Raw genomic sequence first — 72,089 nt, 5'->3', positions numbered from 1 at the left:
GCGTGCCCCCTTTCAATGCAGGCTGATCACAGCGTGCCCCCTTTCAATGCAGACTGACCACAGCGTGCCCCCTTACAATGCAGACTGATCACAGCGTGCCCCCTTTCAATGCAGACTGACCACAGCGTGCCCCCTTTCAATGCAGACTGACCACAGTGTGCCCCCTTACAATGCAGACTGACCACAGCGTGCCCCCTTACAAAGCAGACTGACCACAGCGTGCCCCCTTTCAATGCAGACTGACCACAGCGTGCCCCCTTTCAATGCAGACTGACCACAGCGTGCCCCCTTTCAATGCAGACTGACCACAGCGTGCCCCCTTACAATGCAGACTGACAACAGTGTGCCCCCTTACAATGCAGACTGATCACAGCGTGCCCCCTTTCAATGCAGACTGACCACAGCGTGCCCCCTTTCAATGCAGACTGACCACAGTGTGCCCCCTTACAATGCAGACTGACCACAGCGTGCCCCCTTACAAAGCAGACTGACCACAGCGTGCCCCCTTTCAATGCAGACTGACCACAGCGTGCCCCCTTTCAATGCAGACTGACCACAGCGTGCCCCCTTTCAATGCAGACTGACCACAGCGTGCCCCCTTACAATGCAGACTGACAACAGTGTGCCCCCTTACAATGCAGACTGACCACAGAGTGCCACCTTACAATGCAGACTGACCACAGCGTGCCCCCTTACAACGCAGACTGACCAAAGCGTGCCCCCTTCAATGCAGACTGACCAGAATGCAGAGATCATTGTGCCCCCTTACAATGCAGAGTGAACAGCGTGCCAAGCCCCCCAGACCAGTGAACTTTTCTTACCTGTTGTAGCGGCGGCTTCCTCTTTTCAGTCCCTGCGTCTCTTTGAGTCCTCCCGCGTCCCGCCTCCTCCTCGGCCAATGGCATTGGCCAAGGAGGAGGAGGATCCGTAAGACAATAGCGAGACTCACAGTGTCAGGACGGAGCCATCGGCTCCTTCTGACACAGCGGCACGGGGAGGGGGGCCAGACGTAACGATCGTGCGGGCCGGACGTAACGATCGTGCGGGCCGGACGTAACGATTGTGCAGGCCGCAGGTTCCCCACCCCTGCTTTAAAATGAGGACTTTTGATTTTTCATATTCGTGTCCCGTAGATTTTAATAGAGTTTGCATGTTTGCTAGAACTTCTTCCCTGTTTGAGATGTTCTTGAGCGAACTGAACAGTGGGGTGCTTGGCCCATCCCTATTTAAAGGGTAACCCCTTTTGATGACAGACCACACACAGGTAACTTCCAGGTCACTACTTTGAAGTCCAAACATGATGTGTAGACTCCATGCCCCAGATTGCTCAAAAGCAATTCATGTAATGGGAGACCCATACGCTCCACTTAATGACAGTACTTACATAGTTAGTTTAAAAAAGGTGTCTGAAGAAGAACTGCATACACCCGCCCGGCGCTCTTGTATATAAATATATATAAATATATAAATAAATAAATAAATAAATGGTCAAAATACTGTATAATATAATTATGATGTGCAAACTTGCATTAGCAGCTACTGTAAACAGATCACTTTGTGAAAAAAATGTGTCCAAATCAGATCACCATACTGGTAACAGTCTAATGTGTAACACATTCAGCAGCGCTTAATCCTCCTAATGCAAATACAATGAAGGTTCATAATCCAAAATGTCTCTTTCACATCAAGAGGTAGAATGATGGTGTCCAATCTTTAAGCAGGGAAAAACTTAAGGTTGAAATGCTCCTGGCTAAAACAACACCCGTGTTCCTTAGCCTGAAATCAGCAGCCTTCACCTCACCTTTTCGTGCTCCCCTTAGTAGTGGACACTCACCACATCTCACACTGATAACAGCCTGTATGCATCAGCTGCATGAGCCCTTGCCCCCGGATAACGGTCGTCTGCAAACTTCCAAACCTCCTTTATCCTCCTGCTTCTACTCAGGGTCAGGTTCCAAGGCTCAGCTCACCAATATATTCCTTTAACAGTCACTTTTCAGTTCAGCCAGTGCCTAAAATCTGATGAGTTGTAATATGCCAACTGCAAATGAAAATCAGGCTTGCAGTGAGTGTTGTCAATCTCCTTCTGCTATGCAGCCATGTAGCAAACCAAGGTTTGGGTGGGTCAAAGTTTTAAAAGGATTTGGACACATTTTTTTCACTTACATAGTCACTTACATAGTTAGGATGAAAAAAGTCCATCCAGTTAAACTAAGAGGAAAAAAAAAAAGAAATAGAAACCTCCATGTACACAATCCTATACCCACAGTTTATCCTGAGGAAGGCAAAAAAAAAACCCTAATAAAGTATCATGAAATTTGTTTCAGCTGGGAAAAAAAAATTCTTCCTGATCCCCAGGAGGCATTCAGATATTGCCTGGATCAACTACCCCTGGCGTTTTTACCCATAAATGTCGGCATCTAGTTATGTTTTGTACATTTAGGAATGCAGCTCTTTTTAAAACAATCTACTAAACTGGCCAGAACCAGGGCCGTCTTTCCGAATGGGCACGCCCGGCAGTTGCCCGGGGGCCCCACTTGCCAAGGGGCCCCGCACACAGGGTGGCAATGATCTGTCCCCCCCCCCCCCAGGCCAGATTAGTTTACCTGGTGGTCTAGCCCCCCCCCAGACCAGTTTGTCCGCCGGGAGCTGGAGCCGGTGCCAGCTGCTTTGGTCTGGCTCTGAGTCTGCGCTGTACTGGTTGCTAGGAAAGCCAGCCGACAGGCATCTAGCAACCAGTGACGTCCTGAGGAGAGGGGACCCAGCATGCACAGCAGAGGAGGATCCTCCTCGGCTCGTCCTCCTCCGCCCTTAGAATGGCTCCACCCACCTCCTCCCTTCATGTGCTGTTGCGCTGTGGAAGGTAATCAGACTGCTGCAGGCTGCTTGATTTTTCTCTCTCTCTCCATCCTCTGTCTGTGCCATCCTTTCCCTGCCATGTACATCCTCTGTGTGCCATCCTCTGTGTGCCATGTACATCCTCTGTGTGCCATCCTCTGTGTGCAATCCTCTGTGTGCCATGTACATCCTCTGTGTGCCATCCTCTGTGTGCCATGTACATCCTCTGTGTGCCATCCTCTGTGTGTCATGTACATCCTCTGTGTGCCATCCTTTGTGTGTCATGTACATCCTCTGTGTGCCATGCACATCCTCTGTGTGCCATCCTCTGTGTGCCACCCCCTGTGTGCGATCCTCTGTGTGCCATGTATATCCTCTGTGTGCCATTCTCTGTGTGCCACCCTATGTTTGCCATGTACATCCTCTGTGTGCCATCCTCTGTGTGCCATGTACATCCCCTGTGTGCCATGTACATCCTCTGTGTGCCACCCTCTGTATGCCATGTACATCCTCTGCGTGCCATCCTCTGTGTGCCATGTACATCCTCTGTGTGCCATCCTCTGTGTGCCATCCTCTGTGTGCCATGTACATCCTCTGTGTGCCATCTTCTGTATGCCATTTACATCCTCTGTGTGCCATCCTCTGTGTGCCACGTACATCCTCTGTGTGCCATCCTCTGTGTACCATGTACATCTTATGTGTGCCATCCTCTGTGTGCCATGTACATCCTCTGTGTGCCATACTCTGTATGCCAGCCTATACCTGCCATGTACATCCTCTGTCTGTGCCATCCTTTACCTTCCATGTACATCCTCTGTGTGCCATCCTATACTTGCCATGTACATCCTCTGTGTGCCATCCTATACTTGCCATGTACATCCTCTGTGTGCCAGCCTATAACTGCCATGTACATCCTCTGTCTGTGCCATCCTTTACCTGCCATGTATAGCCTCTGTATGCCATCATCTATGTGCCATCCTATATATTTCCTGTACATCCTCTGTGTGCCTTCCTCTGTATGCCATCATATATCTGTCCTGTACATCCTCTGTGCCATCCCATACCTGCCAGGCACATCCTCTGTCTGTGCCATCCTATACCTGCCATGTACATCCTCTGTGTGCCACCCTATACCTGCCATGTACATCCTCTGTGTACTATCCTATATCAGTCCTGTACATCCTCTATGTGCCATCCTCTGTGTGCCACCCTATACCTGTCATGTACATCCTCTTGTGTGCCATCCTATACCTCCCATGTACATTCTGTGTCCATGTGCCCTCCTGTACCTGCCCTGTAAGTCATCTCACTGTGCCATCCTATATCTGTTATGTACAGTACATCATCTGTATGCAATCCTATACATGTCATGTACATCCGCTGTCTCTGTGCCATCCTATACCTGCCATGTTCTCTCTGTTATTCAATAATCCATAGTGTTTTCGTACTGTTTTCTTGTTTTGCAATTCCTTGTGTTTCAAACTCATGTTATATTGTCCAAACGTTGTGTTAATGTTTAAATACTGATTTTGTTGGAGGTACCAATAAATATCACCTTATCTATAATTTGCATTTTTATTCTTGTGGGTGATTGTGTAGGCAGGGTCCCAGTGCACTGCATTGCTCGGGGGGCTATAAGGCTCTCAAGATGGCACTGGCCAGAACTAGTTCTTGAGGGAATCTATTTCACATTTTCACAGCTCCTATTGTAAAGAAACCTTTCCGTACGTGGAGTTTAAATCTCTTTTCCTCCAGATGTAAAGAATGTGAGGACCACTTACTGTATATATTTTTACATGGAGATCATGTCTTCTTTTAAACACCAAATCTCAAGATAAATCAGTTCAGCTAATCTTTCCTCATAGCGGAGCTCCTCTATGTATTTCATCAGTAGTGATGTTTCATTAGTTAAATAAACCATTTCATCATAAGCGTTATGTTAGAGTGATTCAATTTCGCAACAATTTGTTATTTTGGGAGAGTGTATATTTGTTGTTCCGAATCGATTCGTATTTTCGGACCTTCTGTTATTCTTGTTATTTTGAAGGATTGGCTATATTCGTTTTAACGTGTTAATTCATTATTTCAGGTGATTACTTATGCAGCCATCCGTGCTAGCCCAACCCACAAAGAGAAATGCAATGAACTGTTCGGATGCTATTGGCTGGAGTCTTGCATCCAAAAGAAAGGAATTAAACTAAATTAATTTCAGATTCATTTTTTATGTTATAATTCAGAGATTATATAGATCCACCTCCATCTAACCCAAACACAATAAGTAGGAATCTTCTTATTTCACATTTATACCTTACTGTATTTATTGAAATATGTTTCCATTTCATATGTAGTACATTTTTTATAATAATGAAAAATGTTAAAGCAGAAAGAATCAGCTGATTATCCAAGAGTCCAAGACTACCGTGCCGCTCTCATCCAAATAAAACAAATGAATCCAAATTAATACATTTTTATTTGTTATTTTATTGGGCTGAATTCATTTCCCCATGCCTAATTTATTTTGTTGGGCCACGCACATGCAAATTAAACAAATGGTGTCATAAATTCAACCCCAATACAAAAAGAATCTTATTAACGCTGTGCTCATTAGAATAAAAATAAATGGATCCAAATCAGTTTAGATCATTTGTTATGTTTGGTACGTTATTCCAGATATTTCAAACATAAGACCCAAACTATTGCATCATGTCATCCGAATGAAATGAATGAATACGAATCCATTCATCCGAATCTCCTAATTAGGGATGATCGAACGGTTCGGGTCGACCATCGGTTCGACCCGAACATTGGCTGTTTGAGGTTCGGCCGAATTTAGAACTTTTTGCCCAAAAAGTTTGGAATTCGGCAACCAGAGCCGACCAAAATGCAATGGGACAGGAAATGGGCTTTAAAAGCCCATTATTGGACCAGAACCATTAGCAAAAGCCAATTGAGGGGGCAGGAGAATGCTAGGAATGTGATTGGAGTGAATAGGGGGTCCATAGGCCAATCATTAGTGAATATGCCCCCCAGTATATAAGCTAGCCCCCGCCAAATTCCTAGCATTGTTATACAGGGACATGGAAGAGAGTGGAAGCAGTTCTGTGACTTCTGCTACAAAGTGTCATTTAGCATTTATTAGTGTGAGGAAAGGGATATCTAGTGTAGTTAGGGTGCTCTTTTACACTTTAGTTAGCTTTAATAATTTAGTTTCTGTAGGGAAAGTGTTAAGTGCCAGGGTGACCGTAGTGTAGTGTAGGGTGAACTGACAGTGACTGCTATGGCAGGGTGACCAAACCCTTCAATATCAGGGTGACCACTATAGAGAATAGCTAGTTTCTCTGAAGTCACTTTCGCTGCAGTAATATGGCTTCGTCCCTGTCAGCTTGCTTTTTGGCTGCAGGTGTCTATAGGGATTTTTTGAGCACATGTTTGGAGTCAGGCATGACATCTGAACATGTGTATAGGGGGTATATATATACACACCCATGTATGTATATATACACCTGCACATATATAGGTGTGAAAGGAGCAGAAAACACTACTTGCACTAATGAAATAATTAACACCAATATAGTTACGCTCCTATCACACCTATATATGTCTAAGTGTAAAATACATATAAGTATGTGTGTATATATACCACTATACACAAGTTCAGATGTTTTGCCTGCCTCCAAAGAACCCAAAAAATGCCCAAAAAAATGCTAGCACCAAAAAAAAAAAGCCCAGGTGTGTTGTTGCAGGCATTTTTTGGGGGTTTTTGAAGGCAGGCAAAACATCTGAACTTGTGTATACAAGTATATATACACACATACTTATATGTATATATACACCTAGACATATATAGGTGTGATAGTAGCAGAAATATATGCTTGCGCTAATGAAATCATTTACACTAATATGGCTCCGCTCCTATAACACCTATATATGTCTAAGTGTAAAATACATATAAGTATGTGTGTATATATACCACTATACACAAGTTCAGATGTTTTGCCTGCCTCCAAAAACCCCAAAAAAATGCCTGCAACAACACACCTGGGCGTTTTTTTTTTTTTTTGGCACTAGCGTTTTTTTTTTGGGCAGGCAAAACATCTGAACTTATGTATAGTGGTATATATACACACATACTTATATGTATTTTACACTTAGACATATATAGGTGTTATAGGAGCTGAGCCATATTAGTGTAAATGATTTCATTAGCACAAGCATATATTTCTGCTACTATCACACCTATATATGTCTAGGTGTATATATACATATAAGTATGTGTGTATATATACCCATATACACAAGTTCAGATGTTTTGCCTGGCTCCAAAGAACCCAAAAAAATGCCCAAAAAAGCGCTTGCTACTAAACCGGCAAGGTGTGAAAAGAGAGAAGCCACTAACCTGTTCTATAAGTGACAAAATACAGACAATCTTTTTTTTTATGGTTCTGGACATGCTACAGAGCTGAAACTTCACAGGTACACTTTTTAGATACTAAATCCAAAGAAATTTTTTTTTTTTTTTTAATTTTTTTTTTTTCAATAATTGGCTCTCTATCAAAAATGACAATTTTTAAGAACTTTTTTTGTGCGATTAATAGTCCCTGGGGTATGACCCAGAACCCTAGACACTTTTTATGGGCATTTAATGGGTTTTAGGGCTTCAAAATGGTGTTTTTTGATTACCGAAGTTCGGGTCCCATTGATTTCAATGGGGTTCTGAAATCCAGGCTGAACTTTTGGGAGGTTCGGGTGTTCTGGTCGAACCGAACTTTTCAAAAGTTCGATCATCCCTACTCCTAATCACATAAATTTTGTCCGAATTTTGTTTTGTAATGAAGTAAATCGCAGATGTCTACTTATCAGTTTGGTTGCCCTTCTCTTCTCTTTCTCCAGTTCTGTGATATCCCTTTTGAGAACTGGTGCCCAAAAATAAACTGCATATTCCAGATGAAGTCTTACTAATAATTTGTACAGGGGCAAGATTTTGTCTTTCTCTCTCTGCAGTGTACAGTATATTTATTTTAATCCAAGAAAGTATTATTCTAGCTTCCGAAACTGCAGCTTGACACTGCATGCTATTATTAAGTCTATTATCTACCAGAACGCCCAGATCCTTCTCAACCATTGACTCTACCAGCTGCTCTCCTCCTAGAATGTATGATGCTTATTTTAGCCCCCAAATGCATAACTTTTCATTTATCAACATAAAACCTCATTTGCCACAAAGTTATCCAATGAAATACTGCTTCGAGGTTAGCTTGTAAGTTGGAGACTTCCTGTAAGGGCGTTATTTCACTGCATAGTTTGGTGTCATCTGCAAAGACTGAAATAGTACTTTTATTTCCAAATTCTATATCATTATAAATAGGTTAAATAGTAAAGTTTCCAACAATGAACCTTAGAGTACACCACTAATTATCTTAGGCCATCCAGAGTATAAATCATTATTTACTACTCTCTGAATTCAATCTTTTAGACAGTTTTCTTCCCATTTACAAACTGAGTTTTCTAAAGGCTGTAGATTTTAACTTTTTTTAACATTATACATGCATGGGGAAATGTGTCAAACCTTTTTTTCAAAATCGAAATATACTATATCTACAGTCAGGGCTTAAAATTTCAAGTCCCGAGCTACTAGCCAACTCGCCACAAGTTGCCCCACCCAACCCCTACTCTGTCCCGCCAATAAACACGCCCTCATAAATTATCTTATGAAATTACACTGTTAAATGTTTTATGCAGAATTAAGTTACAAAAATAAATATTAATAACATTAACAATATTAAAATAAAGCAATGTAAACATAAAAGGAAAATAAGTGCTTTATATCAATGGGGAAACAAAATATTAGGTGTAACTGCTCAAATATTTTATAATTTTAGAGCATTTTTTTCATCTTCACAGTCACATGTAAGAGACTTTCTCTAAGTGAAAGTGTGGCATCAAGGGACAACAAAGTAGGGCTTCCTTTCATGCCACACATATTGCATAAAAATAGGAAGCCAATTTCAGACAGAGATTTGCTATGGTGTGTGTTGTGCAGAAGGAGCAAGCCCTGTGTAATGTCCCCTTTCTGATGAAAAATACCACTTTTCAATATAAAATATGATAAAAAAATGCATAAAATATGATTGGCTACAATAGGCACTGTGTACATCATTATCACCTTGTTAAGTAAATATTTTAATGCTATAATAAATATAATATTACAAAAATTAAAACCAATGAATGACACTTTCTCTGATTTAGGATGCAGAGAGACTTAGGCTTCTTTCACACGGCCGCTCAATTTATTTCATTCGCTACTGCACTTTTTTTTTTTTTTACGGACACGGATGACACTTGTGTCATCCGGTCCGTATGTCCGCATATCATCCCATCCATTTGCGGATGATATACGGACATAATGCATATCTATGGGATTGCGGATGACACGGCTGACATCCGATTTTGCTTCCTTTCCGTTTTTTAAACGGAAGAAAAATAGGGTTCTGTTCCGTTCCAAAAAACGGAAGAGAACTGAAAGGATGCAAATCTGATGTCAGCGGATGGTCATCCGCTGATATCCGCAATCCCATTGACATGCATTATGTCCGTATATCACCCGCAAACGGATGGGGTGATATACGAACATACGGAACGCCTGTGTGAAAGAGGCCTTACAGCGGAGCACAGCACTGGACAGGGGAGTGGGAGCTGCCAAAGTTAACTTTTCCTATTAACAAGCTGGTGATTGGCTGCTAGGCAGTCTGAGCAAGCAATCGCCAGCTTGTTTATAGGAAAATGAAACTCTGGCAGCTCTCGCGCAACCCCCCTCCCTGCCCAGCTCCAACTTATCTAGTTCTTTGCCGACTCCTGCTATATGCCTGGCCCTGCTAAGAGAATGACAGTGGTGCCCACCCCCCCCCCCCTTCTGATGCGGCTCCACACTTGCTCCCAGCTTATTTCCACTCGCCTAATGCAAGCAAGCAATTTGAAATTTTTTATTGGCTGTCTACAGTCACTCCATGCTGACTATTGCTTAAAATATTATTTTCCAGCATAAACTCTTCTATGTGTTATTTTATCAAACTCTAAATTATCTTTCCGACTGTAGAAAATAAATTAACTAGACTGTAGTTACTAGGTAAAAACTTTGACCCCCTTTTAAATATAGGCACCACATTGGCCTTACATTAATCCAACTAACAGAGTACACAGAGATTTAGAAAATGCCACAAAGAAAAGCACATTAGGTGAAGGTGAAGGCTAATCTGAAATCTAACAGTGCAGCTGATTCAGGTAGGGTTTCCAAATACCTTCTAATAGACTAAACGAAAGCCTTCAGGTTAAAGGCTTTCTTTAGCCTGAATGCTAAAAAAAAAAAAAAAAAAAAAAACACACAAGAGCATTCTGTGGGTAATGAATGCAATACACAGAGGTTTGGAACGTGCTAACATTAGGCCCTGTAAATAAAGGTTAAATTCAAACCAATGTTCTATTTAGCAGTTCAGTAGGGTGCAGGTAGGGCTTTCAAAGTACCAATTTGCTTCAGAAAGCAACACAGAACACAAAGGTCTGGAAACCGCCAGAAGCAGAGTTAAGTGCCTAAAGGTCATATCCCAAGCAAGCTCCACAATCTGTGGCTAGTGGCAGCTAAGGATACACTGATCTGGATAGGTGCTGTGAAAAGACTAACTCAACTAGCATATGGAAAGTATTGATTGAGGTTAAAAAAGAGAGAAGTATCTATAGTTTAGCAAGTAACTGACTCATTTTTTTCTTCAGTCAAGATATCGCTCACTGGAGTGCCGGGCTGTAAAGGAGGCGGGAGTGGCTGGCTCAGGCTCTCAGCAGTGCACTGAGAGGCTGAGCCAGTTGCCCTTCAGGCATCTGGGTGTAACCAATTTGTAAATTTAGGAACCCTGCAGAGTCTGAAGTGCAGAATGGAGTGCAGTCCTGGGCCCTACAGGAAAAGCAGGGTCCAAAGAGCTTTGGCCCTGCTTCTCCTTTAATTCTATCTGTCATTGACTGATAAAGAAATATAGATTTTTCCATGAGACTTTACTAGGCTCTTGGGCTTAAATATAAAGGAGTATGGTTCCTCCCAGTAAAATATAAGCTATTTAAACATAAATCAGTAGCATCTTATCGATGATCAAGCTGGGGGCAGAATGTAATATTTTATTTTTTAACACTTTTTTTTTTTTTACAGTAGTGTTGGTTAATAGTGGTTACTAGATACATGGATCTCAACTGCTTCACCTGACATCCCCAGGGATCCAAAAATAATGTTCAGTTTATGTAGTGCTAAAGACAATTGTCAGAGACTGAAAATATGCTGCTAGAGAGGATCAAGGCCTGGGGACTAGCAAAAGGTGTTGTTGAAGGGTGGAGAAATGCTGCAGTAGACACTAAAGGCCCGTACACACCATACGAAAATTGGAAGTAAAATTTCGTCCGACGAACGATCTGCCGGTTTTTGGATTGTTAGTATAGTGCTTTCGACAGCCGATTACGAATTTTCGGATGACAAAAACTGGATGTGCATTGTATAAAATTTTTATCCTATGTCAATACAACGTCCGATTTTTGTTTAATTAGTACGGTTTTCTTCCAAAAAAAATCGTAAGAGCAAGACTAGGCATGCTCAGAAGTGAAAGAACACATACAAAACAATTCAACACATGACATCACTTCTGAAGTAGAATTCTGTGGTACGGGAATTTTAGTATGAAAGTAACCTCTTCATTTTCGACATGAGACTAGCATGCAACAAAAAACTGACGAAAGATCATCCGATAATCTTATCATGTGTACGAGGCTTTAGAGATATTTAGGAAATATCTTACATGAGACTGCAAGAGATCACTGCTATTACAGCACCTTTACAAAACAATGCTTTCCCTACTGGCTGCTGGGTTTCCCAAAGTCACAGAATAATTCCCAAAGGGCTGCATGTTGGACACCAGAGATTTACACTATTCTGCCCTGTAACTTTTTCTACTTCTCACGAAACAAAAATATTATACTGTGATTCATAAAAAGGGATGTCTAATTTTGATTATCAAGTAAACTAAAAGCATATAGAATGGTTCCTTTTCCAAATTAAAAGCAAACATGTATTACACTTCATGAAAAAACAAAGAAAGGAAATTGGGACTTTGAATGAGGTCAACTAGACAAATGTATTAAAAAAGTCACATATACATACAGAGAAATGACATACGATAGATTATAAAATTCATATTAAATAAGAATAAATACAATTATACAAAGATCAAACATAGATCTCTAGAGGGTATAACAAATTCAATATGGCATCATGCTCTCTGTAGGCTCACAGTCTCTAATTGTTTCAAACTTGGAAAAACATCTGAGTTATTGTAGGCTCGACGCGTTTCGTGGACCTCCGTCCATTCGTGAGGAGCTTAAATATAGGTTGTATATCTGAAATTGATAATCTAGGTTATAACGAAGTATAATTTTGGAATGATTTAATTGTAGTATAATAGAAAAAGAAAAAATAGGTAGAGAAGACACTACCTTAAGTAATACCATATGTTTAAAAACACAATCCAATCCTGGAAAGGGAGGATGGGGCCGATCCGGAGAACGCCTGGCCCAGGGCTGAGGCATGAACAACACCCAGCATGAGAGGGGGGAGGCAGCAGGAAGAAGGAAACTACATGTGAATTGAGAAACAAGAGTTCAAAAGCAGTACTCCAAAGAATAGTATTGGAGGCACGCTGGGACCAAAAAGATCTAAAAGTATAAATATATGTATATGTATTAGGTCATTAAAAAAGGGGAAAATCAATCTCAAAATTCATATAGGTAGACAAGTAAGATGATACAGACAAGTTAGCCCAGGAGAAGTGCCGGGAATACAGCCAACAAGATACCATCCCAATAAAAGGTGCGAAGAAATAGTACATAGAGCTGATGCATCCATATGAGACTGAAAGAGGAAGGGTGGGTATTACACTTTACACTTCATCTTACCAATTCTTAGATGTGATGGCTGCATTCATTTTTTCTGCTTTTTCTTTATTTCCATCTGGAGATCCAGCCAGTAACTCTGTTGTCTGCTAGTCGGCAGAGAAAAGCATGAAATGCTCTAGAATTTCCTGGTAAAGGGCTGTTCTTACTTTGGACTGGATAAAACACAGTGTACCAACACCAGCAGATGACATGACTTCCCAATTTCCTCACTGACTGTAGACACTACACAGTGGACCTCATGCAACTTGCATTCTGTGCCTCTCCACTCTTCCTCCAGACTCTGGGACCTTGCTTTTCCAAATGAAATGCAAAAACAGTCCGTGATGATTTGTGGAGCCATGTCATCTGCTGGTGTTGGTCCACTGTGTTTTTACATAGTTACATAGTTAGTGAGGTTGAAAAAAGACATCAGTCCATCCAGTTCAACCTATGATGTGTGTGTGTGTGTTTTCTTTTAACAGTACATTGTATACCCCTGTATGTTGTGGTCTTTAAGGTGTCCATCTAATAGTTTTTTGAAACTATCAATGCTCCCTGCTGATACGACTGCTTGTGGAAGAGAATTCCACATCCTTACCGCTCTTACAGTGAAGAACCCCTTACGCACTTTAAGGTTAAACCGCCTTTCCTCAAGTTTTAGTGAGTGGCCACGTGTCTTATTGTATCTCCTTTCTCTGAATAGTTTGTTCCTTATGCTCGAGTCGCCAGTACAGTATTTGTACATTGATATCATATCCCCCCCTCAATCGTCTCTTCTCCAGAGAGAATAGGTTCAGTGCTTGTAGTCTTTCCTCATAGCTGATGTCCTCCATTCCCCTAATTATTTTTGTTGCCCTTCTCTGGACTTTCTCCAGTTCCAGCACATCCTTCCTGAGGACCAGTGCCCAGAACTGGACAGCATACTCCAGATGTGGCCGGACCAGAGTCTTGTAGAGCGGGAGAATAATCTCTTTATTTCTGGAGTGAATCCCCTTTTTTATACATCCCAGTATTCTGTTGGCTTTGCTTGCGGCGGCTTGGCATTGCATGCCACTGCCAAGCCCGTTGTCTACCAGTACCCCCAAGTCCTTTTCCATCCTAGACTCACCCAGAGGTTCCCCCCCTAGTGAGTAGCTTGCTTTCTGGTTTCTGGCCCCCACTTTTATCAAGTCCAAAGTCAGCGCAACCCTTTACCAGGAAATTCTAGAGCACTTCATACTTCCCTCTTCTGACCAGCTTTATGGAGATGCTGATTTTGTTTTCCAGCAGGACTTGGCACTAGGGATGATCGAACGGTTCGGGTCGACCATCGGTTCGACCCGAACATTGGCTGTTCGAGGTTCAGCCGAATTTAGAACTTTTTGCTGAAAAAGTTCGGAATTCGGCAACCAGAACCGACCAAAATGCAATGGTTCAGGAAATGGGCTTTAAAAGCCCGTGATTGGACCAGAACCATCAGTAAAAGCCAATTGAGGCAGGAGAATGCTAGGAATGTGATTGGAGTGACTAGGGGGTCCATAGTCCAATCATTAGTGAATACGCCCCCCAGTATATAAGATGGCCCCCCCCCACCAATTTCCTAGCATTGTTATACAGGGACATGGAAGAGAGTGGAAGCAGTTCTGTTACTTCTGCTACAAAGTGTCATTTAGCAATTTTTAGTGTGAGGAAAGGGGTATCTAGTGTAGTTAGGGTGCTATTTTCCACTATAGTTAGCTTTAATTATTCAGTTTCTGTAGGGAAAGTGTTAAGTGTAAGGGGACCGTAGTGTAGTGTAGGGTTAACTGACTGTGACTGCTATGGCAGGGTGACAAAACCCTTCCATATCAGGGTGACCACTATAGAGAAAAGATTGTTTCTTTTATGTCACTTTCAGAGCACTGACATGGCTTCTCACCGGTCAGCCTGCTTTTTGGCTGCAGGCGTTTATAGGGATTTTTTGAGGACATGTTTGGAGTCAGGCATGACATCTGAACATGTGTATAGGGGTATATATACACACACACTTATATGTATATACACCCATACACATATATAGGTGTGAAAGTAACAGAACACTATACTTGCGCTAATTAAATATTTAACACCAATATGGCTCCGCTCCTATCACACCTATATGTGTGTAAGTGTAAAATACATATAAGTGTGTGTGTGTATATATACCCCTATACAGAAGTTCAGATGTTTTGCATGCCTCCAAAGACCCCAAAAAAATGCCCAAAAAAACGCCCGCGCCAAAAAAAACGCCCAGGTGTGTTATTGCAGGGTTTTTTTTGGGCATTTTTTTGGGGGTCTTTTGAGGCATGCAAAACATCTGAACTTCTGTATAGGGGTATATATACACACACACTTATATGTATTTTACACTTACACATATATAGGTGTGATAGGAGCGGAGCCATATTGGTGTTAATTATTTCATTAGCGCAAGTATAGTGTTCTGCTACTTTCACACCTATATATGTGTAGGTGTGTATATATACCCCTATACAGAAGTTCAGATGTCATGCCTGCCTCCAAAGAACCCAAAAAAATGCCCAAAAAAACCCCCTGCAATAACACACCTGGGCGTTTTTTTTTTTTGGCGCAGGCGTTTTTGGGGCATTTTTTTGGAGGCAGGCAAAACTTCTGTATAGGGGTATATATACACACACACTTATATGTATATATACCCATACACATATATAGGTGTGAAAGTAGCAGAACACTATACTTGCGCTAATGAAATAATTAACACCAATAGGTCTCCGCTCCTATCACACCTATATATGTGTAAGTGTAAAATACCTATAAGTGTGTGTGTATATATATATACCCCTATACAGAAGTTCAGATGTTTTGCCAGCCTCCAAAGACCCCCAAAAAATGCCCAAAAAAACGCCTGCTGCAAAAACACACCTGGGCGTTTTTTTTGGCGCAGGCATTTTTTTGGGCATTTTTTGGGTTCTTTGGAGGCAGGCAAAACATCTGAACTTCTGTATAGGGGTATATATATATATACACACACACTTATATGTATTTTACAATTACACATATATAGGTGTGATAGGAGCGGAGCCATATTGGTGTTAATTATTTCATTAGCGCAAGTATAGTGTTCTGCTAATTTCACACCTATATATGTGTATGGGTATATATACATATAAGTATGTGTGTATATATACCCCTACACAGAAGTTCTGATGTTATGCCTGCCTCCAATAACCCCCACAAAATGCCCAAAAAAACGCTTGATACTAAACCGGCAAGGTGTAAAAATAGCGGAGCCATATCCCTGTTCTATAAGTGACATAATACAAACAATCTTTTTTTTTATGGTTCTGGAAATGCTACAGAGCTGAAACTTCACAGGTACACTTTTAGACCCCCCAGACACTAAATCCAAAGTCAAAATCCAAAAATCTCTCTCTTTTTTTTTTTTTTTTAATTTTTTCAATAATTGGCTCTCTATCAAAAATGACAATTTTTAAGAACTTTTTTTTGTGTGATTAATAGTCCCTGGGGCATGACCCTAGGCAGTTTTTAGGGGCATTTATTGGGTTTTAGTTATTCAAATAGTGTTTTTTGATTACCGAAGTTCGGGTCCCATTGATTTCAATGGGGTTCTGAAATCCGGGCCGAACTTTCGGGAAGTTCGGATGTTCTGGCCGAACCGAACTTTTGAAAAGTTCAATCATCCCTACTTGGCACTTGCCCACACTGCCAAAAATACCAAAACCTGGTTTAATGTTTATGGTATCACTGTGCTTGATTTGCCAGCAAACTCGCCTGACCTAAACCCCATAGAGAATCTGTAGGGTATTGTCAAGAGGAAGATGAGAGACACCAAAACCCAACATTGCAGATGAGCTTAAAGCCACTATCAAAGCACCCTGGGCTTCCATAACACCTCAGCAGTGCACACAGACTGATTTCCTCCATGTCACACCACATTGATGCAGTAATTCATGTAAAAGGAGCCCGAACCAAGTATTGAGTGCATACTATACTGTACATGGACATACTTTTCAGTAAGCCAACATTTCTATATTAAAAATCCTTTTTTTATTGGTATTATGTAATCAAATTTTCTGAGATACTGAATTTTCACTAGCTGTAAGCCATAATCATCAAAATTAAATGAAAGAAATGTTTGAAATATATTACTCTGTGTGTAATGCATCTATATAAAATATGAGTTTTACTTTTTGAATTTAATTACTGATATAAATTAACTTTTTGATAATATTGTAACTTTATGAGATGCTCCTGTATTGTAAAATTAATTTTAGTGTCTGGATTGAGACTCTGTAATTAGTTTGAATAGTCCTCCATGAAAATCAATGTATTGCAATTTTAATAGCTGCCAACATTTTGAAATAATTTGGGTGGATACTTGTCTGTGGCAGCATATATATGAAATGTTCACTGCTACAGTTTGTAGACATGGTCAAATGCGGACGAGTCTTGAAACCGTGAATTATGGTGAAATACCTTTCCACCTATCCAACACACACAAAAAAAGATTAATGTTTCTACTGCATTCTCTAATGGTGCTTTAAAGGCATGAAATATCTGCATCATTTATAATCAAAGATAATGTCTCTCTCTTCGTCTTTCACAACTGCCCTCTGGACAACATATGTCTCTAGACATGCTGTATATTCACATTGTATTTGGAACTTGAAGTCAATCTAAAGACCAGTCAAGCCAAGTTCCACAGGCAATCAGTCAGTACTTCTGATTTACACAGCTTTGGCCTTTAAAAAAAAAATTGTGGGGAGGAAGTTGCCCATCGGTCACTTGATTGACAAAATACTAGTTGTCAGCAAAAAAGATCCAATATTAAATGGTATTTTCTCACAGTGCAATTGTAGGTATTTCAGCCAGAAAATTAAATAGTATAAATGTGAGATGATAGTACAATACTGTTGGTAATAGCAAGATAAAAGTTTGACAACCTTTCGGAATAGACTTTATGTGATTTGGGTTATGGTGCTCTTTTGAATTTTTTCATTTTTTTAATAACATAATAAATGTGTACATTTTAAAAACAATACTGATACAGTAAGGGTAGAAAAAAATAAAAAAGGAGAAGTAGTTACTATTGCACGTTGTCAACATAATAAATACGAGGAACACAGCAGAGCCAACATGTGAAGTAAGAGCTCCTTAGAAAAAAAGAACAGAAGTACCCTAACCACTTCAACTCTCATACTTCACACCCCTTATGGACCAGAGCACTTTTTACATTTGTACTACGAGACTGTTTATTCAATTTTGGCATTATTTAAGATAAAAAAAATGAATACATACATTTTTGGGGGATGACTTAACCTTTTTGCTGCCAGGCCCTGCCCTCCCCTTTTAAACTCAGATGGCCAGGCCATTTTTGCAATTTTTACATAGCTTTTTTTTTCCCTTACAGCTTTTAGAGTTTGTGAAAGACCCCCAAACCATACATTTTCTCAAAGCATAGAACCTGTAAAATAAAAGGAAGGTGTTATTGATTTTTTTTTGCACCGTAATATTTGCAAAAATTTTTATCAAACCAATATTTTTGCTAAATATACATTAACATTATTAGTGGATACATATATGGCAACATTTACAAAATACCTGCCAAATTCCTACTAAATATCAAAGTTAAAACTGTAGAGTTAAAAAATATTTGTAAATTTTAAATTGTGCCTTTTTGTGACACAGTGAAAACTGAAGGTGTGCAAAACTGTAAATAAAAACAGTTTACTCTAAAATCTGGAGGTTAACATTTTTCACTTACAGCTTTCAAAATTTTTAAAAAACCACCCAAACCATACATTTTTTGAAAGCAAAAGACCTGTAGAATAAAAAAAAGTGCTACTGATTTTTTTTTTGGCCGCACGATAGTTGTGCAAATTTTTCATCAAATAGCTGTTTTCACTAAAAATACACTAAAATCATTATTAGTGAACACAAACACAACATAACTTACAAAATACCTGCTCAATTGCTACTAAGGCCTCATTCACATGGGGCATAGTAAAGTTTATGCCTGTGGAGGGTTGTGTCTACCTACACTCTACCCACACGGTGATGAACAGGTGTTCAATGCATCCCTGTGCAAACAGTCTTCAGCCACTGCTCCCAATCCGTGTGGGTGTGGGTGCATGACCCTGAACACAGATAGTATGAGCTTAGGGGCATGCACCCAGACCCATATGGATGTCAAATTTGTGCCAACGGCTGTGTTGTTTTATCCCAAATGTCATCGATGAGACTGCCTACACAGAGATGCATGGAACACCTGTGCATCCCTATGCAGGTAAACACAGCCTGTAGTATGTTTATATATAATTTTTTTATTATTTATTTTTACAATTTTATTTTTACTACTTTGTAACTTTTTTTTTATTTCTTTTTTTTTTGGGGGGGACTGAAGACAGTCTTTTTCTCATTCTTCTTGCACTGTACATGAATGAATAGTAGCCTGATTCCTATTCATTCACAAACTGAAGCATGCTTTAATGATGAATGGACACAGGAGCGATCAGTACTGATTGCTCTCTATGTTCCCACTGATCTCCATCCTGACCGTTTCTCTGTGTGCCCCAGCAGGAGGTTGAGGAAAGAAAGGTACCCACCAGCACATCGGAGCCCTCAAGATCACCATAACCGCATTGGAAGATTTCCCCTCTATTACTATTCTGGGGGCAATCCAAAATGTGGGATTTCCTTTATATTTCATTTTCAATGATAATGGTAAATAGGACAAATAGTGAGGGTTAATCTACCTAATGGGGGCGCAAACAGTAATAAAAACACAGGTGCATAGCTCCCAACTGTCCCTGATATGGAGGGACTGTCCCTGATTTAGAACAAAGTTCCTTTGTTCCTCTTTCCTCCTCATTTGTCCCTCATTTTGGTCTGGTTTATATAGTTGCAGATAAAATGCACCATTTATCTCTCAAATAGTGTTTCACAATGCTGAACCTTTTATCCAAATTCTAAATTGCTGCATTTGTAAATTTCAAAAGTATAAAGTAATAGTAGTGGTAAAAAAAATGCACTTAAGGGTTTAACTAAAAGATGTTTTTTTGTATAATTCTCCTTTAAGGGGTGTGGCTGGGGGTGTGTCCTATGCCTACATTGTTAGTAGGTGTCCCTAATTCCCATCTTCCCATCTCAAAAAGTTGGGAGGTATGCAGGTGTTCTAATCCCTCTCCACTCCATGCAAAACTAAAAAAAAAAAAGTTTTTCCTTTGGGTATACTTTAACAAGTACTTTTACTTTAATAACCCGGTGCAGGATCTGCTGCGGTCTACTGTCTGTTTTTGTAAATAGCTTTTTTAAAGTGGTACTAAACCTAAGCAGACATTTATTTTATATAGCAGTTTAGCAGTTCTTAGACGTGATGGCTTCATTAGTTTTCTTTTTTAGGAGCTATTTCCTTTTTTTCCCCTTGTGATCTAGCTAGTAAGTCTGTTATTTTTCAAAAGAACAAGCTGTCCTGCAGCCATAGCAGTAAGAGGGATGAGATAAACCATTTACCACTGATATGGGTGTTTACAAGGATCAACTTTTAATTATTTATGTAAAACCTTTCTCCCAAACGGAAAAATACTGTTTTCTGTAACTGCTTATAAAGTGTAAGCTGAAGTTTGGCTTCAAATTGTTATGTACAGTAAACCCCCCTCCATTGCGGGGGTTACGTTCCGGACCCAGCCGCGAAAAGTGAAATTCCGCAAAATAGAAAAACCCTATTAAAATGCATTGTAGGCATGATTTTTTTACTGTCACTGTACGTGTAAAAGCATTTTAAGGTCTTTAAACACACTTTTAAAACAATAGAAACTCATTTAAACACATAAAAGATACTTAGAGACAGAGCAAGAGCTATGAAAAACACAAAAATCTTTAATTTTTAATGATTTATATAGTAAAATAACATTACAAAAAAAAAACGCGAATTACCGGGACCGCAAAAACTGAACCGCGATGTAGCGGGGGATTACTGTATATAAATCTTCTAGTACCTCTAACATCCCCCCAGGGGGGGCATTCTATTACAGGAGATGTGTTACAGGCCAGATCACCAGGTGAAAACTGAAGGAAAAAGACTAAAAAAAGAAAATGAATGCAGCCATCACATCTAAAAAGCTGCAACATATGACATTTTTGGTTTTGGGCTTAAAAGTGCTTTAGTTACCACAGAGTTAGTCGGTTACAGACAGGTGCTTCCTGCTCCTGATAACTGAGTCGGAAACCCTGACTGAAGGACTGTGATATTAAATAAAGGGGAGTTTCCAGGAAGTAGTCATAGAGAACTGAGCCATATGACCAATATAATATAGCTGTATTTTCACCCAGACCAGAAGCAGAGACTGTTAGGAAAGTATTCCTATGTTCCAATAGTTTAAATGTGGCTGCTGATAGTTTCTTAAATGGCAACTAAACTCTTGTGACAGATGTACCTTTGTTATTTTCTTACATCCACAATGCCAGATAGCTAGATCTGTGCCATAGTATGTGTGCAGTGATTAACTTCCAGTATATTAGTAGGTGAACCTGTTCATAAGCAGCTCCTGTTATTTTAGTTAACCCTGCTCCCTCTGGTCTGGGATTCCATAGCTAGTATTAGCTTAGGGCTCAATAACCAACATAGGCATGAGCCAAGTTAGGCATCTGATGGACACATCTGATAGTTAGAGGTCTGGTTATATGTCAAATTAGAAACTACTAGGGACTAAAACACAGAGCAGATAGACTGACCTCCGAGTTCCAGTGCCACACTATGGTTTCTGTTGGTGAAAAGCTGAATTTCCAGACTAGTTGGATAAAGGTTGGAGGATCTCCTCATTACCACTGATCTTGTCTTACGGTCTCTGACACAAAAACGGATGTCGCATTGCAATTATCCTCAGGGGCTCATGCAACTGATTTTTGCTGCAAATATTATTGGGATGTAAATTTATCAATAACTACTGTATGTAGACCTTGATATAGTTACACAATTCCACCAGGACTCTTGTTGGACCCTTTGCTGATAATACTATTGTACATTGAATGTATGTACTATTATTAATCTTTTCTTATATAAAGCTTGTATCATTTCCCTACTGGTGAGCATATATGGTTAAAGTGTTTGTAAAGGCTAAAGGTATTTTTACTTTAATGCATTCTCTGCATTAAGGTAAAACGCCTTTTATGTGCAATTCCACACTACCACCCCTCCCTAAATACTTACCTGAGCCCAATCTCGGTCCAGTACAGTGCCTGAGAGCAGGGACACTGCTCTCTCTCCCTCTCCATACTGGACTGCTGTCAATAAAATCCAGTGTGGCTCAGGATCAAGCCCACACAATTCTTCCCCCAGTAAGTAGCTTGCTATGGGGGGGGGGGGGGTTACTCGAAGGCAGGAGGAGCCACAGTCACTTTAATCCAATATGCCGGTTGCAGTAGTTCCACTGCTCCCAATTAGTTTAATTGGATTACTGCTTCATTTTCCATAAAAGAGAATCCCCTCTGTTCACGGAGACCCTGTCCTGGGTTTATTGTCAACCTTATTATCAAACCCACTCTCCCGCTTAGCGAAGGTTCAGGTTCTCTTATTTACCTACAGGTTTAGTGTGCAATCCTGTTTGCAGAGGGTCATTTCTCATAACCCCGAAAAAAGAGGGCTAAACTGGACTAAATGCTCATAAATAAATCCAACCCTAGTCTCCTTACCACATGTATTTGGGCTCATACTGTATATCCTCATAAACAAATCAGGCAAAGAGAAAGCAGATCATAGTGCAACAATGTTTATTAGGGAAGACTAAAAACTAATTAAAACATTTTAATTAGTCAGTCTAGTCACAAGAACAGGGCTGCTAAAAGTGTGTGTCCCGCTCCCACCATATGTGATGACTTCACTGTGTACTGACTATGTACTGAACTCCTACACATTTTATTACAATATGACTGTCAGAAGAAGTCAAAGGACAGTGATCTCTTCTCCCTAAAAAATTATGATTAACCCTTACATTGCCAAAAACAGAAACATTCTTTTATTTTCGTACATCACGGGACACAGAGCCATAAATCATAACATATGGGTTATATAGCCACCTATAGGTGAAGAACACTCGCAACCAATCAGACTTTATGACCCCCTATAGAACCCCTCCCACACAGGAATTACCTCCGTTTTTTCGCCAGTGTCTAAAAGGTGAAGGTTGCTGTGGAGAGATGCTCCACATGTTTGTTATATTTCAAAAAAGAAGAAAGGAAGATTATGCTAACATACCCCAAACAAAGATCACTGGATCTAAGGGGTTAGCTATTGGATCCATCTAAAACAGTCAATGAACTAAAAAGATGGCACCCGAGCCTCGGGAAGCAGATACAAGGTTTTGCCTGTAACGCTGTCCTTTTAGGTGCTGGACCCTAGGATCCGGACCCTTGGAATACCAAACCCCAAAGGCGCTGGGTGCTCTACAGGTCCAAGGCCGTGGCCCCTCTTATATAGAGGACTCAGTCCTTGAAGGTTTCCAAGACAATGCTCGCCGTGATGGGTGAATATTGGATTCTTGCTTACAGCAGTTTCCTGCGGCAAGACTGATGAGTCAATTTTAAATATTTACACAGCAAACAAACCTTGAAAGGTTAAAATTGTAAATATTTTATGCACTGTTCCCTTTAATAAGAGTACAGAGACTTGTGCCAAGTGTATTTCTGCTTGTAATTAAATTTATTGTAGCAGGTTTTATGCAAAGTAAAGAGCCATTCTTAATATTTTATCAAGATAGGGTGATTTTACGTCCTCAGATTTTTTTGCCCAAGGTAGTGTCCGCCTTTCATTTGAATCAGGACATTATACTGCCTTCTTTTTTTCCAGAACCTCACTCAGAGGAGGAAAGGTTATTGCATTCTCTTGATGTAATGTGTGCACTTAAAGTGGAGTTCCACCCTGTTTTACAACTTACTAGTTTTAGTTCGGGCAGTCAATTCTAAACAACAATTGGGCATTTTTTTTTTGGGTGTTCCTTACCTTCTTTTTAGGGCATTTTAATGTGCACTTCCTCCTTCCTCCCCCCTCCTCGGCCGTGGCCGCCGTCGTCACTTCCTGTTCTGCATTGCTTCATGGGAGCTGTTTGTAATCACTCCCAGGAGGCAATGGGCAGTGACGTGGGCAGCCGGCCTCTCCTCACATCGCGCTATTTCCAAACCGGAAATGACGCATGAGAGGCGGAGTCAAGTGCATCCGGCGCCATCTTTAAGAAGGGTAACACTGCTATTTTTGCCAATAGTGACGAAATCTCGTGTGATCTCCAGTTCTCAGGTATGTATTGCATTCAGTCCGTGCTCTTCCCCACCTCTGCCCCGCCTCCTCTAAGTGACTGAAAGCATTACATCCCGTAGAGCTCACTGAGAGGAGGCAGGGCGGGGCAGTTTGTCAAATGCATTATCCGACGATAGACAGAGAGCAGAGGGGAAAGAATCTAATGCCAGATTCTGCCTCGCTCTGTACTATCTGCACTATCCCTGTACGGCTGATTCTTATGTGAGATTCATAGTGACAAATGGCGGGAATATTATCTGATTACAGAACAGTCACACAACTCGGGGCACATTAAAGGGGAACTCTCCCCGCACTGGGACACTGATGTAAAAGAGAACTCTCATGGGGACACGGATGTAATATATGAATATTAAAGGGGAACTCTGACCGGGACATTAAAGGGGAACTCTGACTGGGACATTAAAGGGGAACTCTGACTGGGACATTAAAGGGGAACTCTGACTGCAACATTAAAGGGGAACTCTGATGGAAAAAATAAAGGGGAACTCTGACTGGAATAATAAGGGGAACTCTGAGCGGGACACTAATGTAAAGGGGTACTCTGACGGGGATACTGATGTAAAGGGGTACTCTGACGGGGACACAGAGTGCTCCTTTATATCTAGTGTGTCCCCGTCAGAGTCCTCCTTTACATCCATGTCCCCATCAGAGTGCCCCTTTACATCTAGTGTGTCCCTATCAGAGTCCTCCTTTACATCTGTGTCCCCGCCAGAGTCCTCCTCTACATTCAGTGTCCCAGTCAGAGTACCCCTTTATGTGTCCCGGTCAGAGTTCCCCTTTATTATTCCAGCCAGAGTCCCCCTTTATTTTTTCCGGTCAGAGTTCCCCTTTAATATTCCGGTCAGAGTTCCCCTTTATTATTCCGGTCAGAGTTCCCCTTTATTATTCCGGTCAGAGCTCCCCTTTATTATTCCGGTCAGAGCACCCCTTTATTATTCCGGTCAGAGCTCCCCTTTAATATTCCAGTCAGAGTTCCCCTTTATTATACTGGTCAGAGTTCCCCTTTAATGTTCCAATCAGAGTTCCCCTTTAATATCCCCGTCAGAGTTCCCCTTTATTATTCCGGTCAGAGTTCCCCTTTATTATTCATATATTACATCCGTGTCTCCATGAGAGTTCTCCTTTACATCAGTGTCCCCGTGCGATGAGAGTTCCCCTTTAATATGCCCCGATAAGAGCTGTGTGACTGTTCTGTAATCAGATAATATTCCGCGATGTCTCAGTATGAATCTCACATAAGAATCAGCCGTTCTGTCCCGTGCATGCAATATTCCACAAGACACCGTCTGGAAATAACGCAAAATTTTGTCATTAGGCGATTCGCAAGGGCTGCTGGGATACAGGACGCCGCTATCCCAGGAGCCCTTGCAAATTGCCGAGTGACGTAAGCGCCTATAGGCAACCGGACCGGGTAGTGCGGATGAATAAAGAAGAAAACGGTATTTCCATACAAAAAAAAATAGTTTGCATTGTGTGTGTCTCTGTGTCTGACTCTTTCTCTCTCTCTGTGTCTCCTGCACTTGTGTCTTCCGGGAGGCGGGGAAGGGATATAGAGGGCGGCAACTTCCTCCTCAGCCGACGTCTCTATAGCAACCTGTACTATGCCTAAAGCATAGTACTGCCCATGTGCGGGATTGCCTGCTGCATTCTGGGTAGCCAGAATGAACAGCGAGCAGGAAGAAGGTCACTAAGTCTTACACTGCGGCTTCAGATGCCCTTAGTAAAAATGACAACGCACAGGCAGCAATTTTAAAAGTAAGATTTTCACTAAACAAATACACTGTTCAACTCATAAATATGCAAATAGCGGTTTTGTCAAGCGAGATGTATTAATATTAATGGGCTATTTTGGTTTAAAAAATGATTCTGAGGGTGGAACTCCGCTTTAAGTTTTATTTACAGGAAACAGCTCAGATTCATAAGACCAAGAGCTTGTTTGTGCTGCCAAATGGCCCCAGAAAGGGGTTGGCAGCACCTAAATCTACGATTACTTGTTGGATTCGCCAGGTTATTACCCAGGCGTACGGTTTAGTAGGAAAGGTTCCACCTTTTCCTGTAAAGGCACATTCTACCAGAGGAGTAGTTGCCTCTTGGGCACATCGCCATCAAGCCTCTATGGCTCAGATTTGCAAGGCTGCGACCTGGTCGTCGGTGCATACGTTCACTCGTTTCTAAAGCGTGGATGTTGGGACCAAGCAGGAGTCTGCTCTTGGCCACAGTGTGCTGCAGGTGGCAGTGTAATCCTTCTTTTAGGGTCAGAGACGGTATTTTTTGGTGTCCCCCCCTCCCCTCAGATGCATTGCTGTGGGATGTCCCATATGATATGATTTATGGCTCTGTGTCCTGTGATTTCCAAAAAGATAAATGGATTTTTAATGCATACTTACCTTAAAATCCATTTCTTGAAGTACATCACGGGACACAGAGGTCCCTCCCCTCTTCTATGGGGTATTTTATTGCTTGCTACAAAACTGAGGTACTTCATGTGAGGGAGGGGTTATATAGGGGGTCATCAATTCTGATTGGTTGCCAGTATCCTTCACCTATAGGTGGCTATATAACACATATGTTATGATTTATGTCTCTGTGTCCCGGGATGTACATCAAGAAATGGATTTTACAGGTAAGTATGAATAAAAAATAAATTTTTTCACAAATATCATACAAAATAGGGTATTTTGGTTAACCGCCCTGGTGGTATTCCCGAGTGTGGCTCGGGGTTAATCTTCAGTACCAAAAGTGGTAACGACGAGCCACACTCAGGATTACCCCAGAACGTTACTCACCTTCCCTGCGCTCCCCCGCCGTCCTCCCCATCCTCCTCACAGTCTCTCCCCACTCTGTGCACACCTGATTGCCAGGACTTGCCTTCCGGTTCCCTCCCTGCGAGCATTGCGACGCAGGGGGGTGGAACCGGCGGCAAATTCAAAAGTGAAAAATACTAAAATTACATGATACAAAGCTGTGATCCTAACGGATTACACTGTATCATCTGTATCATGCCATTTCAGCACAGGATTCAGAATTGCACCTGGTAACTTTTCCAGTGCCCTGCCTGTGCTTTTCCAGTGCTTAGGATTACTGACTTTGTTATCAACTAGATTGCTGAAAAACCCTACACTATCTTTGACATTCTTACCAACAAATAAATCCTAAAAAGATTGTGCAAAATTATTAATAAAAATGAAACCATTTAAATAGAATACATACATTTAAATCTACATTTAAGCATATTGAGATGTAAGACATCAATCTGGTCAATCCTAAAACCTCTACCCTGCAGGATCTTTACCATGAGATTTCTTGTAATGTTTAGAAACATTATTTTTCTTAAACCCATTACATAGTGCGTAGTATGTTTATTAAAAATTACAGACAATATGACACAATACATCTATATAAATGTAAATCCTTCGATCATATACATTTCATAATGTATGTCTAAAATGCATCACATATTCTGCTTGTGGATCTACGCGTTTCGTTGAAACAGCTTCCTCAGGATCCAATTAATGTATACATGTCAGACAGATATGTAAGGTGTCATATACTCTAAAACAGACAATAATTCATATCAATACATATTATATATAATCCTTCATCCTTTATATACAGACAATAAATGCACCAATCATAACAAAATCTGAAGACAAAAAAGAATTGAATAGGCATTAAAAAAAAAAAAAAAAACGGGGGGGTGGGTGAAGGGATAAAGAATGTGAGGGATCCAAGCTGCAGCAGATCAAAGGGGGGTGGGAAGAATATGACAAATACCAAAGAGAACCACGTAAATTCAATCCTTACCCATCAATAAAGATCAGATGATATACTGCAAAATATGACAGCAGAAGACATCACCTAAAGATCTGTATACAGAATGAATAAAGAATTATACATATGAGAGAACACATTGTATATGTGCCTCTCCCTGTCCAAGTACTGGTGCAAAAAAGATATGGGATAAATAGTGACGGAGCCAAAAGGTTTTATATCTCCAGATAGGAGAAACCTGAGTGAGTATGTAAGAGAAGAGGGTGCCAAACATATATCAAAATCAAGCCTGTATATTGGTGCAGAGGTTAAAAAAATTAAATAAAATAGAGTGAAAATGACAAAACCGCAAAGTATCCTAAGAAAAAACACCAATGGGTGATGATGGTAACAGAGATATACAGAATATATCGGATAGTGCCTAAAATGTAGGTGCACACAATTGTGCAAAAGTGCAGATGAGGTGATCAGACAAGAAATACTAGAGAGCCCAAAAGTGAAAAGTAAAACATGATAAAGGTCCATGCATCAAAGATAAGCCACTGAAAAACCAAGAAACCACCTACAAAGTAAACCTACCCACTGTTTAAAAAAAAAAAAAAAGGGAGGAATCCTCCCCATATACACAGATCAGTCCCCAAAATGATCAACGGGCTCATAGGAGGGAGGGAATACACCCCGCCCAAAGTCCGGAACTGAGGAGCAGGAACAGAATGGAAGTTCTCCAGCCAGCCTCCAGGCTCAGGGAATGACCACAGTATTAGCCAACAACTCAGTGTAGCCTTGCCAGACAACTATCAAGATAAAATAATATACAAAAAAACCTGTGAGCTAAGCGAGTACTCCTCACATACAATGCTTGGGAAAAAAAATCCTATAAAACAAACAAATAATGAAGCTTACCACAGCTGGGAGTATAATGGTGTCTATTTTTCACTTATGTGGGGCACAAGCCATCTGGGAACCGATTAGATCTAACCCAAGAGAAATCCAGGGTTTAAATAGAAAAGAGAGGCAACCCTCCTCCCCCTCCACTCGCCTCCCGCTCCCCCACATCCGCCCGCCAAACGCTGCACGTACCGTGCATGCGGGAGGATGTTCCTGTACACTCCAATATCACTTCCAGTTAGTAAAAGTATTCGGTTCCCAGATGGCTTGTGAGCTTGTCTCTTTAACTTACATCTGACAGTTTTACATGGTTTCGGCAGTGCAGCTATCATTTAACTCTTGTGGCTCTGACAGGAGAGCCATTTTATTCCCACACATAGCATCTCTGCCCACCCCTTTGCTTTGCTGTTCACTAATAAAAGCCTGTGTATTCTATAATGAGTTCACCTAATACAAAGCACTCTGTATTTGAGCAGGAAGAGGTAGGGGCACTGTGGCTGCATGCATCTCTGCACCCTTAGGAGCTGAGACCAGGGGATCCAGTGTTAGAGGTCCAGAAGAAAAGCAATAGTTATGCTTCCAGCAGTCAGAAAAAATATAATCTGTAAATTAGAGATAAGTCTACAAGGTGGCATGCACCTCATTGGACTTAACCCCCACCAATTCAGCACAATTTCCATAGCAGCTGAATTTCTGAAGTTCAGCTTTAAACGTATAGGCCAATGTTTAATACTGACTTTTTCTATTTTCTTATAATGCATAAAAAAAATAAATCCATAATAAAGGCATAATCAATTTGTTCATTGCTTTAATTTTTATATTCAAATGTATCCCTGATGATATTCATTTGTTCTCTAACATCCTCCACTCTGTTGCAATTTCTAGTTAACTGTGCTGGAAAAATTGTAATCTATTTTGTATGGTGACAGTTATGGGTAACTATATATATAACTATTGTGAACAATACTTTTAAAATGATTTTGTATCAAACTCGTTTCTATACTTAAAATTCACTTTATTCAGAAAATATATACTTTTAATTATCTAAATCTCCAGCAAATTGAATATCATATATATTATCAAGGCCCTTAATAAAATCTTTTGCAGTATCCAGTTGCCCAAATGATTTTTACAATCATCAGTTAAACACCTCCAAAATTTTAGGACTAGCCATTACCCATCAAACATTTACTCTTTGAATATTTGGCTATAAAACTTTTTTGCTAAATCTGGGTGCACATTTAGCCCCTGTTGCGACTTTTTTTTTTTTTTTACAAATATTATTTATTTCCATACCAAAAGTAGTTTTTACTCAATTTCTGACATTCTGACAATATTTAGTTTATCAGCCTTTATTATAACGCAGATTTGTTTTCATATTTCTAGGTAAAGCGGTAGTAAACCGAAAAAAAACCCCCAAAATCTTCACCCTGCAAGTTAAAGCGGAGCTCGACCCAAAAAGGGAAGTTCTGTTTAAGGCCTCCTCTTCCCCAAATGGCACTTTTTTATGGAGTTAGGATTGGGTACCTGGTTTTGACAGGTACCCACTTCCACCGTCTCCCGGATCGCCAAGGTGATCCGAGCAGAAGTTCTGCTCTCCCCCTTTCTCTCCGCAGTCATCTGGGACATGTCACAGATCCCAGAAGACTGTGGGACCATGCACAATGCGCAGCATGGCTCATGCATGCGCAGTGGCACCCAGCTGTCACAGCTGGGTGCCCTCAGTTGAGATGCTGGCACTGGGTACAGAAGATGGAAAGAAGAGACGGTTCACATAGCTTGATCCTTGGACAGGTGAGTGTCTGTTTATTAAAAGTCAGCAGCTACAGTTTTTTTTAGCTGCTTACTTTCAATAAACACAAAAATAACCAAAGCTCCTCTTTAAGAACATAATGTGCTAGTATGCATCACATACTTGCACATTATGAATGACTTACCTAAAAAAGAAACCCTCCAGCAGCGCACTGTCAGAGCTGACAGTGCCTCCATCTTCACATGGTTTTCCTTCCAGGTTTGCAGGCTCCAGATGATTAAATTGCTGAGCTGTGATGACATCATGCGAGCCGGAGTCACGGCTGCAGCACAGCTCTCTCAATAGATGGAATGACGTTCATTAAGAGTGCAGTGCGCATGTGTCGGTGATGTCACCGGCTGCTACTAAGGTAAATATAACCAGTGTAGTTGCTACCACTTGATTTTTCTTTAATAGTCCACATCTGATTAGCTTAAGTGCCGGTTCACACTTGTGCGATGCGGGAACGCTGCAAATATGCAGTGTGATCCCGCATCGCATCCGCACATCTGGCAGTTCACACTGCCATATGCGATACGCAGGGGGTGTCAATTAAATGTTAACGACACCCCCAGTTTGATCGCATATTGCAGTGCGATCTGACAGTTCGCACAGGATCGGATCGCACAAGTGTGAACCACTGTGCGATCCGATCCTGATGCGGCTGAAAAAAGGGTCCTGTGCATGTTTGGTGTGGATACAGTGCGAATTCAGCCATACAAAGTGTATGGCTGAATTCGCATCCGCACATGAGATCACATGTAATGAAGGAGCAGTGCGCTCCGAATTACATGCGATCTCGCAGGCCGCAATAATGTGAACCGGCACTAAGTAAAGGAAGTTCCACACATTGAACATTATTATATTTTCTGGAACTTTTTGTTTACAAGTTTAAACTAGTATTGTTTGCTAGAAAATTACTTAGAACCCCCAAACATTATGCATTTTTTTAAGCAGAGACCCTAGAGAATAAAATGGCAATTGGTGCAATATTTTATGTCACACATTTGTGCAGCTGTCTTTCAAAGGCAATTTTGTTTAAAAAAAATACATTATTTTGAATAAAAAAAAAAAAAACCAAAACAGTAAAGTTAGCCCAATTGTTTTGTATAATGTGAAAGATGATGTTATGGTGAGTAAATATATTTCTAACATGTCGTGCTTTAAAATTGTGCATTGGAATGGCGACAAACTATGGTACTTAAAAATCTCCATAGCCGACGTTTTAAAAAAATGTACAGGCTACCTGTTTAGAGTTACAGAAAAGTTGTAGTGCTAGTTTTATTGCTCTCGCTTCAACGATCTTGGCAATACCTCACATGTGTGGTTTGAACACCGTTTACATATGTGGACGTGACTCTCAGTTGTGTTCGCTTCTGCACGCGAGCACAGAGGAACAGGGCGCTTTACTTTTTTAAATCATATTTATTTTACTTTTTATTTTTTATTTTTACACTGTCCCTATAATTTTTTCATTTTGATCACTTTTATTCCTATTACAAGGAATGTAAATATCCCTTGTAATAGAAATAAGCATAACAGGTCCTCTTTTTTGAGAGATCTGGGGGTCAAAAGGACCTCAGATCTCTCATTTACCTTTAAAAGCAAAAAAAAAAAAAAAAGAGAAAAAAAGTAATTATGCCTTAAAGAGAAGAAAAAAATCATCCCTTTAAGGCTGAAAGGCGGAAGTGACGTCGGACATCGCTCCGATCCACCAAGGGCATAGAGCCAAGTGGGGGCTATCTTGCCCTCACTTGGCTTCCTGCCCAGCCATGGATTAGATCGGCTCTGGGCTAACCGATAGGTCCGGTAAGCCTGGAGATGATCAGGAAGCAGAAGGAGGGGGGCGAATCTGCCGCTGGGACCACTTTTAGAAGACGCAGAAATGCCCACAGTTCAAAAAAATACTGGGGTTATGTCAGCTAGGTGCTGCCGGAAAAAGTGCTTCAGAAAAGACCATCCTTGGCTGCAAATTTTGATACTTGGATATCAGTATAACCTATTCAAATGTAGGCAGGTGCGGTTTATCCTCCTTGCTGTAGGTGGTGCTCTTCAGCTAACCACTGTGTAGAGAAACTGGCCAGATGTCCAATCGGACTCTACTGCACTGGCTAAACTCCATGGTCATCTTTAGTAAAGGGAATGCTAATAAATAGCACTGTCCCACTGTGGTTGGTGCACAAATGGCTAGAGTAGGGAAAGGAACTCTGCTGGTTAGCGATAGTGTAATTAGTGTTAGGGAGAGCTTCCTGTTGAGGAGGGACAGAGCAGGGATTCCAATTTTGGTTCTGCTATCTGGGGACTCTAGAGAGTTGGGACAAGGACCTTTTCACCAGTCTGCCAAGTGTGCCTACATCGCTGCTCTGCCTATTAGCCACCCCCTTCCCTCACATGCTGTTACAGTAATGTAAGTCCTATCTAAGTTTCGCCAGAGTTAACTCTGTTGAAGTATCGCCATTATTAATATACCCGTTATACCTGAGTTCCGGTGGTATCCATGCTCTGTGCTATGTTGTTTGGGACTGTTGAGTAAATACCTTGCCACTATATACTGCAAATTATTTGTTACCACCAAAAAAACAAAGTGCCACCCTCTTAGGTCTCTGTGTGCCTTTACTCCATCTTGGGCACCAAACAGTTGGCCCCACCCACACAGGTGAAGTGGCTTCATGTTTTAGTCCTATACAAAGCAGATCAACAATATGAAAATACAGTAATGTGTCCTTTGAAGGGAAACAGTCCCTATAGGTAATTTTGACAATGTGAAATCACTTTTAAATTGTATAAGGCTCCATGTACACGGGACGTTGTTAAAAGTCCCTTTGAATGCTGGAATTTTTAGGACGTTTGAAACGTCCGTTCGGTCGCGTTTGTACCCGCGTTTAGCGGGCGTTTAGGGGGCGTTTGCGTTTAGAACCGTTCCTAGAGGTCAAAAAAATGATTCCCCTTTAAAATGGAAAAACGCGAACGCTAAACGCGGGTCATCGCGTTCGGACGCGTTCGGACGCGTTCAGACGCGTTCAGACGCGTTCGGACACGTTTGTGCATTTGAAACGCCGGGAAACACGCGTTCGAACGCAAATAATTGCGTTCTAAAAACAGTCCCTGAACGCAACTGCTTGCAAATGACTGTAAACGACCTGGTGTACATGGACAGATAAGATAAAATGTAGATGGGTTCAGGGGCTTCTGAGAAAAACGCCCAACTGCTCCTAAACGGCCATTTCCAGCGTCCCGTGTACATGGAGCCTAACAGTGCAGACTTGTTTAGCAAAAAGTTGTATTTATCTAATTTTTGTATCTGTGTTCTCTCTGAGAGTGACACTTCCATACACGCCTAGATTTCTAAAAGATTCCTCCATCTATGCTAAACAGTGCAGGTGGGTGAATCTCACCTGGTGGTTATTGAGTTTTGACAGCCAGCAGTCCAGTGTTCACTAGAATGGTGAAAAACTGTTAACCGGAAAAGAAAATAGCGTAACCGCATTTGATTTTGCTGTCTTCTTACAACAGCTTGTTGGTTTACACACAATGAATGTACACGCAATTTGGTGGATGAAAAGCTATGTGATACTTTTTGTGTCAGTATTGACTAGCACTGCAGCAGTCTATAACTCTTTGCTCTGTGTTGAACTAACTTCCAGTGCCAATAAATAATGATTCTTTGCATTTACAAAAAGACCCACTGTCTCTCTAGAGAAGGAATTCACAAACAGGAGTTTATTTACTAACGCATATGGGAACGTTCACACAATAAAATGAGTGAGGATCCACCTGAGTTATCCAATCACGTGCAGATGAAATAAGCAAGCAGGGATTTTATTTTTCACATGATTGGATAATTGAGATGAATCTTAAAACATTTTATTGTGAGACATGCTCAAATCCTTTAGCATTTCAGCCTCTTAGTGTCTGCAAATGCTAAATGCAGAACTGATTGCCATAGTAAAGGTACAAAAAGTGTGGAAAATATTTTTGAAAAAATATATATGCCGTATACATACATAGCAAAAAATGTCAATCCTATTGATAAACACAGGAAACGGGAATAATGGTTAGCATTTGCCCATGATATTTAATAAAAGCTTAGAAGAAAAAATGTTTACTTCTAAGTAAAACTTTTTTACTTCTGTAAGCTGTTTAACACATCACTGAACTGTGCAAATGCTGGTATCCTGGTAGACCTCCCTGCTGTTTGTGCAATTGGGAGTTAATTTTCTTTATCATCTAATAGCAGGACCTGTTGCAATAGCTCTACAACGTAAACCATAGATAGACTTTAATGAATACACCTTTTTACAACGTGTTTTTTCGCATAGGATAAATGAATCCTAACTATATAGCATCTCACAAAAGTGAGTACACCCCTCACATTTTTGTAAATATTTTATTATATCTTTTCATGTGACAACACTGAAGAAATGACGCTTTGCTACAATGTAAAGTAGTGAGTGTACATCCTTTTTAACAGTGTAAATTTGCTGTCCCCCCAAAATAACTCAACACATAGCCAATAATGTCTAAACCGCTGGCAACAAAAGTGATTACACCCCTAAGTGAAAATGTCCAAATAGCTATTCTTTCCCTGGTGTCATATGACTCGTTAGTGTTACAAGGTCTCAGGTGTGAATAGGGAGCAGGTGTGTTAAATTTGATGTTATCGCTCTCACTCTCTCATACTGGTCACTGGAAGTTCAACATGGCACCTCATGGCAAAGAACTCTCTGAGGATCTGAAAATAAGAATTGTTGCTCTAAATAAAGATGGCCTAAGTTATAAGAAGATTGCCAAGATCCTGAAACTGAGCTGCAGCATGGTGGCCAAGACCATACAGCAGTTTAACAGGACAGGTTCCACTCAGAACAGGCGTCACCATGGTCCACCAAAGAAGTTGAGTGCACATGCTCAGCGTCATATCCAGAGATTGTCATTGGGAAACAGACATATGAGTGCTGCCAGCACTGCTGCAAAGGAAGCCTCTTCTAAAGATGACAAGACCCGCAAACAGTTTGCTGAAGACAAGCAGGCTAAGGACATGGATTACTGGAAGCATGTCCTGTGGTCTGATGAGACCAAGATAAACGTATTTAGTTTAGATGGTGTCAATAATGAGTGGCGGCAACCAGGTCAGGAGTACAAAGACAAGTGTGTCTTGCCTACAGTCAAGCATGGTGGTGGGAGTGTCATGGTCTGGGGCTGCATGAGTGCTGCCGGCACTGGGGAGCTACAGTTCATTGGGGGAACCATAAATGCCAACATGTACTGTGACATACTTAAGCAGAGCATGATCCCCTTCCCTCGGAGACTGGGCTGTAGGGCAATATTCCAACATGATAACATGACGACCCCAAACACAACTCCAAGACGACCACTGCCTTGCTAAAGAAGCTGAGGGTAAAGGTGATGGACTGGCCAAGCATGTCTTCAGACCTAAACCCTATTGAGCATCTGTGGGGCATTCTCAAATGGAAGGTGGAGGAGCGCAAAGTCTCTAACATCCACCAGCTCCGTGATGTCGTCCTGGAGGAGTGGAAGAAGACTCCAGTGGCAACCTGTGAAGCTCTGGTGAACTCCATGCTCAAGAGGGTTAAGGCTGTACCATGTGGTAACAGCACTTACCCTTCATTCACACCTATGCGTTTATTAGTGAGGTTTGCAGAAATTCGCTACAGTCGATTTAACATGGTTAACACACTGCATCCTTTACAACTAATACGTCTTTGGCTGTCAGCAAGGAATTGAATGTACAAAAAAGAATTGCCAGCAAAGAAAAAAAAAATTAGGAAAAAAAATGGCGGGGGTACCCCCCCCCCCCAATCCATGCCAGACCTGAAGGAATCCCTTGCCAAAATTTTAAAAAATGGCGTTGGGTGCCCCCCAAAATGCATACTAGACCCTTATCCGAGCATGCAGCCTGGCAGGTTAGAAAAGGGATGTTGATGGGTACAAGGGCCTCATTCCCACAACCCCGGGCTGTGGTTGTGGGGGTCTGCAGGCGAGAGGCTTATCGGAATCTGGAAGTCCCCATTAACAGATCCCGACTCCCCATGTGAATGAGTATGGCAGGTTAGGAAAGGGATGTTGATGGGTACAAGTACTGTGACATACTTAAGCAGAGCATGATCCCTTTCCTTCGGAGACTGGGCTGTAGGGCAATATTCCAACATGATAACATGACGACCCCAAACACAACTCCAAGGCAACCACTGCCTTGCTAAAGAAGCTGGGGGTAAAGGTGATTGACTGGCCAAGCATGTCTCCAGACCTAAACCCTATTGAGCATCTGTGGGGCATTCTCAAATGGAAGGTGGAGGAGCGCAAGGTCTCTAACACCCACCAGCTCCGTGATGTCATCATGGAGGAGTGGAAGAAGACTCCAGTGGCAACCTGTGAAGCTCTGGTGAACTCCATGCTCAAGAGGGTTAAGGCTGTACCATGTGGTAACAGCACTTACCCTTCATTCACACCTATGCGTTTATTAGTGAGGTTTGCAGAAATTCGCTACAGTCGATTTAACATGGTTAACACACTGCATCCTTTACAACTAATACGTCTTTGGCTGTCAGCAAGGAATTGAATGTACAAAAAAGAATTGCCAGCAAAGAAAAAAAAAATTAGGAAAAAAAATGGCGGGGGTACCCCCCCCCCCCAATCCATGCCAGACCTGAAGGAATCCCTTGCCAAAATTTTAAAAAATGGCGTTGGGTGCCCCCCAAAATGCATACTAGACCCTTATCCGAGCATGCAGCCTGGCAGGTTAGAAAAGGGATGTTGATGGGTACAAGGGCCTCATTCCCACAACCCCGGGCTGTGGTTGTGGGGGTCTGCAGGCGAGAGGCTTATCGGAATCTGGAAGTCCCCATTAACAGATCCCGACTCCCCATGTGAATGAGTATGGCAGGTTAGGAAAGGGATGTTGATGGGTACAAGTACTGTGACATACTTAAGCAGAGCATGATCCCTTTCCTTCGGAGACTGGGCTGTAGGGCAATATTCCAACATGATAACATGACGACCCCAAACACAACTCCAAGGCAACCACTGCCTTGCTAAAGAAGCTGGGGGTAAAGGTGATTGACTGGCCAAGCATGTCTCCAGACCTAAACCCTATTGAGCATCTGTGGGGCATTCTCAAATGGAAGGTGGAGGAGCGCAAGGTCTCTAACACCCACCAGCTCCGTGATGTCATCATGGAGGAGTGGAAGAAGACTCCAGTGGCAACCTGTGAAGCTCTGGTGAACTCCATGCTCAAGAGGGTTAAGGCTGTACCATGTGGTAACAGCACTTACCCTTCATTCACACCTATGCGTTTATTAGTGAGGTTTGCAGAAATTCGCTACAGTCGATTTAACATGGTTAACACACTGCATCCTTTACAACTAATACGTCTTTGGCTGTCAGCAAGGAATTGAATGTACAAAAAAGAATTGCCAGCAAAGAAAAAAAAAATTAGGAAAAAAAATGGCGGGGGTACCCCCCCCCCCAATCCATGCCAGACCTGAAGGAATCCCTTGCCAAAATTTTAAAAAATGGCGTTGGGTGCCCCCCAAAATGCATACTAGACCCTTATCCGAGCATGCAGCCTGGCAGGTTAGAAAAGGGATGTTGATGGGTACAAGGGCCTCATTCCCACAACCCCGGGCTGTGGTTGTGGGGGTCTGCAGGCGAGAGGCTTATCGGAATCTGGAAGTCCCCATTAACAGATCCCGACTCCCCATGTGAATGAGTATGGCAGGTTAGGAAAGGGATGTTGATGGGTACAAGTACTGTGACATACTTAAGCAGAGCATGATCCCTTTCCTTCGGAGACTGGGCTGTAGGGCAATATTCCAACATGATAACATGACGACCCCAAACACAACTCCAAGGCAACCACTGCCTTGCTAAAGAAGCTGAGGGTAAAGGTGATTGACTGGCCAAGCATGTCTCCAGACCTAAACCCTATTGAGCATCTGTGGGGCATTCTCAAATGGAAGGTGGAGGAGCGCAAGGTCTCTAACACCCACCAGCTCCGTGATGTCATCATGAAGGAGTGGAATAAGACTCCAGTGGCAACCTGTGAAACTCTGGTGAACTCCATGCTCAAGAGGGTTAAGGCTGTACCGTGTGGTAACAGCATATACCCTTCGTTCACACCTATGCGTTTATTAGTGAGGTTTGCAGAAATGCACTACAGGAAAAAAAATGGCGGGGATCCCCCCTCCCCCCCAATCCATACCAGACCTGAAGGAATCCAATGCCAAAATTTAAAAAAATGGCGTTGGGTGCCCCCCAAAATGCATACTAGACCCTTATCCGAGCATGCAGCCTGGCAGGTTAGAAAAGGGATGTTGATGGGTACAAGGGCCTCATTCCCACAACCCTGGGCTGTGGTTGTGGGGGTCTGCAGGCGAGAGGCTTATCGGAATCTGGAAGTCCCCATTAACAGATCCCGACTCCCCATGTGAATGAGTATGGGGTACATAGTACCCATTTATAAAAAAAAGTGTAAACGTAAATAACGACAGTAAGAATTTTTGAATAGTCCTTTTTTAAAAAATAAAAAAACAATGTCCCCTGATGTAGATCCATCATCAATCACTCCCCCCACTGCCACTGCAGGACCCGAAGAAAAAAAAAACTCCACTCACGATGAACGCTCCTACAGTCTGCTAGCCCTGTGAGAGTTCTTAAATAGCTAAGGGGGGAGGGGACCATCTGGCGATGTCACCTGGTGGCAGCGCCCCCTGTAATGTCATCAAATGGTGCATGCTGGGCTGCCGACATCACAGGGGGCTGTGCCACCAGATGGCGTCGTTGGGTGGCCCCGCCCCATAGCTATTTAAGATATGTCACACGGCGGGGCAGGCAGACCGCGGGAGCATTTGTCGCAAGCTAAGCTTTTTTTTGGGGTCCAGCGGTGGTGGCGGGCAGCATGATTGATGATTGACCTACATTGGGGGAAAATGTTTTTTATTTTTTAATAAAGGACTTGTCAAAAACTCTTCTACTGTCTTTATTCACTTTTACACTTTTTTGATGAATGGGTAGGGGTATTATGTACCCCAAACTCATTCAGATGGGGGGTCAGAGATCTGGGGACCCCCTTGTTAAAGGGAGCTTCCAGACTCTGATAAGCCAATCGCCTGCATACCCCACAACCACAGCCCAAGGTTGCGGGGAAGAGGCCCTTGTCCCCATCAACATAGGGACAAGGTGCTTTGGGGTGGGAGGGCAGGTGTGCTCGCTTGTCCCCTCCTTTTCCTGACCTGCTGGGTTGCATGCTTGGATAAGGGTCTGGAGGGACCCAATACCATTTTTTTTTTAATTTTGGCATAGGATTCCCCTCCAAATCCATACCAGGCCCAAAGGGCCTGGTGTGGATTTAGGGGGGACCCCATGCTTTTTTTTACCAGCAATTCTTTTTTTTTTACATTTAATTGTCAGCATTGAACCCCTAAACACAAAATGCATGAAAACTGCATGCAAAGACGCGGGTTTAAAAATGAAATGGCAAAGAGATTTTTTTATTACACATTTTCGCTGCCATATTATTTGCTCAATTTTTAATCTTTTTTTGTCACATTTTATTTGCTTAAATGTTTATAAAATCTTCCTTTTACTTCTAAATACAAAAACATTAATTGTAGTATTCATAAACACAATATATTTGCCAATGGTTTGTAAAATATGAAAAATAGGAATGTGTTAGGTAAATAAATGCCCAATTTGTCACGATTCAAAATTACCATGCAAAATGGCATACAAAATGGCAAATAATTGTCAATATTCCCATCGCACACGTTCCTGGAAAAGGCTCTAAGATGTTGGGTGCTGCCGCAACCACCAGCTGGAAACTGGATCATACATTACACAGTGAAGATATTTGCCAGCACACTACGGATCTTTGGGTTAAGTCCAAACTTTTTTTTTAAAGAATGATCACATTACAAACAAAGAGAGTGCAATGTTTTGTAGTCATACAGGACCCCCTCATCAGATATGCTCCTGGAATGGGCTCTTAAAAGCATCTGGTGCTGCATGCAGCGACCACCAGCTGGATACTAGAACACAACCACACCACAAAGTCCTAAAAGGTATAAAAAATAACTTTCCCTTTAAAGGGAACTTTTTCCATCAATCCTAAATACAATACACACACCCAAACCAAGATGGATACAAGCTCTACTTCCTCCTCTATATTATTCAAACCATAAAGAGATTTTAAGGGTACTTCTAAATATCCCTAGGATAGAGTATAACATGTAAATACACACGTGTATATAAAAATTCTCGTTCAAAATATTTTATTAGAGTTATGTACATACAATAGATACAACAGAAGTGTAAAAAGGATACAACGTGTATATAAAAACTCATCCTTTTTTGAAAAGTATAAAACCCACATATAACATATGGATGACACAAAATTCTAAAAAAGTCCTGAACTACCTGTCCCCAACTGGCCTCTATTAAGTACACTTATGCTTATACAGTATATATAAAAGTGTTCAAAATACATGCTATATTCACATATGTGTATTGTGTAGTATACCCAAACCACGTCAGACCCAATGGGTGTTTTTTAACATGTGGTAAAAAGGCAACCGCCCATGTAGCGCTTGATAAAGGTGAATACCATGCCCTCAAGAGATATCATATCAATCAGAGTTGTATAAAGTACTCGAAACCCATACTTGAGTAAAAGTACAAGTGCTCGATCAAAAAGTGACTTGAGTAGAAGTGGAAGTGCTCGATCAAAAAGTGACTTGAGTAGGTACTAAAGTATTCAACATTTTTTGTACTTAAGTATTGCAAGTAGTTTTTTTAAAAATGTTGCTACTCAAGTACTGAAAGTAAAAGTACCAGTAGTTTTGAAAAAAAATTGCTACTCAAGTACTGAAAGTAAAAGTACAAGTACTGTGTTATGTAGTTATTAAAGAAAGAAGTCAAAAGTTTGAACATCATATTGTTTTTTTATTATTTCAAATGCAGCTTTTATTTATACATACAGTAGCTTTTATTTTCGTATGCGCTGATAATACACATGTTTTGAGCTTCATGAAACCTGCCATCTACTGTTCTGGCAGTGGTAATTTTTATAATAGTAACGAGTAACTATGCAGCACAAAAAAAAATATCGGAGTAGAAGTATTGAAATCATTGAAAAAATGTAGTGAAGTAAAAGTGGAAGTAGAAGAAAAAAATTCTACTCTAGGAAAGTACAGATACCGCCTTTCGGTACTTAAGTACAGTAGTGAAGTAGTTCTACTTAGTTACTATACATCTCTGCATATCATATGCAATATAAAAGAAGTGAAGTCTTGTGCACTTTCTTAGAAGTCCATTCCTAATGTATATGTAGCAATATTTCCAGGCATTGGGCCTGATATGGTTCTGCCATTGTTACCTGTAACACTTCCAACACATTTAAGTTGAAAACCCAAATGTGAGAACTGAGACAATGACCATTCCGGCATCTTTGGTTTGTTTTTGTTTATTTTGTAGTGGGGATAGGAGAAGGGAATGAGTGGGATACTCCTCTGACTCAACTAGGTTCAACTGGGACACTGTACAGAAAAATGCCCGTTAGCGCTGTTTTGACGCCAGCTCAATGCCGGCCAACGCTCCCTGGCGCTTGATGATACTGTTCTGCTGAACTGTGCTGAAACTTTGACTTTAATACTCAGATTAACTCAGAAGATCCAGGACTGTATGACATTTGACTTTTGACACTCTGTTTAGCTCAAAAGTCTGATGAACAGCTCCCTCCAGCCCTTCACTGACTGAGGTAGCTCCTTGTAACTGCTTATGCTGCTGCAATTCTTAACACTGTACACTGCACACTGTGCAATTAACTCTTCAGGGCCCAACCGCTGGCGCCCCCTCTACACTTCAGGGTCCTCTCACTAGGCACCCCCTCTAACACTTCAGGGTCCTCTCACTAGGCACCCCCTTGACACTAGCTGGCTCCTGGATCCCTGAGACCTTCACAGGAGTGGTCCCCTCTATACTTCAGGCAGACCCTCAGGGGCAATTCACAGTACTCACAAACTTGGCATGCTTTCCTGGAACTGAACCCTCTATCTCCACTGGTCCTCGGCACACTCGATCCTCTCTGCAGCTCAGCTCAGCTCTCTGGACTCTCAGGCAGCCACCTGAGACACCCGATTCTTCTGACAGGAGGAGAGACACCCATACTCTCCCTCCAGGGACTCCCGCCAAAGACGCTGCATCATGCATTCCCTTCAAACTTATACCCACTCCCAGAATCCTCTGCAGCAGAATCTGCCTTCCGGGGTAGATACAGGCCTGAATAAACCACTGATTGGGTTTCCTCCACTGCCCAAAGAGAATCCTCTCATGGAGCCAGTGGGGAGACTCCCCTCTCAGCAGCCACACCTGGGAGACATGACAGCCCAGCTGAAAAATCACGGTCCTGCTGTTAGGCAGCCAAGGCCCACTAAGCTTTTACCTAGCATATATGTATGGCACCAAGTGGAATATATTAACATTCGTGGTCTAGAGCAGGTATACTCATAACGTGACAAGTGTTCTCTCCAAAATGATGATAGTCAAACTCTTTACCTCTCTCACATGAACGTATGTGCAATAAACAGTCCCATTGGTGTATAAATGTTCCCAGTTTAAGAAACAGATCACACCTGTATACATAGTGGTGTGCCCTTATATGGAAAGCGGAGACACCCTTTTCACAGGAACATTAGCAAACAAATGCATGTGCTTCTCATACTCCTCTGGCCTTCCATAGACCATTGAATAGCTTTCATTTGGAGTACGTAAAGTCCCAATCCACGTATCAATCCTCCTTTGATACGTGATGATATTCTATAGTACACTTAAGGATGACATTTCCCTCACTTTTAGCAGGCATTTATATGTTGGCAAAACCCCATAAGATCATATGGTACTTATCCTCTCGGTGTCGCCGCTAGTAGTCATACTCCAACGGTTATCCAATTTACCAATATTTTTCATGTGCCATTGGTGCCACTTAGGCCATGGGAGCAGGTGAAGAGGGCACAGTCTAATGCCTGGTTTTGCCAGGTAAGCCAGCTGCTTCAGAGGCTGTTTTGTACTAAGAGCCATACTTCCTGTTTATATGGGGTTAAAGATGGCAAAAAAAACCAGACCACAGCGCATGACGTCATGTCGCAGCGCTCATTAGTGTATGCGGCGCACCAACATCATAAACATCCGCCCCTGAAAATGGCTGAGAATCAGGCCATTCTTTAAACAGAAAGAATTCAGCTATAATAAGCTATTTCATTCTATAGACATCCACTAAATGTCTTCAAAAATGCTATAATTCCTTCAATCGACTACAAGTGTAAATGAAACAACACAAAGGATGAACTGATATTTACCATATAAACTGGAAGGCAGCACCTAGTTCAAAATTAAACCATAACTCAGTGTTATATATTCTCTACTCCTTTTCTCATTTTCTTTAAAAAAAAAAAAGATATATATATATATATATATATATATATATATATATATACTATAGATATATTTATAGATATATCTATAGATATATATATATATCTATATATATATATATTCAAGGAAGAAATATATTATTATCATGGAGACCAGGGGGCTTAGTTGCCTCCAGTTCCCAAATCCATCTCATCTCATGCTGCAGGACCATAATCACCCCCTCTTTTATTATTTGGAACGACTTCAATAACCCACATACTTAAACATCTTGGATCCCTATTGTGTTGCAAACATACATGACCTGCAATGGGAGCTTTGAGATGGTATTTTTCAATATCATAGATATGGTCCTGTAACGTTTCCGAAATGTTTGAATGGCCTTACCGACATAGAAGAACCCACAGGTGTGCATACGATGACATAGATAACCCTAGACAGAGACATAGACACCAACTGGATACCAGACCATGCAAGACACAGTGAAGATATTTGCCAGCACACCACGGATCTTCAGAATAAGTCTGAAAGTTTTGTTATTAAAGAAAGATCACATTAAAAACATAGAAGTTCAGCGTTTCAGAGCTATGCGCAGGAGCCCTTCGTCAGGCATGTGATGATCACATGTCTGATGAAGGGGTCCTGTGTGACTCTGAAATGTTGCACTCTCTTATTCGTGATGAAATCATTCTTCAAATAAAAAAACATTTGGACTATACCGGAATATCCGTGGTGTGCTGGCAAATATCTTTACTGTGTCACAAAATGGCAAAAACACATCAAAAGAACTGTAGATGACCTAGCATGTTATGTGAGTGCGCATAGGACATGATAGGTTCTCTTTATGTAATGCATCACACTGCATCACACTGACCTCATTTAACCCTTTTTAAGGGGTGGTTGCTTGGCGAAGTGGTGACATCACACAAATAAAAAAGTAGAGAAAAGTCAGCACTTATGTTCCAGAATGACCAGATACTGAAGTCTCACATCAGAAAAAAAACACCATCGTTGGAAGAATGCATAGATCCTCCTTCTTAGGACCAGTGTACATTAGCATTGCTCTCTGAAGAGTGATGTATCACCTCCCCACTGGTGGCTTTAATCCCCACTCTAGCTCATGTGCATCCTTCTTTCAGTTGAATAGGTCTTCTTCAACAGCCTTTGTCATGGACTGACGAAGATGTAGATACGCCTTGAAAGGTGTTTTTGACTGTGCGTGATCCGAGAGTGACGTTGGTTGTAGGCGCTTCCTATCATCGTGACTGCATTCCCTTTGTTGTTGCAGACCTCACACAGTGATACCTGGTGCCTTTACCATGCTCTGGGCTGTGCCTGCTGCCGGCTGTCTCCCATCCCTTGTGGCCAAGTCCTGATACCACTGTTTGTCACCCCCACCTGCTCTCTTCATACTCCTGAGAGTGCAATTTTACTTTTTTAATAAAATCCTTGGTTTTAAACATGCTGCACTATGGTGGCTCTTGCGTATATTTGTTTTCTCTCCCTGTGTCCACTGTAGACAGACCGTCCCATCCTGATCCACGGGCTGCATCATCTATCTATTGTTTATAGCAGTTCATTGTCTAGTTTTGGCTACCCACTCAGACATTAACCACTATTGTGTTATTGGAACTATATTGTACATCATACTTTCCACCCAGGTGTTGTTTAGTTGAGTGTTGTGTTTGCAGTGAGTTTTCTACTGGGTAAGCTTTTTTGTTTTAATAAACATGTTTCTTACTATAAAGGAAAGTGAAAGATGCGACATTTCTTGCACATAGGAATTCCCCAGTAATCCAAAAACAGGAATTATGCAGAGCCTCAATCAGTTTCCCTGTCCCACATGAATCTTTAAAAATGTGCAGAGTAAATCTTGATACAGTTCTAAACTTTAACAGCAGAGGGCACAAGAAAAAAAAAATCTACGCCATAATTATTTCAACATTAACATATAGGGTTTTTAGGGGGTTTTTTTCACTAAAGCTAGAGAGGGCAAAATTAGTTACAATTCTGCAGAGAAACCAACTGGCTTCCAGGTTTTATTGCTAAAGCTTAATTAAACAAGCTGAGGTTAGAAGCTGATTGGTTTTTGTGACTAATTTTGCCCTCTCTAGCTGTAATAAATAGTGTAAACCCCATAGTGACAAATCACTGATTATGATTGGGCACCACAAACACTAGAAGCATGACAGTAACTGCATAAATTAGAACAATATAAAATTAGAAAAGTAGAAAAGTGTCACTAGAAGCACAGAATAAAAAATATGCACAGCCATATATTGAAATATCATTGTTTAAAAAGACATATCTTTATTTGGTATAAAAACAGAACCAAATCATAAATGTTTATGAAATTATCTCTTTGGCTCACCTAATTTTTGCTTTACTCTAAAGAATAGTTTTTTAAAAAATTGTTGTTTCTCCTGAAGAAGCGGCTCAGTCCGCGAAACATGTAGAGAAAAAATCGTGGAGACATTCCGACTACTCTCCACAGTTTTGTTTATTCCTAAACCATTATCAGTCATTTTGATTGTATGTAATTGTTGGCAATTGTTGTCATTATGCATATTTGTTGGTTCTGTTTTTATACAAAATAAAGATATGTCTTTTTAAACAATGATATTTCAATTTTATAACCATTAGTTATCGGTACCCCAAAATCCAGAATATTGCCCACTCTCCTCATCCCTTTTCCCTATTGAGTACCTCTTTAACTGGGGAGTTTGAGGTCTTTCTTATCCCATTACCCCGTCTTTTGATATTGCCTACTATCTGGAAGTTGGTACCATTTACAAGTGGATTACTCTAGGCATTTAATACTATATATATATATATATATATATATATATATATATATATATAAACTAGCCAGGGCCATGTGTGGAGACAATTTAAGCAAGTGCAACTTGGCCAGGAAATCATTAGTATTAAGTAGGTATGATGAAAGGGCTGTCACAAGGAGCTGAAGATGATGATCCAAATACTTGACAAGGGATTAAGTGATGCCACCAAACCCAAAAATGATTGGGTGGTATTTCAAGGGGTTGAAACCCTTATGAACTTTGGTTAGTTCGTAAACAACCTGGACTTTTAGATGATTCACTAATATATATTCAGCCATTTCATCGGAACTTCACATTATAGTCATAGACCATGTACCTAAGCCTATTAAAGCCTTCTGAATTGATATATTGCACTGCAAACTTTGAAGCACCCTTCTGTGTTTTTAACCTGAACGGTAGTCATTTATTTAGTTGTTCTTCCATTATTACATAGTCTTCCCTTAGTGGAGTTTCGTATATATGGCTCTGCATATTTTTATGTAGCGTCATCCCCGTGGGGGCCGCTTGGTATTGCTTGTCCTACTGTGCTGCCCTGACCCTGGGAACTTCCCAGCCTATCAGACACTCAGTTCTGACATGGTGTATACCCCTTTAAATGAAACACAGACACAATGCAAACTGAGTTCAAAAGTCTCTTGTATTAACTACTCAGCAAAAAGGGGTGTATACAAGCGCCAATCAGCCAAATCCTGTGAAAACACCCCAAAACCTGGTTGAATTGAACACTCAGCAGACTGGCATGTAGAAATAGCAATAACAGTATATGACAGAAGCACTCAAATGTACAAAGCAATGAGATTATCAGAGTGACTTTAACTGATTATGCTACTACTAAAAGGGGAAAAGGGCTGGCCTACAGTCATAGGTGTGCGCAGCCATTTGCATTAGCGTGTGCACCCCAAAACTCAAACATATACTGTATTCATGTGTGTGCATGTGTTTATATACTGGCAGTGTCAGTAGAGCGGTGGATGGTATCACAAGAGCAAGGATAGGTGTCAGTGGGATATTTTTTATAATTTTAGTTTTTTTACTTTTTTTTTTAGCAGAAAAGGAGACTTTTTTGTATTTGGTTAAATATTAGGGGTCTAAACATGGGAAATATGTGCCACACGGGGTGATTAGGGTGTGCCCAGGCACATCTGGCACACCCTGTGCGCACGCCTATGCCTACAGTGACTCTCTAATCCTAATGAGAGATTGAGTTCTAAAAGAAGCAGCCACACTTCCCTTTAAAGGCAAGAAGAGTAGTAGTCCAAATGTTAGGCCTGAGGGTTGTCTTCACCAGCAGCGTTGGAGCTCAGATGTGAACAGGGAATCCTCAGTGTATAACATAATAGTTCAAAATTCAGCAAAGTAATGCTAGGTATGCTAAATTGGTAGATCCCTTGACAATCCAGGTTATGTTGTCTGCATGCAGTGTCCTTCTGTTGTATGATACTGACAGGCAGGGGAGGGATTGGGCATAAGCCCACTCACCAGATCCTGGAGACAGCCAATATTAACACAGGAAGGGATGCAGGGTCTGTACACCAGTCAGCAGGGAGCTGGATGTGGTGGGTCTGTCAGATGTGGATTCAGCAATCTGTTGTCACCCGCTGCACTGTCTCTCTTTCATCAGGAAAGGTCACAGGAGTCTTCAGCGCAGTGATGCATGGCAGTTCCTCTTGGGCAGGCTCACTTGTAACCCTTGGCGCCATGGTAGGCTGCAAGCCCCACAGCTGGGAGGCGAGGCCGGTGCTCACTCAATGGTTCCCGGGAAGAAGAGAATGTGGGCCTGCTGGGAGGATCCTTTTATAGCTTCTATTAAATGTCTCCCTTGGAGAGGGTGGCTTGCTGGGAGATGCAGGCTGCAAAGGATTCAGCAATTCAGTACTTGCTACGCAGAGGACTATAATTCCCATAATGCTCTCCTCTGGGCTCAGAAATGTGATGCAGTCGATCTTAAGCCCCGTACACACGTACCGATCGTTCGGCCGTCTTTTGTCCAGGGCTGTCCTGTCCGCTGAATAGTGCAAAAGACTGCACACGAATTTAGTCGGCCAACAACAGCCGACTGCAGAAGTGATGTCATGTGATGGTTAACTTTGTGTGTGTTTTTTCTTCTCTGAGCATGCCCAGTCTTGCTAATCTGCTGTTTGTCGGCCGAATTCTGTACTGACTGAGGAACAATCGGCCGTTCTGGTGTTGGCCAACAAAAATTTTAATGCCTACACGACAGATTCTTTTCGGCCGAAAGTGCGCTGTCGGCTGTCGGAAGCATCATACTAACAAGCCTACAATCGGCCGATCGGTCGTCGGCCGAATATTTACGGCCGACAATCGGTACGTGTGTACGGGGCTTTAGTCCAGCACTAGGTGGAAACAGGAATAGCCTGAAGAGGTGGAGATAAATTCTGTTACATCAATATTACAGACTTCCGGGTTGGCGGAACGCAAGCATGGAGCGGCGTTCTACACTCCAACAAACTGAGAATTTTGATTGTATTAAGGCGGGATAACATACGAAATGAAGTAAGTGCAATTTGTATCAATAAAATGCTGATTGTACTGATATACAGTACTGCACAATGAGAACCTTCTTTTTATTGCCCCTATATGTCCTTTAATTTGGAGTTCCATTAACATCTGGTCATACATCCTTGCTGGTGAGAGGAAAAGTTATGTGGATGGTCTGGATTCTTTGTGGATACCAATGCTTATTGTGACCCCCCTATAACCAAGGGGTCATATCCTTCTGGTAAGGAGTATCTATTAAGAGCACTGGGTGAAGGTGTGGAGGTGAAGGTTTTAGACACCACTTCTATCAAGTCTGTGCTTTTAATCACTGCTGCGGTTAACTATTTAATCACCTTGATATTTTAAGCACCAAAGGACTTTATTTATTTATTTATTTATGCTAAGCCCGTGCTTTTATCAATTGTTGTGGTTTTCAATCACCATTGATGGTTTTAAGCACAAATGGACTGTTTTTTAATTATTTATTTATTTGCACCAATGCACTTTTTGTGAATAACTATTGTTGAGCGCAATATATACTTTTAAATTTCACATTCATCACGTTAACACGTTGGTTGTTTGCTGCTCGCAGTGTGGAAGGCATTCCCACATATTTATACAGAATTATTTATTCACATATTTATTTATTTATTCATGTATTCACGATTAATAGAAAGTTCTAGTACACTGTCATTTATTTGTGTGTGAACACCAATTTGCGCAGTTCGTTTTGGTTATCACCAATCTTTTTATCAATATTACAATAGTCTGCTCCTGGCTACATCTATAGCATGTCCTAATTGTGATTTTTATGTTGTCATACTTTATGCTGTTGCTATCATGTTTCATCATCATTATCATGTTATCATAGTGATTTGTCACTACATATTTCATAGTAATTTTTTTTACTCTGGCAAAAATTTTATTTTTTTCTGGCACCCTCTAGTGTTCAGTTTTGGAATTAAAGCCAGTATCCCGATTAAGACAGTATACCGAATTACCCTACACATTTTAGATATTCCCTATGGGACATGGAAACTGGAATTAAAGCTCTGCACATGCACATGCTTGCTGCAGGGGAAATCCTACATGCAGATTGCATCTTTCCATTCAGAACACTCCGCACTTAGTAAAGAAAGCATTTATTTTTTGCATTTGGGTTATTTAGGAATACATCTCTTTTGTGTACACAAGTTACATGTTACCATGACTCTGGTTTGTGCATTGTGACCCTTGAAACAGACAGCCTGGCTGACCACACTTGTTTCTGATTTGAGTAATTGGCATATTGTTTGTACAGTATATATAGTCCCAAATAACTGTGGCCATTTGTCTCTGTCTGTCACCTTCAGAAATGGATCTGTGTACACTCAAAACGTCTGTGTTGTTTTGCAGATATGGGTCTTCAGTAAATGGTTATTCTGGAATATTGTTGGAGTGGTGACTTTTGATTAGCTTCTATTCATGGAGACCCCTGATACCCCCCTTCACCTGGGCTTATGCAAATCAGGTACAGGGGAAGAGGGGGCAACACACTTGGTGTACGAAGAACAGTTTATATTCTTATTCCATAGGGATGTACATGTAGCCTTGGTTGATGGTCCTTCTAGGCACCTTAAGCTACATGGCTTGGGCATTGTGGCTACATCTGCTCCCTGCCCAGGTGATTGAAAGCATACCTCCCATCATTCTGAGATGGAAACGAGGGGTACCAGTTAGCAAAAGTATATAGGCATAGGACACACACCCTGTGATACCCCCATAAAGAAGAATTTAACAAAAAAAAAGATTAGTTAAACTCGCAAGTGCTTTTTTTCACCACTACTGTTGCTTTATATTGGCTTTTGAAATTTACAAATGAAGCAATTTAGAAATTGGATGAAAGTTTTAGCACTGGGAAACGTTTTTTGAGAGATAAATAGTGCACCTGATATACAACTATATAGATCAGACCAAAATAAGGGATAGATGAGGAGGAAAGAGGGACATTGTTCAAAATCAGGGACAGTCCCTCAAAATCAGGGACAGTTGGAGTCTATGCTGAAAGGCCTGCAGGAGTGAGCCATACCCCGATTAGACTGTATCCTACTGCCTAGCGCAGGGGTGGAGATGTGATTGGCCGAATTGTGCAGCTGGAAACAACCAGCAGGTGGGAGCCTGGAAAAGAAGGGGAGAGGTGACAGAGGGGGATTGAGTGTGGCACAGTAGGTGTTTTAGGCTCGGTACACACCTATGCATTTTTTTTTTTTTTGGTCCTTTTTGCAGAAACGCACTACAGTCCATTTAACATGGTTTCCTATGGGGCGTGTTCACATCTATACATTTTTGGAAAGCATCAGTGAGTTTTTTAAATGCAAAATGGTGCATTTTTTGCTTCTTTGATTCCATAGACTTCAATAGGGAAGCTGCAGAGACTAAAAAATAGGGATAAGTGGGGTAAATTGGCGCTGCCTGTACGGATATTGAGTGTATGGGAGGAAAGTGACTGGCAGTATATGGAAAAAATAACGTTGGATTGGGTCAATCAGTGGTGTAAATGAATAAGAGGAAACATAGGTCCTTATAAACACCAAAAAGTATCCAACAATGGGACAAATAAATATATCATAAAAAGCACTAGTAAAAATTGATGTTCAATAAATTAGATAAGATATATCTTAAATAAAACAATATTGACAATGCATATAGTAACACGTGAAAAATTGGTGTTAAATAAGTTGAAAAAATATGTCTAAAACAATATTGACAATATATATAATAACAAGTGAATAGTGTGTAAAAAATTGGTAAAAGTGACTGGTGCAATAAACAATATAGCCACTAGATGCCAGTGTGGTATATAAAATAAAAAGTAAAAAAGGATATCCAAGTGGTATAACTAGTATATAATGTGCAGGTGACAAGAAAATAGTGCTGAGTGAGAAAAATTCCTCATGAAGGTAGAAATTCCAGAGAAATTGGAAATAAATGTAAAAAGTATGTGTATGGATATCCTAGTGAGAAATTATAATAGATTTGATATAAATGACTCTAGTAAATGGTGCCACAGAAATACTCTCATAAAAAATAAAAACTGTGAATTAGTGAAATAAATACATATAAATTGAATTAGTGCCAACTAATAAATTTAGTTGTGGGTGAATATCTCATAAACGAAAGTCCATAAATTATAATCAATCTGATGGTCTTCCTGAAAAGTGCAGCAATAGCAGATACTAAAGTGCCAAATAGATGTTAAGGAAGGAGTGAGTCCCAGTGCTGGATCCTAGATGTGGGTGCCGGGTGATAAAAATCCATGCTGCCCTCTCAATCAAGCCCGCACTCACCAGAGAGCGGCATCCCTACAGGGGTAACCAGCGTTGGTTATATGGGGTAAAACCTCCGATGTCTCTCAGCAAATCTCTCCAATACTCCTGGGCATAACTCACTTTCTCCCTCTTAAGGTAATAATGGGCAAGCGATGTATAATACAGGGTAACTTTAGGCAAATCTCCAAGGTGTGGTGTAAACGGTATCCAGTGTATGCAGATAAGAAAACACTAATATAGTGACGTACCGTTTGGAAATTCCATTTATTTAATAAAACATAGATATTACTCACATTTAAAAATAAGGTGTAGCGTCCGTAGGTGTGTAGGGACCGCAAACCCCTCGTGTAGCGGTGTTTCCGGGGCTTCTGGGACGCCGTGCGTTTCACCGGCCGGAAGTGCGACTCACAGGGCGGAACTGACGTGCCTACGCTCTGCGACTCACAGGGCGGAACTGACGTGCCTACGCTCAAGAGTCGCACTTCCGGCCGGTGAAACGCACGGCGTCCCGGAAGCCCCGGAAACACCGCTACACGAGGGGTTTGCGGTCCCTACACTCCTACGGACGCTACACCTTATTTTTAAATGTGAGTAATATCTATGTTTTATTAAATAAATGGAATTTCCAAACGGTACGTCACTATATTAATGTTTTCTTATCTGCATACCCTGGATACCGTTTACACCACACCTTGGAGATTTGCCTAAAGTTACCCTGTATTATACATCGCTTGCCCATTATTACCTTAAGAGGGAGAAAGTGAGTTATGCCCAGGAGTATTGGAGAGATTTGCTGAGAGACATCGGAGGTTTTACCCCATATAACCAACGCTGGTTACCCCTGTAGGGGTGCCGCTCTCTGGTGAGTGCGGGCTTGATTGAGAGGGCAGCACGGATTTTTATCACCCGGCACCCACATCTAGGATCCAGCACTGGGACTCACTCCTTCCTTAACATCTATTTGGCACTTTAGTATCTGCTATTGCTGCACTTTTCAGGAAGACCATCAGATTGATTATAATTTATGGACTTTCGTTTATGAGATATTCACCCACAACTAAATTTATTAGTTGGCACTAATTCAATTTATATGTATTTATTTCACTAATTCACAGTTTTTATTTTTTATGAGAGTATTTCTGTGGCACCATTTACTAGAGTCATTTATATCAAATCTATTATAATTTCTCACTAGGATATCCATACACATACTTTTTAAATTTATTTCCAATTTCTCTGGAATTTCTACCTTCATGAGGAATTTTTCTCACTTAGCACTATTTTCTTGTCACCTGCACATTATATACTAGTTATACCACTTGGATATCCTTTTTTACTTTTTATTTTATATACCACACTGGCATCTAGTGGCTATATTGTTTATTGCACCAGTCACTTTTACCAATTTTTTACACACTATTCACTTGTTATTATATATATTGTCAATATTGTTTTAGACATATTTTTTCAACTTATTTAACACCAATTATTCACTTGTTACTATATGCATTGTCAATATTGTTTTATTTAAGATATATCTTATCTAATTTATTGAACATCAATTTTTACTAGTGCTTTTTATGATATATTTATTTGTCCCATTGTTGGATACTTTTTGGTGTTTATAAGGACCTATGTTTCCTCTTATTCATTTACACCACTGATTGACCCAATCCAACGTTATTTTTTCCATATACTGCCAGTCACTTTCCTCCCATACACTCAATATCTGTACAGGCAGCGCCAATTTACCCCACTTATCCCTACTCTTCAGATATAGTTTATCTATATTTTGGGGTAGGCTGCAGCCATTAAATTAGCGTAATTACATCCATTTGCGCGGAATTCTTACCTTCCAGAGACTAAAAAATGTTAGCTCAGTCTCTGAAATGAGAGGTAATAGAGAAGAAAAGAAATAGGAAAGTAAGAGAAGGAAAGAGGAGCAAGAAAGTGAGTGAGGTGGGGGGTAGGTCTCTATTACAGGAGGTAGACAAAATAAAATTCATTATACTATTAGAAATGTACAAGAGATCTGGGCTAGAATCAGCAGACATTATATCCAAGTAAGAGGGAATGTCTTTAAAAGACAACCAACAGGCCCATATATATATATACCGAAGAAAAACAAAATCAAAGAAAATTCCCAGCTCAACTTTATTTGTACCATATCTTTGGAAATCAGAGGCCTAATTGTGAGATTCATGTGTAAGCTCTTCCATGGGGCTGATATGATGAATTGTTTAGAAACACTTTTTATTGAAGGAATAGAATTTTGTTTTCTGTAAGATGGGATAAGAGATTTGATTGCATTCAATAAAACTGAAGTGATGAAATGTTTACATCAGCCTGTTGATTTCCTTGTACAATGAAGTAAGACTAACCATGGGTCATTTTATATAGTGCTACCTTGATGTGTTGATCCATTGGAAAACAGAATTCCAGTAAGGACGTATAAAGCGGCATGTCCACCAGATGTGGGCATGTTGCATGTAGCAGTCACACTATATCCCCTCCAGCAAGAAACAGAGACATTAGGGAACATGTTATGTAGCTTAACAGGTACTGTACATAATGCCAACGGGGTAAAATTTATAGTTAACTTCTGTAATTTTCGATAAGATGAGGGATACATGAGATAATTGCTAAAATCTGTGCCTCTGGTCATCTGTGAGGTTAGCTTGCAAATCTAGTTCCCAAAAAGTTAGGTAATTTGGATAGGAGGAAGAGTCTAGATGTAAGAGAGCATGGTAAAATTGGGAAATGCCATTGCTTGGAGGAGATGAAGACGTAAGGACTTTTCCATAGGCTTAAGATCTTTTAGTGACGTGGAGGTTTACCTAGAGGTTGTAGGAATTGAGACAGTTGCGTATAGCACCATTTATTCATAAATTAAAGTGTGGATGAGCTTTTAAGTGTTTCCAGGGGTAGTAATGTGGAGTTTCCCAGCATGTGATGTAGTAGCAGTGGTTGATGTGGAAGCTATGTATGAAAGTGAGCATCCAGGGATCCTGGCAGAAAATAGGAATAACCCATTAGTAGAGAACTGAAAGGCAAACTATATTTCACATGGATAGAGTCCCACACTGCTAGCGGGGCAACTACTAGAGGAGAGGATTTTGAGGTAGGTTCTGAAACTGTATAGGTATCCATAGTAACACCAAGAGAGAGGAGTCACATAAATTGAATTCTAACTTAACCCACACTTGATAAGAATATTTCCAGTATGAGATTCTATTACGAACAACAACATTGTAATATTTTTAAAAATCTGGCAGCACTAAACTGACACATCTTTTGTTCTGACAAGGAGAGACCGGAAATTTTTGCTTTAGCTCTATTTACTAATTAAAGAGTGCAATAAGAAGAGGAAGCCTGGGGGAACTCAATTAGGTAACATCTGAAAAAAGAAAAGTACTCTGGATAAAACATTCATTTTAATAACGTTGATCCTTCCTAGCCAAGAGTGGGACAGTGAGATCCATGGTTCAAAACCTTTCCTAATAGCATTCAGAAGTGGCATATAATTAGTTTTGGAAGGACCCCCAGGTATTTCAAGGATTTTAGTTGCCAGGTAAAGGGGAAGAATGGTTTAAGCTGCTGGACTTCAGCGGCTGTGAGAGAAATATTAGAAATCTCAGACTTGTTTAAATTAGTTTTTAAAAACCAAGGCAGTCAATAAGACATTAGGTTTGGGAGAGAGATTAAAAACTGTTGAATATAAAATAAAATATTGTCCGCATATTCTGCATATTTGTGTTCTGTTTTCTTCACCTGGATTCTGTGGGTTTGGGATAGGAATGGTTCAAATTAAAGAGCAATTAAAATTGGAGAGAAGGGGCAGCCTTGGTGGTGATAAAGTCAACATGCAGTAGTTCCAGTCCAACAAACCCAAAAATCAAACACTTTTTTAGCAGTGTAAAGGAGTAAGGTGGGCTGGAAGTGGTGAAGAACATTTAAAACCTAATTGTTCAAGAGTTACCCATTTAGTAAGAATGGAGAAAAGCACTTTAGCGTAAATTTTGGTGTTAAGGCTCAATAAGGAAATTGACCCATAGCTACTACAGGAGGTGGGGTTCTTTTTAAGTTTAGGGAAGACAGTAATGTGAGCGATAGGGTCTCAGTTATCAAATTTCACCACTAAAGATGGAGTTTGCATAAGGCTGAAGGCGTGGAATCAGAATATCCTGGAACATTTGATAGTAGGTATTATTAGCAGATATATTGGGGTTATCTTTCCTAACGTTATATATTGTTGCTGATAGAAGCTTTTAAAAGTATGTGCAATGTCTTTTGTATTGTTGACAATGGTATTTGAAAATGTTTTAATGTTAGAAATGAATGAGGCAGATGTTTTAATTTGTAGGGCTGGAGCTAATATTTTTCTTGGTTTGCAGCCCCACTCAAAAATGTCTTGGGAAACTAAATGTAAGGAACCTTTGGTTTAAGGTTAGGAAGAGTTTTCAATTCTTCTCTTTTTTGAGTCAGTTGTAGGAAGTGAGAATGTTTTTGAGATTGCTTATGAAATTGTTCCAACTCCCTGATTTGTTGGAGCAGCTCAGATGGTCGCTTAGAATGCTCTTTTTTCTCCCAGTTCCACAAATTTACCATGAACTGTGGCTTTGTGAGCTTCCCACAGTGTGGCAAGAGAGAGAGTCATTTAGTTTCCAACTATTAGTTTGCTGTGGAAGGAAAGTAGTATGAAAGAGTATGAAGTTGAGCTGGTATTGGAAAGGGATCTGAGATTATAGCGATCTCTGTCCAGGCTGTTCATAATAAATCAAAATAATAGTGGGCAATGTAAATATAATCGATCCTGGATTAGGAATTATGTAATAGAAAGTAATAGGAATAGTCCCTCTGGGATGTAAAATTATCCATGTGTCCATTAGTTGAGTATCATGAAGATGTCTGCGAATGTATTTATGACGCTTATGAGGTATGGTATCGTATGAGGGTTCCATAGCTATATTTAGGTCACTTGCCAGTACAATAAGCCTATGAGCAAATAAAGATAATTTGGTGAGGACCTGTGAAATAAAATTAGCCTGACCTTGGTTAGTAATCTTGCCAGATACTGTGGTAGCCAGAGAACAGAAAGTGTCAACTTCTCACGTACCTGACTGATGAGCCCGATAGTGCAGAGGAAGGCCTCCCTTATCTATCTGACTCGTGGCCCCTGGTAGAGCAGACAGGTGGCACGGGAGAGCAGAATGGTATGAGGGCCTGGCGGGTCAGCTGTTGGACGGGCAGCTCCATGCTCCCAGATGCTTAAAGAGGAGACAACCAGCAGGTAGGAGGATCCCAACAGCAGGCATGCAGAAGGACGGAACACCCGAGTCCACACTCACTCTGGGGGCTCACAGGCAAATGGATCAGTTCACAGTCCGGGTCAACAACAGGCGGGCGGCGTGGAATCCAAAGGAGCATACAGGTTCAAGGTCAGAGGGGAGCCGAGGTCAGGTGCAGGCAGAAAGCAAGGGAAGTCCAAAGTCAAGCCGGGTCATACAGGAGATCAATCACAGAAGCAGGTAAACAGGAGCAGGGGTCACAGGAAGCTGCAGATCAGACAGCAAAGACATAATGCTGCTGCAGAATTTAAATAGAGCAGCCTGTTGCCAATCACTGCAATTAGGCTGCAGACTCTGCACTAAGCTAACCCCTTAGGTAGCAGACCCATGACATTGCCCCCTCCTAAAGGGCAGCCTCCGATTGCCCAATTGAGCCAATTTCTCGGCATGGGATCTCTTGAAGGATTGCATTAGTTCCTTAGCATGAATATTGCTTTCAGGCTCCCAAGAGTTATCTTCCGGTCCATACCCCTTCCATTTAATTAGGTAGTGAACCTGATTGTACCTCCTTCTACAATCCAAGATTGTTTCCACCTCAAATTCCTCCTCTCCATTGACAATTACAGGCTCTGGTGGACCAGTATTTAGTTCAGGAAAAGAATTCGGAACCACAGGTTTCAACAGAGTCACATGGAAGACGGGGTGAACTTTAAGTGAATCGGGTAATTCTAGCTCATAGGCTACATCATTGATCTTCCTCTTAAAAGGGAAGGGACCCAAAAACTTAGGGCCCAAATTTTTTGAGGGGCAAGCCATTTTCAAGTTCACTGTAGACAACCATACCTGGTTGCCAGGTTCCAGAATTAGTTCTCCTCGCTTCTTCCTGTCAAAGATCTTTTTATTATACTCCTGTGTCTTGACCATAGTCTCTTGTAAAAGTTTGTTGTTTTCAGAGAAGAAATTTATTGTTTCAGAGACTGCAGGGATTGAGCATTCAGGTATAATACTAGGCAGGAAGGATGGGTGAAAGCCGTAATTAGCAAAAAACGGAGTTTGTTTGATGGCAGAATGGAAAGAGTTATTATAAGCAAACTCGGCAATGGGGAGTAAAGAAACCCAGTCATCTTGGGAGAAGGAAGAGAAGCAACGGAGGTACTGCTCCAGGGTCTGATTGGTTCTTTCTGTTTGTCCGTTTGTCTGAGGGTGGTATGCGGAGGAAAAAGCCAATTCAATCTCTAGAGAACCACACAGAGCTTTCCAGAACCTGGAGGTGAACTGGACACCCCGGTCGGACACGATGTTGGCTGGAACACCATGAAGCCTTACAATTTCTTTGACGAAAGTTTTGCAGTTTCCACAGCCGAGGGTATACCTTTCATGGGCAAAAAATGGGCCATTTTGGACAGTCTGTCCACCACCACGAAGATGGTAGAAAAACCCTCTGTTCCACAATGAAGTCCATTGAGATCATTTTCCAGGGTCTCTCTGGAATGGGCAATGGCTTCAGTAAACCCCAGGCCTTTACCCTGCTGTTCTTGCTTCGGGAGCAAGTAGTACAAGACTCCACGTAGCTCTTACAGTCGCCTACTACCTGAGGCCACCAGAACGTGCGTTGTACCAGTTCGGCCGTCTTCAGGGCACCGAAGTGTCCGGCCAGCTTGTGGTCATGACAGAGCTCTAACGCCGTCATTCTTAAGTCCTTAGGTACAACAATTTTACCTTCATGCCACAGTAGGCCATCCTGTGCCTGTAAGCTGGTTTCAGAAGACGAAGCAATCTCAGCAGAAGCCTGTTTGAGTCGGGATAGGAGATTCTCCTGTAATATAAGAAAGTTTCCTGAGGGAAGGATGGTGTCTGGGAGTGTGGACCTTTCAGGGTCGTTGAACATACGTTAAAGTGCATCTGGTTTTGTATTCTTTGACCCTGGCCTGTACGTTATATGGAATGAGAATCTAGAGAAAAAAAGTGCCCACCTTGCCTGCCGAGGTTTTAATCTCTTAGCCGTTCTCAGATATTCTAGATTCTTGTGATCTGTATAGATAAGAATGGGATGTGCTGCACCTTCAAGTAAGTAACGCCATTCTTCCAATGCGGCCTTGATGGCCAAAAGCTTGCGGTCTCCCACATCATAATTTCTTTCCGCTATTGATAATTTGCGGGAAAAGAAAGCAACCGGGTAGAGTAGGGCTTTAGCTCCTTACCGTTGAGACAGCACAGCCCCCACTGCAACTTCCGAGGCGTCAACTTCAAGAACAAACGGTAAGGCAGGGTCAGGGTGCTTCAAGATGGGTGCTGACGTGAACAGCTTCTTGAGGGCTTCAAAAGCAGATTGCGCTTTGGGAGACCAGAGGAATCGGGTTCCTTGCTTAGTTAGTTCGGTAATGGGGGCGATAATAACAGAGAACCCCCTAATAAACTTCCGGTAGAAGTTGGCAAACCCGATGAAGCGTTGAACCCCTTTTCTGTCCATAGGAGCTGGCCAATCTAAGATGGCGGTGACTTTCTGAGGGTCCATCTTGATGCCTTCAACAGAGATGATCAGACCTAAGAACTGGATACACTGAAGTTCAAAGTCGCACTTCTCTGGTTTGGCATAGAGGCCATGTTGCCGTAGTCGGGTTAGCACATTTCGGACATGTCTACGGTGGTCATCAACTGAGGAGGAGAAAATCAAGATGTCATTCAGGTACACGATCACGTACAAGTCCCGAAAAATGTCATTTACAAAGTGCTGAAAGGTGGCCGGTGCATTGCATAACCCAAAAGGCATGACTAGGTACTCAAAGTGCCCGAATCGAGTACGAAATGCCATTTTCCATTCGTCACCTTCTCGAATACGGATTAGATTGTATGCTCCCCGCAGATCCAGTTTAGTGAAGATGACTGCGGCTCCCAGTCTTTGAAACAGTTCGGGCACAAGAGGCAGAGGATAACGGTTCTTTACAGTAATCTTGTTGAATTCTCTGTAGTCTATGCAGGGTCGCAGTGAATGGTCCTTCTTTTCAACAAAGAAGATGCCTGCACCAGCCGGAGAGGTAGATGGGCGAATAAACCCTTTTCTTAGGTTGTCATCAATATAGTCCTTTAGCATGCCCAATTCAAGCTCAGTTAAATGGTAAATCCTTCCGAAAGGGACCTCAGCCCCTGGTAACAGTTCAATAGGGCAGTTGTAGGACCTATGAGGAAGGAGGGTCTCTGCACCCTTCTTACTGAATACGTCCAGAAAATCGTGGTATGCCACTGGGATTGATTTTTGTAATTCAAGGTCTGAGTCAAGGCAGAGTAAGGGTGAGGGGTTGACTGAAGGTTCTTGCAGGCAATGTTGCTGGCAATGGCTTGAAGGAAGTGTGATTTCTCCAGTGGCCCAGTTGATTTGGGGGTTATGGGCCTGTAGCCAGGGCATACCTAGGATGATGGGGAACAGAGGTGATGAAATGTCATCCAGGCGTAAAAACTCTTGGTGATGGGAAGCAATGATAGTAAGCAAAGGGACCGTCTCTTGTGTGACTGGACTGGATTTAATGACAGAGCCATCAGCAAAATGTACAGCTAGTCCCCGGGCCTTTGGTTGAAGTGGAATGAGGTGTTTGGCTGCAAACGTCAAGTCTATGAAGCAGCTGCAGGCTCCGGAATCAATTATGACGGATACCTGGATACTCCTTCCTGGGATCTGTAACATGATGGGGAGAGTAAGATGAGAGGCTTGGTTAGGTGAAACAGGAACATGCACTGAAGAGATTGAAAGGCACTTACGCATCTTTGCAGGGCAGGACCTCACATAATGCCCGGGTTCCCCACAGTACATACAGAGGTTATTGATTCGTCTGCGCTGTAGTTCCTCCATGGTGAGAGAGGGACGAAGCAAGCCCAACTGCATGGGTTTGGAGGTGTCCAGGCCCGGAGCGACTGGAGCAGAAGGAGTCTGGCTGGAGAAACTGGGAACTTTAGGTAGCATCCAAGTTTGCCGATATTGGCCTGAGGATCTTTCGGAGCGACGTGTCCTTAGGCGTCGGTCAATCTGAATTGACAAGTTAATAAGTGCGTCCAGGGATTGGGGTATCCCAACTCGTTACCAATTTCGGATGGGACTATCTGATCCTCTAAAAAATAAACTGGCACAAGGGCCGCATCGTTCCAATTGGTGTCAGAACTCCAACGCCGGAACTCGGCCACGTAGTCCTCTGCGGCTCTGCGGCCTTGTTGAAGTGCATGTATTGCGGCCTCAGCGGTAGCAGTCTGCTGGGGGTCCTCATAAAGTTGGGACATCACGTCAAAGAACGTGGTGAGGTTGCTTAGCGATTCAGCCTTTTATTCCAGAAGGTGATGTGCCCAGGCTTGGGGTTCTCCGGTCAACAGGGAGATAACGAAGCCCACTTTGGTTGCTTCCAAAGAAAAGGTGCGGGGTTGCAGGGCAAAATAGAGTTCACAAGCATTATGAAAGGCTCTGTATTTGCTACGTTCACCCGCAAATCTTTCGGGTGTGGGTACCCTTGGTTCTGGTGGTAACATCACTACCGCAGGTGCGGATGAGGTAGCACCTGTAGGGTTGGCGGGAGATGACAGAATTTGAACTCGTTCTTCCAGCCAAGTATATCCCTCTTGTAGATCCTTAACAGCTTGTGTCAGACCCGCCAGATGTCGGCACAGTTCTTCCATGGGGGGAGGTTCCTTGTTCGGGCTCAGACATGGCTGTCTGATACTGCCAACTTCTCACGTACCTGACTGATGAGCCCGATAGTGCAGAGGAAGGCCTCCCTTACGTATCTGACTCGCGACCCCTGGTAGAGCAGATAGGTGGCACGGGAGAGCAGAATGGTAGGAGGGCCTGGCGGGTCAGCTGTTGGACGGGCAGCTCCAAGGTCCCAGATGCTTAAAGAGGAGACAACCAGCAGGTAGGAGGATCCCAACAGCAGGCAGGCAGAAGGACGGAACACCCGAGTCCACACTCACTCTGGGGGCTCATAGGCAAAAGGATCAGTTCACAGGCCGGGTCAACAACAGGTGGACGGCGTGGAATCCAAAGGAGCATGCAGGTTCAAGGTCAGAGGGGAGCCGAGGTCAAGTGCAGGCAGAAAGTAAGGGAAGTCCAAAGTCAAGCCGGGTCATACAGGAGATCAATCACAGAAGCAGGTAAACAGGAGCAGGGGTCACAGGAAGCTGCAGATCAGACAGCAAAGACATAATGCTGCTGCAGAGTTTAAATAGAGCAGCCTGTTGCCAATCACTGCAATTAGGCTGCAGACTCTGCACTAAGTTAACCCCTTAGGTAGCAGACCCATGACAGAAAGTGTTCCCTATGGCACTTTTTAAAAACAAGAATCTCCCATGTGTGTCCGCCAGCATTTAACAAAATGAAAAGACACACTTCTATGAAAGCCTGTGGCGACCCCTTTGGCTTTGTAGGTGTCAGATAAGCCATAATTCAACATTAAGTAATAAAAATAATTGAGTTTAGTATTAGTAGTGTGCGTTAGGTGGGTTATGAGCATGAAAGCTGCATCATAAGAGAGACATTTGAGCTCCGGGAAAAGTTTGTGTCTCTTACAGTACCTGATGAAAGAAGACCATAACATTATGTGAGATGGAGTTCTAGTCGGCATAGGGGTATATCAGTGCCTCTTGGATATTGACTTCTATATCGAGGCCATAGAAGTAATGGGACACCTTCAGTGTGCAGCTACCATCTCAGCCCCCCTAATACTTACCTAAGCCCGATCCTGATCCAGTATGTGCACGAGACCCGAGGCCCCCTGGGGTCTCTCAATCCTGATTGGCTGAGATGCAGCAGCATCTGCTGCTGTCAATCACAGCCAGTGAGGTGGGAGCAGGGAGCAAGGTTGAGCTGTGCTCTCTGTGTCTTATGGACACAGACACCCGGCTTGGGAGCGAGCACGCACGAGTGCCCCCACAGCAAGCGGCTTGCTATGGAGGTGCAGGGGCTGCTTAGGAAGGGGTAGGGGCCCAGAGCACCAGTGGGGGACCCGAGAAGAGGAGGATCTGGGCTGCTCTATGCAAAACTATTGTTTGTTTTGTTTTTTAAATAAAAATGTTTCCTTTACAATCACTTTAATGCAGGGCATGCATTAGGGTAAAAAATGTCTTGACTTTAGAACTGCCTTAACTTCTTCATACATTTATTTAAATTAGCAACTAAACCCCCACCAGAACATAGTCAATATATTACTACCAAGCAATCATTTTGGTTTCATAGTGGAAGCGATTGAGCAATATTGCATCTTCTCATAACCCCAATTGCTAATATCCCTAGAGCTCCCATAGGAAAACCCCTAATTTGTCTTAAGTACCCCCTCCCCCCTTCCCAAAAGAAGGAGAAAATTATTAAATAAAAACAACAAGGGTAAGTAATTCCAGAACAAATTCATTATGTTGGTCAACTCTAGAAAATGTTTATTTACAAAGCGAGCGAGTGAGCACATGCCTTGGAGCCCTATTTATGTAGGATGTACGTATATAGTGTACATAGTGACTTAACTTTTACACTTACTAGTAAGAAATCCTGTTCCGCCCTTACCTCTTCAATGCAACACAAAAGGTCAATAGTATCTTGTATAGAGGAAGGTAAGAGAGGTACATTTTTTTTTAGATTTTTATTAGGTAATTTTCCTACCCTTTCAGGTGGATCTGCAAGTGCTCACACAATTTAGTGCCCTGGGGAGTTTTCTATTTCTGTGGACTTTAGGTATGATGTAAAAGACTGCTATAGTAAACATGTTTACTGTAAGACAACTTTTAACATTTGCCAAGGGTGAGAATTCCATCTTGGTATGCATCCCTAATTTCATCATTTGATCTTTAACCAACTTGAGAAAGAGTTAAAGTTGTATTTTTCAAACAGTAAATCTTCCCCATATAGATTTTACATATTTTCTTATTATTATTAATAATAATAATATGTAGTAATAGAAATGTGTTCATGTTTATTCCCTTGCCTCACTGGTTGTTGCTCATAAATCAATTCCAATTTTACTTTTTTTTTTTAGAACTGGGGTGGCGAGGATGGATAACCCTTTTAACAAAAGGGAAATATAGTCAAATGTCAGTGTCAACTCTGTCAGATTTACTATGATCTTAAAATCACCATGGTGCTTAATCCCATTGATTACTGCATGTATTTCCATTGACATCCTTTGCTCCTGCTTATCCCATTTCCACGTACTTTCTTTTTTCATTGTTTCTTTTTGCTTATTTTAGTTAACCACTTGCCGCAAAATCACATACCTGTATGTCATTCTGCTTCAACACCCCAGTACCATTTTTTTGAGTTAACGGTCGGCTTTCTTGTAATAACAACTGATGTGGCTAAGCCTTCTGCCGCTCTGCCCAGGATCTCCCGTTCCCCCTAGGGAGACACATCCACTGGCTGGCCTGGAGACCCAAACAAAGCCGAAAAATGGCTTTGATCGTGTCTTCGATGTAGTAACCTGGAAGCAATGTCACGACGTCAGGTGCAATTTTTAAAAATGTTAAAGTATTCAAAAACACCAATCTCCAGACTAGGTCCTTAGAAAAAAATTCCCTTGATTAGTTTAGTCTTCTAGACCCCAGATCCCTCCATAAAGAGTACCTGTCACTGCGTAGTACTGTCACTAGGGATGTTTACATTTCTTGTGACAGTAATAAAAGTGATAAAAAAAAAAATTAAAGGGACAGTGAAAAAATAAGAAATAAAAAGTGAAATAAATAAGAAAAAAAAAAAAGATTTAAAGTCCCCAATCCTTCCGTGCTCGCGCACAGAAGCGAACGCATATGTAATTCGTGTAAACAACATTCAAGCCACACATGTGAGGCATCACCATGATCAGTAGAGCGAGCACAATAATTCTAGCAGTAGAAGACCTCCTCTGTAACTCTAAACAGATAACCTGTATACATTTTTAAGCGTCGCCTATAGAGATTTTTAAGTAGCAAAGTTTGTCACCATTATACTAATTATAAAGCATGACATTTTAGGTATCTATTTATTGCGCTAACTTTACTGTTTTACTTTTTTTTAATTCATTAAAATTTACTTGTAGCACCCTCCTAGGTAGATGCTAGTGAGAGAGCATAGTTTTGAGCTCTGTCTGCTTAACAGAGGGGCTGCAGGTAAATCTATATTGCTTTCTGGAAGCAGGATCTGTTAGTGAGGTCTGATCAGTGTGATCAGCATGTGATTCATTCAGTCTAGAGAGTGTTTCACACTGGTCCAATAGGGAGGCATGTTGGACAGTGGGAGAAAACCTGGCGAATGGGTGCATAGGCTTTTGATACAGTCCTGGTGATTCGAAGAGGGCTGGTCACCTCAGTGCATTCTGGGATACTGTAAAAAAGCCAGGAGCACATTTGCTGTGGGGTCTTTGGCTGGAGAGTGGAGTCCCGGGGAAAGGGGGCGGGTGCCTCCTCCTCTGTAGAAGTGCCATGCGATCGCAGGAAGTCATCCTGAGGGCCAAATGAGTTGTGGAGAGGAGCTGAACCCAGAGGTCCAGTAGAGCTGACTGAGAGGGAAGACACTGGAGACCCTGGGACTACAGTATCGTGAGTACAGGTACTCGTGTCAAAGGGCCTGACCTGAGGGGGGCCACCCCTATTAGTAGGATAGTCAATGGACGGGTGTCAGCTGAAGAAGAGAGAGAGGATACTAGGAAGTGTGTTCTGAAGATAACTAGTTGTTCACCAAGTCATCTTAAAGCAAAGTTCCGGCCTCAAAATCAACAAAATCGATTTTGGGCCATCCGCTTGCTGAGTGTCACCTGAAAAACAAATGGATAATTCCGATTTTTTTTTTGTATACTTACCATGTTATTGAACTTCCTCCCTCTGCGGCTGCGGCCTGCACCGTCACTTCCTCCTTGCATTGATTCCTGGGAGCCTAATGTCATCGTTCCCAGGGACCAATGCGCCTGCAATGGCCCTGCTCGTCAGTTCTGGTGCGGGAGCGTCATTCCCTGCTAAACAGCTTCTGGGCATGCCCAGAAGCTGTGGAGGGATGACGCGCCCGCACCGGAACTGACGAGCTGGGGCCGGTACAGGTGCATTCTGGGAGAAGAGGACACGGAAGAGGATGCAGAAGAGGACGCCCTGGCTTCAGCTGCCCACATCCGAGATGGCAGCGCTGGAGAAGAAATTTTCAAGGTAAATATTTCTTCTAAAAGGTAAGTGCGACCCGGGACAGTTCAGAGGCTATCCATTGTGGAATGTACTAGCCCTGACTGTCCCGGGGGTATTTTTATCTAAATTCCACCCCCGAGGCCGGAACTCTGCTTTAAGGATAAGAGTCTTAATCCACCTTCATCCGAAGTGGCAGGATGAATCAACAGCCTGGCTGTTTCAAATATATAGTGAAGCAGAGAAGATAGGACTCCTCAATCACTGTGAATAGTTAAAGTTGGAGTATCCCACTATTTCCTTCTCCTATCCCCCATTTTACAAAAAAAACACAAAACCAACCACATACCCCTGGACTGATTATTGGAGTGTGAGCCAAGGAGAATTAAGGAATTGTCTTTGCTTATGGCCGTGTGCTGGTAACCTGGGGGAACCCACAGAGTGAATATGAAGCAGTCCTTATGGGGGCAGTGCTACAAATTTTTCCCCAAAAAATTGCATTTGCAAGACCGCTGCGCAAATACAGTGTGACATTAAATATTGCAATGACCGCTATTTTATTCTCTAGGGTCTCTACTAAAAGAAAATACAATGTTTGGGGGTTCTAAGTGATTTTCCAGCAAAAAATACAGATTGTTTCTTGTAAGCAACTAATGTCAGAAAAAGGTCTGGTCTTCAAGTGACATTCCCTTTTGGGTTCTCCTACAAATGACACCAATCAAGGGCCATGATTTCAGCTGGCTGTCATGCCTCCAGGTGTGTCTGCTGAGAGGGTAGTCTCCCCACTGGCTCCATGGGAGGGTTCCCATTGGGCAGTGGAGGAAACCCAATCAGAGACACACTCAGGCCTGTATCTACCCCAGAAGGCAGATTATGTCGCAGAGGATTCTGGGAGTGGTTAAAAGTTCTGAGGGAACGCATGATGCAGGGTCTTTGGCGGGAAGCAGAGTCCCAGGAGGTAGAGTATGGCTGTCTCTTCTCCTGTCAAAGAAAGCGGGTGTCTCGGGTGGCGGCCTGGGAACCCAAACAGTGCGGAGCTGAGCTGCAGAGGGGATCCAGTGTGCCGAGAACCAGCGGAGAGAGAGAGGGGTCCAGTTCGAGGAAAGCCTACAAAGGTCGTAAGTATTGTGGACTGCCCCTGGGGGTCTGCCTAGTGTCAGAGGGGACCACTCCGGAGAAGGTTCTAGGGATCCAGTAGTCAGCTAGTGTAAAAGGGGTGCCTAGTCAGAGGACCCTGAAGTGTAAAGGGGGTACCCGTGGTTGGCCCTGAAGAGTCAGTGTACAGTGTGTAGTGTACAGAGTTAAAAGTTGCAGCAGCACAAGAAGTGACAAGGAGCTACCTCAGCCAGTGAAGGGTTGGAGGGAGCTGTTCAGTGACTTTTGAGCTAAATCGAGTTTCAGGAGTCAAGAGTTCTACAGTCCTGGAGCTTATGAGCTAACAAACAAGTTAAAGTCGAGGTTTCAGCACTAATTCAGCCAAGCAGTATTTGCAAGCATCAGGAGGCGCTGGTCGGCATTCAGCTGGCGCCAAGACAGCGATAGTGAGCAATTTTGTACAAAGTCCTAGTTAGGCCTAGAAGAGCCAGAGGAGTATTCCACTCATTCCCTTCTCCTATCCCCAATATACAATAAACCAAACAAACCAAAGGTGCCGAAATGGTCATTGTCTCAGTTCTCACACTTGGGTTCACAACTTAAATGTGTTGGGAGTGTTACCGGTACTGATGGCAGACCCACCTAATGCTACATTATTCAAATTTTTTATTTCCCCTGTATTTTGTTAAATGTCGTCCCTTCGCTTTTGAGATCTACTCTATTCTCTCACTTGTGAGAAATCAGTAATACTGTATCTCCTCTCTCCCAGACTGCTACTCTCTTCTGTCAAAGGATAAGTCCACCTTAAAACTCAAAACCCTGCACCTATAGATCCCCACATTCTAATACTAACCTATCTAGCCTTGTAAAGAAGAAATCAGTATACTTACTGTACCTTTTTCAAAGTCAATCCGACCCCATCTCCAGTGGCGGAAGCTCTGCAGAGGACATGGCCTAAAACGGCTGTCAAATGAATGGGATGTGACGTGACCCATAGAGTTACTATGGGGCTTCCGTTGTCGGCTCTGTCCTCTGCACCCGCCTCTACAGCCAAGCTGCGGCTGACAGCTCAGCATGGGATTGTGTCAGATCGGCTTCAAAAAAAGTAAGTATACTGATTTTTTCTTTACAGGGCTAGATAGGTTAATGTTAGAATATGGAGATCTATAGATGCAGGGATTTTAGTTTTAGGGTGGACTTATACTTTAAGATCAGAAAGCTTTTCCTATTCAAAAGACACTTTTCTCCTGATGAGGATGTAGTGTTGGTGATTGGCTCTCTTGTTCTGCAACCAAGGAACATTTTGACCTCACCAGCACAGATCTGCAGCTGCAGATGAGAAACAATAGGGCTTGCCTGCAATGTGCAAGTTGCCTGCAGTTTTTAACTGTGCCAAGTTTCAGGATTACACTGGCATGAGTCTCTGTACATTAAGCTGTATATGGTGTTACAGAACAGCATAATGTTCACAAAGCCCCAAAGAGGAGAAAAATGAGTAACGCTGGTAATCAACTGACTTATATACACCTGGGAGAATACAGGTTGTGGCAGTTCTGTCCCGGGTGAGTCTGTCACACAGATGTAGAAGGTTTTTTCAGCCAGCCAACTACAGTATCTCACAAAAGTGAGTACACCCCTCATATTTTTATAAATATTTTATTGTATCTTTTCATGTGACAACACTAGAGAAATTGCATTTTGCTACAATGTAAAGTAGTGAGTGTACAGTGTATATTTCCCCTCAAAATAACTCAACACACAGCCATAAATGTCTAACCGCTGGCAACAAAAGTGAGTACACTCCTAAGTGACAATGTCCAAATTGCACCCAAAGTGTCAATAATTTGTGTGGCCACTATTATTTTCCAGCACTGCCTAAACCCTCTTGGGCATGGAGTTCACCAGAGCTTCTCAGTTTGCCACTGGAGTCCTCTTCCACTGCTCCATGACGACATCACGGAGCTGGTGATAGTTAGAGACCTTACCCTCCTCCACCTTCCATTTGAGGATGCCCCACAGATGCTCAAAAGGGTTTAGGTCTGCTTGGCCAGACCATCACCTTTACCCTCAGCTTTTTTAGCAAGGCAATGATCATCATGGAGGTGTGTTTGGGGACATTATAATGTTGGAATACTACCCTGTGGGGCAGTCTCTGTAGGGAGAGGATCATGCTCTCCTTCAGTATGTCACAGTACATGTTGGCATTCATGGTTCCCTCAATGAACTGTAGCTCCCCAGTTCTGGCAGCACTCATGTAGCCCCAGACCATGACACTCCCACCACCATGCTTGACTGTAGGCAAGACACACTTGTCTTTGTACTCCTCACCTGGTTGCCGCCACACACGCTTGACACCATCTGAATCAAATACGTTTTTTTTATCTCATCAGACCACAGGACGTGGTTCCAGTAATCCATGTCCTTAGTCTGCTTGTCTTCAGCAAACTGTTTGTGGGCTTTCTTATGCATGTGGGCTTTCTTATGCATCATCTTTAGAAGAATCTTCCTTCTAGGATGACAGCCATGCAGACCAATTTGATTCAGTGTGCGAGAAAATGGTCTGAGCACTGGCAGGCTGACCCCCCACTCCTTCAACCTCTGAAACAATGCTGGCGGCACTCAAATCTCTATTTCCCAAAGACAACCTCTAGATATGATGCTGAGCATGTGCACTCAAATTCTTTGGTCGACCATAGCAAGGCCTGTACTGAGTGGAACCTGTGCTGTTAAACGCTGTATTGTCTTGACTACCATGCTGCTGCTGCTCAGTTTCAGGGTCTTGGCAATCTTCTTAAAGCCTAGGCCAGTGATGGCAAACCTTGGCACCCCAGATGTTTTGAAAAACTATATTTCCCATGATGCTCAGTGTAGATGTGCATCATGGGAAGTGTAGTTTCAAAACATCTGGGGAGCCAAGGTTGGCCATCACTGGCCTAGGCTATCTTTATGTAGAGCAACAATTCTTTTTTTCAGATCCTCAGAGAGGTCTTTGCCATGAGGTGCCATGTAAAACTTCCAGTGACCAGTATGAGAGAGCGAAAACACCAAATTTAACATACCTGCTCACCATTCACACCTGAGACCTTGTAACACTAACGAGTCACATGACATCGGGGAGGGAAAATGGCTAATTGGGCCCAATTTGGACATTTTCACTTAGGGGTGTACTCACTTTTGTTGCCAGTGTTTTAGACATTAATGGCTGTGTTGAGTTATTTTGAGGGGACAGCAAATTTACACTGTTATACAAGCTGTAAACTCCATTGTAGCAAAGTGTAATTTCTTCAGTGTTGTCATATGAAAAGATATAATAAAATATTTACAAAAAATGGGAGGGGTGTACTCACTTTTGTGAGATATTGTATCTGCTGTGTGTGTTGTGACTGTATTGCTTGGCACCTTGGAAAATAGGCACATGTGCCCTACCTCCAGTTTGTATGACTGTACTACAGCAATATCCTGCAGAACTTACCTGCCCCCTACTACTGTAGTGCACTGCACCTCTGCTTCCCATTACAGACCTGTCTCTTATTGTGGATGTAACATCCTCCTAAATAGGTTGCTAGGATGTTAGGCAAAAATTGTTCTTTTTGGCTCCTCTGTAACCAGTGGAATAGTTGCTGATTGCTTTGGATGGTTCTGTGTTTCACAGGCTGCAAGTTTGATTGTTCCCCCTTGTATTCTAGAGGATTCTAACATCATAGTGGGTGTGAAAGGCAAATAAGCAGTCTGAATATTTATCAGACTTCAACCAATTGAGGAGGTGTGCCCAGTAGGTGGCTGAAGGGCACATAAATAGTCTGAGGCCTGACACAGCCAGGGAGATCGATAGTCCAGTGTCTAATCCTGCAGGAAGAGTCCCCAGCTTGAGGGGCTCTGCCCTTCTGAGCAGACTGCTGGAGTTTGCTGCATGTTTATCGAGATCCCAGCTAGGGCATAACTGGGGGGCCTCCTTGT

The sequence above is a fragment of the Pelophylax lessonae genome (assembly GCF_965119305.1).
Source record: "Pelophylax lessonae genome assembly, chromosome: 5".
Lineage (NCBI taxonomy): Eukaryota > Metazoa > Chordata > Amphibia > Anura > Ranidae > Pelophylax > Pelophylax lessonae.
This window is presented reverse-complemented; position numbering follows the sequence as displayed.